This window comes from Thamnophis sirtalis, unplaced genomic scaffold (assembly GCF_051295495.1).
Source record: "Thamnophis sirtalis isolate CommonGarterSnake01/CBP01778 unplaced genomic scaffold, rThaSir2_p1.2 scaffold_3, whole genome shotgun sequence".
NCBI lineage: Eukaryota > Metazoa > Chordata > Lepidosauria > Squamata > Natricidae > Thamnophis > Thamnophis sirtalis.
The window spans coordinates 162,270,831-162,342,919 of NW_028261383.1; the positions used below are offsets into that span (position 1 = coordinate 162,270,831).

Genomic DNA, 72,089 nt, shown 5'->3' on the forward strand with positions numbered 1-72,089 from the left:
GACATAGATGGAATGAGATAGTATCCAATCCGTGGTTTTAAATTGAATGGTCTCTGGTTTTATGATTCTCGGAATGTCCACAGATCATGCAACAGAAACAGGGTATTGCTTTAAATGGGTTTGTTATTGTTGTTAAAATAAGGGACAAAATTGGTCCATTGAATTCTGCAAGGCAAAACCATCACCCGCTTCTTAATCCTGAAATATACTCACAATAATAAAGAAGACACATTTTCAGCCTTCCCCATTGGTGCCATCACTGAGTCACCAAACATGCCCTCTGTAGCAGTGATGGGATTCAAATTTTTTTACTACGTTCTGTGGGCGTGGCAAGGGAAGGATACTGCAAAATCCCAATTCCCTCCCAACACCACTAACCTGCTTTCCAGCTCCATTCTCCTGTTCAGGGCAACAAAAGAAGACTGGCTGGGAGGCAGCAGGGGTGGGGCCAGCCTATTTGCTAGTTCTCTGAACTACTCAAAATTTCTGCTATCAGTTCTCCAGTACCTGTCAGAGCTAGCTGAATACCACCTCTGCTCTGTAGTCCTGAGAGGTCAAAATAAGCACTCTAAAAAAAAATGAAATATAACCCCATCTGAAAAACTATCAAAGCTTATCAACTACCATTGGCATCACATTAGCTCATAGAGGCAAATGGTAGCAAGTGCATGATGATGATGTCAACACACAAATTTTGCAGCCTAGGTGCCTGCATTAAACATTGCTCTTAAGCAAAAGCTTTCTTACTGTTGTTATGCAGAAGAGAGGGAGAGCCCCCTCCCACCATGCAGTCTATAAAAGCCATTTATTTGGTGACACCATGACACGCTTAATGACATTTGGACATCATACTGGAGGCCACCCTTTGGCATGGGCTATTAGTGTCTATGCTCCTCTGCTGGATGGCTTCAACTCTCCAGCAACCAACCCCAGCGCAGTGGGATTCCAAGTTTTCACATAAAATACAATAGCCAGCTTCCTTGGTGTGTGAACTGGGCTATGGAAAAGGCTTTAAATTTTGCCGCTTCTCCCAATCAGAAGCAAGATAAGGATCGCCAGATCTGCCAATTTCCTCAGGAGGAAAATCTTCATTTGCTCTTCATTTGATTCCAGATGTTTTAGGTTTCAGTCAATGTGGTTTCTTTCTCTCCATACCTAGATCAGGTTGGCTAATTTACATGTGCGGAGAAACCAAATGAAGACTCATCTGATCTTGTTTTACAACCCCAGCAGCATCAACATTACATCTGCTCACAGATCTGGAGGCAGGCAACAATTAGCTATGGCTTAGGGTAGAAAAACCATCATCAGAAATTGGGGCAGCTGGGTGTGTGTGTGTGAAAGGCTGTTCTTAGAACTCCTTTCTGTCCCTCTGTTCTATAAGGCATTGACTGATTGATATCCCATGCAGAAGCAAAATGTGGAACTCCATCCTCCTGTTTTTCCCCCCACAACAACTTAGGTGGGTCTAAGAAAGTCAACCAATCACCTACTAAAGTTGGAGATCAACTTGAACCAGGATCTCCCAGTGCCAATCCAATGCCTTAACTACTATACCACATTTCCCTTCTGCTTGGATGCCATTACATTATGCAACCTGATGAGTCACCAGTGACAAGGATGAGGCCAACTAAGCTTTACAATTGCATGTCTATTTTAAGAATGGTCTATGCTACTCCCAGGGACGTGGTGGCTCAGTGGCTAAGATGCTGATGTCAATCAGAAAGGTCGGCAGTTCAGCAGTTTGAATCCCTAGTACCGTGTAACTGAGTGAGCTCCTGCCAACCTAGCGAGTAATCACAAGTAGCTCAGTAGCTAAGATGCTGAGCTTGTCAACTGAAAAGTCGGCAGTTTGGCGGTTCAAATCCCTAGCACCACATAACTGAGTGAGCTCTCATTACTTGTCACAGCTTCTGCCAACCTAGCAGCTCAAAAGTATGTAAAAATGCAAGTAGAAAAATAGGAGCCACCTTTGGTGGGAAGGTAACAGTGTTCTGTTCGCCTTCAGCATTTAGTCATGCCAGCCACATGACCATGGAGACATCTTCGGACAGCGCTGGCTCTTCGTCTTTGAAACAGAGATGAACAAATGTAGAGAGAAAGATGGGAAGAGAGGGATAGGAGAGATGGTGAGGGGGAAGGATGAGGAGGATGAGGATAGGGAGGAGTGGAATGTAGGGAGAGGAGAGGGAGAGGGGAAGGGGAAGTAGAGTGGGAAGGGATGATGGAGGGAAGATAGGAAGTAGGAGAGAGGTAGAAGAGGGAGGTGTATGGAGAGCAGAAGAGCTAATAATGGGTTTTTATTTTTTTATTTTTGGGGGTGTTGATGACAAGAGGAACTGATGTGATCATTATTTGTTACTATATGATACTGGCTATGTATAGTGTACATGTGATTGTATGTTGTGAAAATGGAAATTAAAAAATATGTTTTTTTAAAAAAAGAAACAGAGATGAACACTGCCCCCTAGTGTGGGGAACAACTAGCAGGTATGTGGGAGGGGAACCTTTACCTTTATGCTACTCCCTGGATGCTCACTGATGCCTCTCAACTTTCTTCTGAAGACTGTGTCTGAACCCCAACTGTTAATCTTGAAGTGGAGAGAGCTTGTTTTGTTTTTATACCAACTTGGCCCCTTTAATTAAAAAAAAAAAAACCAGAGGCTAACTCACAAACCAGATTCAACATGTAGAGCTAATATGTCCAGACACCTTTCACCTATGCTTCTCTTTACACAGGGTAGTCCCATGCCCATACACGCTTCTGTTCTCCCGTTTGGCAAAGTCTCTGTGCATTTGACATCTTCAGAACAGGCAGCTGTCCAACAGAGAGTGATCCTCCCAGAGATGCCACATGATTAGAAAGTCTCACTTTCCCAGTTTCTAGGACAGTGGTTCTCAACCTTGGCCACTTGAAGATGCCTGGACTTCAACTCCCAGAATTCCCCAGCCAGCGAATTCTGGGAGTTGAAGTCCAGACATCTTCAAGTAGCCAAGGTTGAGAAACACTGTTCTAGGATCTTTGCAGCCTCTGCTTTGCTCACCCCTGAAACAGGAGACCAAAAGGGTGGGAGGAAAAGTAGCAAATGCAGCAGGTGGAACAGAAAGGCCATTTGATCTAATTTTCTTGCTCTCTCTCTCTCTCTCTCTCTCTCTCTCTCTCTCTCTCTCTTCCACCTGCTCTCAGGTTTCTCCCATTTCCCTTCCTACTTTCTCCTCTTTCTGGTTTTCAGGATTTTTTTTTTTTTTTAGTTTGCTCAGTTGACCAAAATGCTGGTTTGAGCCTTCTTTTCTAGGCCGAAGGAGGTGGAGGACTTCCAGGAACAGGGTGACCTGCCCACATCTTAATTCCTCTTTGGATGCTTGTTCGCACTGTGGAGGCGGTGACCGAGTGGCCTCTGATTCCGTCAGCATCAGCAGGTGTCAGTTTTCATGGCAGATGGCCTTTTCCCTTGCAAAGAGGCTGAATGCCCCCCTTCCTCCTCCCACCTCTCAATGCCTTAGGCTGCCTGGAAGGGTTGTGCTGGCTGCAAGGTTAGAAGGAGCAGAAATAGCAACAGCGACTGGAAAAACCCCACCTATTGCCCACTCTTCTGATGGACTCATCCACCAGGGAGCCCAAAGCAGGGGAGGGGGAGGGGGATATAGGGCTCAGCTGTTGCACCAATTTTAGGGGGTCTTCAAATTCTCTTAGAACTGAAGATGAACAAGTAAATGGAGGGGAGCTAAAATGGATTCATGAATAGAGATCTGATCTTTTTGACCCTCAAAAACTAAGCTAAGAGCAGTGGTGGGTTTCAAAAAATTTTCGAACCTACTCTGTGGGTGTGGCCTCCTTTGTGGGATTGGCTTGCCAGCCATGTGTTCGTTCTCTCTCTCTCTCTCTCTCTCTCTCTCTCTCTCTCTCTCTCTCTCTCTCTCTCTCTCTCTCTCCTTCCTTTTGTGTCTCTGTCCCTTTTTCCTTTCATCTCTCTCTCACACTTTTTCTTTCTTTTTTTATTTATTTATTTCTTCCTCTTCTGTAGGCGTGGCCTGCTTTCCGGGTCCACTGGTGGAACCTCTTCTAACCGGTTCCGTAGATTTGTCGAACCGGTTCTACCGAACTGGTGCAAACTGGTAGGAACCCACCTCTGGCTAAGAGGGACTAACAGTGGCAATTTAAAACTGTAAGTTTCCAGCAGTTTCCCTGAGCCCCTGAAATGCCAGAGAGTGAGACTCAAGAATTGTAATTGTAATTGTAATTTAATAAATTTATATGCCACCCAATCCTGTAGGACTCCAGGCAGCTTACAAAAACAAGACTAAAAGATAAAAAGTTAAAAATAGGGAGAGAGGAAAACAAATTTAAAAGCAACGCACCATACACTCAATCTTGGTGGGACCGGACCTCATTCGTGAGGTCAACAGCCCCAGGCCTGCCGGAATAGCCAGGTTTTAGTGGCTTTTCGGAAAGCCAAGAGAGTGGGAAGAGTCCGGATCTCTACGGATAGATCGTTCCACAGGAAGGATGGAAAAAGTATGGAAACAAGGATGGAAAAAGTATGGAAACAAGGATGGAAAAAGTATCAGCTTTCACTTATGGCCATAGCAAAATCTGGGTGACAAAACATACAAAGAAATGCATGTAAGGAATAGCCACACCCCTGCAAGAGTGGCTCAGGATATTATATACATTTTAGGCAGATAGAAACAAAGTTTATCCAATCGGAGACAAAGATTTGTTACCAACATGATCTTTAAAGCGTTATTTTGTTCAAGCTCCTGTCTCTGTCTACCTTAACTATGGAGTAGTCTTATAGCCTTCTGTAGGGGGTGGCAGTCCCCCTTTGCCAAGTTGCTTTAAGGATTTATGAGCCAGGAAAACTCCCTAGTTTGGTTCCTTTATCTAGGGGGCCTGATATTCTCATGTAACAATTTCTTGTATTAGCTTTCAAGAATGTGCCTAGCTTTGATGCCAAGAATAGAAGCGAGACATAGCAGTGAGATAATATTTGCAGTAATGCCATCCAGTATTAAGGTTACAATTTGCTAGGCTTTAAAACAACTAATTTCCACCCAAACTTCATGGAGTAACCTAATTTTTTGAGAAACTCTTGATAATTCCTATTAACATGGAGAGGTGGATCTATATTCTGATAAATAGGAAATAATTATGCACTTTGCCCGTTCACTTCTGTCTTGAGTTCAAGGGTTAATAGTTATCTAGATAAAAGTTGTGTGACAGAAGTACCTTAAGAAGCCTAACCCTTCCCGCCACCCCAGATGCGCAAGCTTCAAGATGTTGAAATGTTTCTCCAGATATCCTCTATAAGAAAAGTGACAGAAAAGAAGGAGTCATTTAGGGGAGTGGCACTGACACTGGATGGCCCTCTGGGCCAACATTTTACATTTTCACAGTCTTGCACACCTGTGCTTTTTCCTTTGCTTTATTCAGTTGATCTCAAATAATTAAGCAAGGTTGACCTGATTATTCCTGGGATGGGAGACCACCAGGGATTTCAAGATGTAGGCTAGATTAGGGAGCCCGAAAAAAGTGGCCTGAGAAAACAAGTGGCAAACTACTTCTGTACTGCAGACAAAAATATGATAAGGACCAGTGGTGGGTTTCAAATTTTTTTTGAACCTACTCTGTGGGTGTGGCCTCCTTTGTGGGAGTGTCTTGCCAGCCATGTGACCTGATGGGAGTGGCTTGCCGGCCATGTGTTCTCTCTCTCTCTCTCTCTCTCTCTCTCTCTCTCTCTCTCTCTCCTTCCTTTTGTCTCCTTGTCCCTTTTTTCTTTTTTTCTTTCATTTCTCTCTCACTTTTTCTTTCTTTTTTCTTTCTTTTTTTCTCTTTCTCTTTCTCTTTCTCTTTCTCTTTCTCTTTCTCTTTCTCTTTCTCTTTCTCTTTCTCTTTCTCTCTCTCTTTCTCTCTCTGTGTGAGTCTGTCTGTCTGTCTCTCTGTGTGTGTGTCTTTGCCTCTCTCTCCCTGCCTCCCTGCCTCCCTCCCTCCCTCTGTGTCTCTCTATGTCAGTGGTGGGTTTCAAAAATTTTTGGAACCTCTTCTGTAGGTGTGGCCAGCTTTCCAGGTCCACTGGTGGAACCTCTTCTAACCGGTTTGGTAGATTTGATGAACCGGTTCTACCGAATAGGAGCGAACTGGTAGGAACCCACCTCTGATAAGGACCTAACCAGAACTATTTTTGACTCAAAAGAGGCTTTATCTTACTGAGATGCTGTTGTTTTTAGTTTTCACTTGGTTGAACCAATTCTGGTAGCATCTTTTTCCCAAAATTTTATGGCTTGATTAGACCACTGATGCTTATTTCACCATGATACCTAGATTTACTTTTGTGGATGAAAGGAACTCCAGAAGTTACTCATTTTCAGAAGCTTCCAGGAAAAATATGATGAAATGAAGATAGCTCTGCAAAAGTCGAGCTGAGGAATGTCTATAGAGATTCTCAGTCATCCTGGTCATGGTTGTCCCAAAGTTGCTCAGGAAGTTGCTCTTCCTCGACTTTCTGGTTTTTCTTTGAAGATATTTCGCTTCTCATCCAAGAAGCTTCTTCAACTCTGACTGGATGGTTCTTCCATTCCTTACCATTCAGTCAGAGCTGAAGAAGCTTCTTGGATGAGAAGCAAAACATCTTCAAAGGAAAAACAGTCCAGTTGCCGCTTGACTATGGCGAAGACCAAGGAACTGGTGAATAGACAGCTGTTCATCACAAGGAGACTACGGGACAGTGGTTTTCTGTGGGTTTGAGCACCAGGAGACTACGGTAGTCCTCAACTTATGAACTACAATTGAACTCAAAATGTATGTTGCTGAGTGAGAAACTTATTAAGTAAGTTTTGTCCCTTTTTACAATTTTACTTGCCATGTTTGTTAAGCAAATCACTGCAGTTATTAAATTAGAAACACCTATTGTTTAGTGAATCTTCCCATTGGCTTTGTTTGCCAGATCACAAAGGTGATCACGTGACTCTGGGACACTGCAACCGTCATAAATATGAACCCGTTATCAAGTATGTAAATGGCATGACCGTGAGGATACTGTAATGTTTGTAAGTGTGAAAAAGGGTTATAAGGAGAGGTGGGCTGCTGCCCGTTCGGCTAAACCAGTATTGGAATTCAGGCCTGGGTCACAGAACCGGCAGCAACCCAGGCTTGCCACACCCTGGAACCAGTTCCCTTGTTGCCGCTTGGCAGCCGCCATTTTGGATTTTAGTGATTGTGCATGCACAGTTCACTGTAAATTGTTCTGCACATGCGCGCAGAACAATTTACATTGAGCAGCCCATGCACGCGAACTGGCAATAACACCGGCAGCAACCCACCCCGGGTTATAAGCCACTTTTTTCAGTGCTGTTGCAACTTTGGTTACTAAATGAACTGTGATAAGTCAAGGACTAGCTGTAGTCATCTTGCTTGCAATCACAGCAGAGACTGTTAAAGGGCATTAAATTTGCAAAGCCTACTTCCTAATCACTTTTAGAAATTATTAACTTTCTTAAAGCTATTAAAGACCTTCAAAAAAACAAGCTTCAAAAGTCTTCATCAGGTGAGTTTATCTTCAACTTGAACACAAGAAAGATTAATTGCAACCTTAAAAACTTAAAAATTTGAAATAAAGATGAATAGGATTGTGATCTAAGAAAGGTGTAACTCTATTAAGGGTCTAGATAAATTTGGAATATTTTTACTCTAAGATTTTGGAACTGACTATAAAAAATAAGGAACTTTATGTGGGAAGCAGACTTATTTTGGCTATCCTGGCAATTAGAATTCATAACTAAAGATCAATGGTGATTTTAGAAACTGGACTTTAGAGGAGACTAAAAATCTTAAGCAGAAAGGGGGGAAAGATATACAAGGTAATATCAATTAATACTGGGATTTTAAAAATGATACAAGGTATTTTAACATTGGAGATATTAAAGGGGTTTTTCAAAGAATGGAGTCAGAAATTCGTAGCTACAATATCAAAAATGTCAGTAATCAGTCTGACTCTTGTTGACTATGTCCAAAATATGTTAACGAGGAAATGACAGGTGTGGAACAAATTTTGTCTGACAAGACAAATGAAGTACCAAATGTATGACTACAAATGACAGGCCAAGACAATTATTGGAAAAAGGAAGTTTTATGAGATATACAAAAGAAACTAGCTAATGTTTTAAAAATTAAACTGGAAATACAAATGATTAATCAAGAATACAATAAGAGAATTGGAAGGGACCTTGGAGATCTTCTAGTCCAACCCCCTGCTCAGGAAGTAAACTCTATACCATTTCAGACAAATGGTTGTCCGAGTTCTTCTTAAAACTTCCAGTTTTAGATCATTCACTATTTCTGGAGGCAAGTTGTTCTATTGATTAATCGTTCTAACCATCAGGAAATTTCTCCTTAGTTCTATTCCCCTTGCTTCAGTGCTGAATTAGTTTCCATCCATTGCTTTTTGTCCTGCCTTCAAGTGCCTTGGAGAATAGCTTGACTCCCTCTTTTTTATGGCAACCCCTGAGATATCAAAACACTGCTATCATGTCACCCCTAGTCCTTCTTTTCATTAAGCTGGACATACCCAATTCCAACAAACTTTATATGTTTTAGCCTCCAGTCCCCTAATCATCTTTGTTGCTCTTCTCTGCACTCTTTCTAGAGTCTCAACATCTTTTTTACATCATGGCAACCAAAAGAGAATGATTTGAAAATTATATATTCTTATTGGGTCTATGAAAGCTTATTAAACCTTGAAATTCTCTATGCATTGGGATAAAGAAAATTGAAGAGAAATCAAAGAAGAATGGATGGAAAAGAAAATGATGAATGCCAGTCCTTTAAAATAGGCCACGTTAGGAAAATTCCTCGTTTGACTGGAACCCTACTGTATTTGATTCAGGCTACAATATTGGAAACTTGGAAGCCTGTAAGTTTTCCCTCCCTTCCTCTTATATTCCAGGAAGCCAAACTAGAGCAATTTCCAGTTAATTTCTCATGTTTTCTTCTGCTGTGGATTTAAAGCATATTTTTGAAATTGTTGATCCCTCTAGGTCTTTACAATTAAAAGTCAAATGGTGACAAAGATGAAAATCCTAGAGAACTCCTGTTTTTGCAAAGCCACTCTAGGACCATCTCTGTTTCTGAAGCCAGTAGAAAGGGTTAGCATCTGTTTGCACAAGCTATTTGTACATCAGGGGAAGTTAGTTTGAATCTCAATAATTTTCTGAGCTGTTTGGACTAGATTAGGTGTTCCCACTTTAACGCTTCTCCCTACTCAACTAGTTGGATAAAACATGAGAACTGGGCCTGCATCTCTAGGTATTCTGCATCTCTAGGTTTCTTAAAATTTGTATATGTTAAAAGAAGATGATCTCTCTCTCTCTCTCTCTCTCTCTCTCTCCCTCCCTCCCTCCCTCCCTCCCTCCGTGTGCCACCTGCGGCATGCATGCCATAGGTTCGCCATTACGTGTATATGGTCTCCAGCTTGAGTAGGGGGATTGGACTAGAAGACTTCCAAGGTCCCTTTCAACTCTGTTATTCTATTATTCAGTTACTAGAACTGACAGCAGAGATTCAACATTCAGAATTTCATAGCTCCCAAGCATGCTGCCATCCCACCCCTATAACCTGCCTCCAAGCTTCAACTCTAAGAACATCTCGTCCAACTCGGAAGATTAGTTTAGGGAATGAGTTTACCAACAGGATTATGCCTGCACAAATTCTCATTAAACCATCCCCCAAACACTCGTTGGGCAAGATTAACAGAGCTCTAATCTCGTCAGAGCGGCAAGATTTTGAAAATAATTCCAAATCTCTCCTCAGTTAGTTTATCTGTCGGAGATTAAGCGGCGAGAGCTCCTGAACTGTATGTTTCTAAGTGGGACATGTTTGTCTGCTTGCAAGTGACAGCTGTTAAGTTAGGAGTTTTGGAGGCAGGGGACAATTTTCTTTACCCCAATTATGGTTGTCATAATGTCATATGGTGATGGGGGTTTTAACATTCTGACCTTTCAGCTTTATCCCTAATCATATCTCGTGACTTTTATTTTTCATAAAATCAAAATGATCAAGTCCCCTAACATTACAGACCTTTTTTAAAAAAATGACCCCTCTGATTTTATGGAACGCTTTTTAGCCATAATTCAAGTACATTTCCAACAGTAAATTGCAAAGAATATTTGGAATGGACATCTGTGAAAATAGAGTATCATTAAACTCAGTTGTGATTACTTGCAAGAACTTTGGAAGAAAGAATTGGAATACCTCGTAAAAACAAATTATTGCTTGAGCATCTTAAACATGCTGTATCTTTACACTATACAGCCCCTCAAATATTGGTCTTAAAATGAGATTAATTCAATAAAAAAGCTTTTTCCTATTTACTGTTTTAAAGAGTTTGTCAATTTCATTATATTGGAAATGAAAAATAAAAAAGGATAATATTTACACCATATTAGTGAATGTGATGTTGGATTTTATTTGGAGTGATTTATGAACAATTGTACATTTACTGAACATGGAACATAGCAAGAGAATGTATGCTTTTATATGATGGGTAGACAGTGCCACTCTGGATGTCAGCATCAGACAGATTATATGTAGTTGCTCTTTGCATATTATTATTATTTAAAAAAAAATGATACAATGAAAACTGGATATCAGCTGGCAAAATATTTAACATAGTTCATTTTGCTTATTTTATTATAGGGGGAGATTTAAATGTAGGATTGGATATAACCAATATGGAGCTATTTACTCAATGGCTATTCATATCTTGTTGTGCTCATGCTTCCATTTTAATTATTGCTCCCATCTTCTCACTCTTGTCTCCACCTGGGTCACTCTGCCCACTTTCTCCCAACAGTAAGTGTTGCATCATTATTGGGCAATCATTATTGCCCAATTGCCTGGTCTTGGAAATTAAGCAGTGGGGCTCTTGGTTTGTTTTTGAAGAGAAGACTAAATTTCAGGACTAAAAAGAAAGTAAAAAAAGAATATCCAGGTGATGACAAACCACATCTGCTCTGCTGCCATGAAGATCATGCAGCTGTGTCCACAGTAGACAAGAGTCAAGATTGGTTTGAAGGAAACATCATCGATGTCCATCAGCCTAACCCACCTCAGTAGTATACCAATTTAACTTCCAAAAGAAAAAGTGAATGTAATAAATATCTCTGGCTCTAACATCATTTCTTATTACACTTAGCATAGCACAAATAGGCTGAAAGGCTGACACAGTCTTGGAGAGGAGAGTTTCAATCAAGAGCGAGAGATGAAATAACACATTTTTACTGTTGGACATCAAAAGAAATCATGTGCTATATACCCATCTCATTCCCCACCATTTCTTTGCACATGTCTCCAGTCCAGGTTCACCAAATTAACATCTGTAATTGCTTCAGTCATGCCGCTGAACTGATAGCTGGTTTCACCCATGCTTGCAAAGCCCTTTGGGGCTGTTGGGGAGGTCTCAGAAGATGCAATTGCAGTAATATGGAACAGACCCCCGGAAGAAAGAGGTCAAGGCTCTGGAGAGTTGAAGGACATCCACCTCCTTCCCTGCAGGTTGGACTGTTTCCACGGGCCAACCGTGAGACATGTCAAAGACCCTGTCTCAAGTAAAGTGGTCCTTTCAGGACAACACAAAAGCGGCAGCCTGGTGGCACAGATGGTCCCTTTCAAACAGTAGGCTTCCATCCCGCCCTACCCACGGGCTCCATCCTACATCAAAATCCCTTTTAATTGAATCCACACTTTTATACTTCATTACCTTCCTGACAAATTGGATTAGGATGAAGGCCACTGCTGCTGCCTTGGCCTCCATAGGGAGCAGTTGGCGGTTTTCAGTACAGCAGAGAGGCCATGCATGAAGGGTGAAGGAGCATACAGGGGAGGGAGCAGATCTTGCAAAGCTGCATCCTAAGTTTCCTCTTCTGTTTCTTCCATCCCCAGTGCTTCCACTCTTGTTGTCCATGTACATTAGGCAGAATCCACGTTTAAGAGCCTAGGAAGAACACAGGGGCAAAGCCAAAGGCCCACTTACTCATGGATCGGTGTTACAAATGCATTTGGAAGCTTGCAAGCCTGGATTGAGAGCAATGCCCTCTTTCCATTGTAAACTCTTAGTAATAGTACCGATGGCATACTGTCTATATTTCAAGAAAGTTAACAGCTACCCATATTCATAACCACTGATAGTGTCATCCACTTTGAATGTACCAAGCCCTCTCTAAACTTCATTCTGATTGGCTGCTAGATGGAAATGGGGGAGGAGCTAGTGAATATGGCAAGTGTGGCAAAAAGGAGCAAGAAGGAGTCCATGGTTGAGGAAATCAAATGTAGCATTGGATAGGATGTTGAAACTCAAGTCTGCCACAAAGAGATTCTTGAACCTGCTACCTCTTTACACTCAGGCATGATTGGTGGAGTGGAGTAGAATTCTATATATGGAGAACATAGATTTACAGTCTTTTGTAAGAATCACTAATTCATAATATCAATAAATATTGGCTAGGCTAGGGGAAAATCATCTGGGGTTCCTGTCTAATCCAGTGCTGTAGATATTTAAGAATCTGGTTTGATTTTCATTTGGCAATCAAAGTGATGTATTTCATGGGATTTGGAAAGGCCTTATTTTTATTTTTTGGGAAGGGGTGTTTGGACTGTTATTGTGAGCTGCCTAGAATTGTCGAGTGTGATAGGCAGCCATATAGGCTTTCTGAAAAATAAATAATCAGATTTGAACTTTTCACTTCAGAATGCAGTTCTCCATATTTCATGTTTTTTCCAATCTCTAGGCTAGTAAGTTAGAATAACAAAGTTGGAATAGCATTTGCCCAATGCTGGAAACAAAATAATACCCCCTCAGATGAATTAGTGATAAAAAAAACTTTGGATTGTGCAGAGATGGACAAATTAACACTGAAATTAAAAGATAAAGAAGAGTCGGAATATTATGAAATTTGGAGCAATTGGTACAAATGGCTGCAAAACAAGAATAAAATTAATTAAGCCATATAAACAATATATATAAATATAGAGAGAACTGTGTATAAAGTGTGTAAATATAGAAGTGAAATATTATATACATGTAAAGGTATGATGACATAACAATGTTGATGTAATGACTGTAAGGTGTTGTAGAAGGGAAAAATAATTTTAAAAATCTGCTAAGAAGAATAACAAAGTTGGAAAGGATCTTGGGGGTCTTCTAATCTTTAGTTAGAAAAAATAATTAGACCTTTCTAACTTGGTTAGAATAGAATAGAATAGAATAGCATAGCATAGCATAGCATAGCATAGCATAGCATAGCATAGCATAGCATAGCATAGCATAGCATAGCATAGCATAGAATAGAATAGAATAGAATAGAATTCTTTATTGGCCAAGTGTGATTGGATACACAAAGAATTTGTCTTCGGTGCATATGCTCTGTGTACATAAAGAGACATTCATCTTTTTATGTGCATTTGTCAAGAATCATAAGGTACAACACTTCATGAAAGTCATAGGATACAAATAAGCAATCAGGAAACAATCAAGATCATGAATCGTAATATGAATCGTAAGGATACAAGCAGCAAAGTTACAGTCCTGCAGTCCTAAGTGGGAGGAGACACTCTTAAACAATCTTCCTGCATACTCCCTGCTTGACAACTACCGTACTGATCAGTAAAATATAGCACCTGTCCCAACTAGGTGCACTGATAATGTAACACCCAAAGTTCTCCAGCCGGTATAGTTCCAGGTTTTGAGTATTGACTAAAAGTATGACCCCGTTTGAAGCACCACTTTTCATTCCTGGGTCAGCTTCTTGATGCCAAGTGGACAAGAAAACCTGGCTCACATTTTTTAGACCATCTGCATAAAGTATTTTTTTAAAACAACTAGTGTAACTCCATGTGTATTTACTTACGAGGGCCTTTCCCACAATCAGTGCTTTGGAAATTTTGGGTCGCACTAGGTTCCGTTTTTATGCAATGCCCTGGGACAATTTTTGATCAGTTCACCATATGGGCAAGAATTCTGATCTTTTAAAATGTCACCCCCGCCTCCACCCTTTCAGACCTGCACACAGACAAGAAAGCCTTCTTTCCGGGAGCTGGTGAAAGAGTTCCCCGTATCCATATGGAATAACCGCCACACGTTCGTCTGTTCAAAAGAGCGCCGTTTCCTCATTAACCTTTGCTCCGAGTTGCTTTGTTTCCTGTCCAGATTTCAACAAGCTTCCAGTTGGTTTAAGGAACCGGCTGCCTGCCTGCCCTCCCTATTCCCCACCCCATGTGTCTCTTGCTACCAACAATAATAGCGGGGAAAGAAAATGAACATTGTGTGCCTGAGGCGCCAAATGGTCTTGCCTGAACAGCAGGAGAGCTCTGCTGGCTCTCCTTTTCCCCCAGGAGAGTAGCAAACTAAGCCCTGCTGGGGCTCCCTGGGATGAATGGTAGGCTCCTGGCATTGCCTAAGAGGAAAAGTCCTGTCATTAGGCCCAGGCAGACCGTGATTTAGTGGGCTGTTCCTCTGGAGGGAGGTGGCCTCTTCTCCAACTGCCGATTTCTATTTGGTGTCAGCAAGAAGGACCGTGAGTAGGTTAAGCTAAGGAGAGGGATTGATGGGTATTGTTTTTTGGCCAGTATGGCTGAGATACCAGGCAAGTTTTATCTTCCACCTCTCCTGCTTCTTCAGAAAGCCCCTGCTCACTCCCATAGATTAGAGGCTGCAGCCTCACCAAGATTAGCATGCTTTCGTAATTTCTTGGTATCTGTCTTGCTGCTTTGAGCAGTGTTTCTTTCTCACTCTCCGTCTCTTGCTCATTCTGTTTCTCTTGTCTTTTTCTCTTCCCAATTCACCGTTCTTTAACTTTCTCATCTGCTATCTTACACAATCTTGATCCAGAACTCACTCTGTTTTTACAGCCCATTTCTCATTCTTTTTTCCCCCACGTTCTCTTGTGTTGCCTTAGTTCACCATCCTTTCTTCCTCTATTACCTGGTCGATCAATTTCCTATTCTGATATCTCTACTACTGTCGGTTGTCTTGCCAGCTCTAATTCTATCATTTGTTTTCTCATTTCTTTATCAACATCATGTTTTCAGTCTCTCCATCACTGATTCCATTGCCTCTCCTTCCTAGGATTGCCTATGTCCTCCATCCCATCATCTGCTCCACTTCTCCTCCATCATCCTATCTATCCTCTGCTCCGTCATTAGCCCCACTGTGAGCTCCATTATTTTATAGTCTATCACCTGCTCTGTTGCTTTTTCTCATTCTGTTGCTTGATCCAGTGTTTCTCAACCTTGGCAACTTGAAGATGTCCGGACTTCAACTCCCAGAATTCCCCAGCCAGCATTCGCTGGCTGGGGAATTCTGGGAGTTGAAGTCCGGACATCTTCAAGTTGCCAAGGTTGAGAAACACTGGCTTGATCTAGCATTCTCACTCATCATTCCTGCTTTATTGCTCTCTCAGTGATGCTCTGTCATGCTCACTTATGTGTCTTTCTCACCGTTCACTCTTTTTCACTTCCCCTTCCTCAGTTTCTTGCTGTCACAAAACATTTGTTGAGTACTGTTAATAGGTTTTGGCAGGTCGACTTTATTTCACTGCACAGTGGCAGAGTGGTTAGAATGCAGTATTGCAGGCTAATTCTGCATCTGCCAGCAGTTTGATTCTCACCAGCTCAAGGTTGACTCAGCCTTCCATCCTTCTGAGGTAAAATGAAGGCCAAGATTGTTGGGGCCAATGTGCTGACTCTGTAAACTGCTTAGAGAGGGCTGAACAGCAGTGTGAAGCAGCATGTAAGTCTAAGTGTTATTGATATTTCAGCCACTATTGGTTCACTTTGCGAGCTTCTTATTAGTCAGGATATTTATCTACTCATGTAAATACCGAACTGATGCCTAATCAATGCTTTGCATTAGATCCCTTGTCAGACTTGCTACCCAGATCAAAATGTCTATGGAGGGAAGTAATCCAAACTTTTTTGTTAGTCAATGCATGATGGAAAATTCCTTTCTGTGACGAGGAACCCCAAACTCTACAATCAAGATAAATGAATAAAAATGGATTTTCCCCTTCACTGGGCCCAAAACAGAAAGGAAAAATCAGCACCATAATCAGTAACAACATGCTGTATTCAAAACGTCTGAAGGGGGTGAGATATGATGCATAGTGCCTACAGCCAAAGCATATCCATGAGTAAGGACCTGGATTTCATGGTTGGGGGGAGGGGGGGTGTTGGATAATTGTGCCTATTTTAGGGATGATGGTATAGTCTTATGGAAAGCCTTAGGCCGGGGGGGGGGGGAGAATCCCATCATTAGGTACCTGATATGTTTTCCTCTGATTAAGATGGTGAAAATCTGAGAAATTAATTTTAACATTAAAAAAATGAAAGACTCGGGAGTGCTGAATATTGTGGTATACTGCAGGGGTGTCAAACTCAATTTCATTGAGGGTTGCATCAGGGTTGTGTTTGACTTTGGGGGGCCGGGTGGATGTTTTCTTAGCAACAGCACTTAGAACCTATATACCACTTCAGAATGCTTTACAGCCCTCTGTAAGCAGTTTAGGGAGTCAGACTATTGTCGCCAACAATCTGTGTCCTCATTTTATTGGACCTCGTAAGGATGGAAAGCTGAGTCAACTTTAAGCCAGGATTGAACTGCTGACAGTTGGCAGAATTAGCCTGCAATACTGCATTCTAACTACTGCACCACAATAAAATGGGAGATCAGTGTTTTGCATGAAAACTCACAACTCATTCTTAAGAGATCCTTATTAAGTGATAACCTGAGATAATATGAACTTATCCAAATAGTAGAAAACTTGGTCAAACATTTTTATCAATCTTTATCCTCCTAGAGTTGCATAGAAAGAATTGCATAGGTAACATCATATTCCTAAATATGTGGTGACCTCATGCAGCATCTGCTTTTACAGTGTTCTCTCCTTTATCTGACTGTCTCAAGCTGTGAAAGAAACAGGTATTTATAAGTTTAACATCCATTAATTTCACCACTAAGTCTGATTTCCACTGAACTGGAATTATCAGGTGCCACCCAACAGAATGTAGGATGCTCTTGTTGAATTTACTGTTAACTTCTACCCGGAAGCTTCTGCTACATTTATTCAGTTCATTTGATTTTTTTTCTGGATTTTTTTTATTAAGTCATAATTCTTGGCTCTAAGTTAAACTGCATTAGGAGGCCCTTCCTTTGTCATATTCAACAACTAAAATCAGTGTTTGTGATAATATAATCATGAGGCTCTTGTGAGCCAAACCACAAATTATAGTATGAAATTACAAATCCCTGGCACTTAATTTTTAAACCACTGTTTAAATAGCAATAGCACTTAGACTTATATATACCGCTTTCCAGTGCTTTCCAGCCTTCTCTAAATGGTTTACAGAGTTAGCATATTTCCTCCAACAGTCTGGGTCCTTATTTTACCCACCTCAGAAGGATGGAATCAACCTTGAGCCTGGTGAGAATTGAACTGCCAAATTGCAAGCAGCCGGCAGTAAGCAGAAGTAGCCTGCAGTACTGCACTTTCACCACCGCATGACCATAGCTCATACAAAGATGCTCTCTGTTCCCTTCCCTCTCTCTGAACTCCGCACTGGTTTTATTTGTTAGCATTTCCTAATCAGAACTCAATAGCATCTGTGCTTCTTAGTCATTTGGTCCCTTCTTCAGTCCAAGTAAGAATGGGATATTTTTCCAAAGACTACAGCTATTCCTAAACATTTCTGAGTGCAAATCAAGGTGCTAGTCATTCCTTCTAAAGTCTTGCCTGGTATTATATGTGGTTTTATGAGGAAGTGCTTTCTCTAATAGTGTCTGTCCATCTGGTACGATTTGGCAGAGTGGGCAAGCACCGTGGCACGACAAAACCGTGCTCCACTAAAGCGCGCCCGATTAAACCGCGTCACTGATGTCATCAGCAGCACGACAACAGCGACCGCGGAGAAAAAAGGGCGCTTTAAAAAGCGCTTTGAAAGCAAGCCGATTCAAGTTAAGGTAAGGGTTAGGTTTAGGTTTAGGGTTAGGGTTAGGGTTAGGTTAAGGGTTAGGGTTCGGTTTAGGGTTAGGTTAAGGGTTAGGGTTAGGTTTAGGGTTAGGTTAAGGGTTAGGTTTAGGGTTAGCGTTAGGTTAAGGGTTAGGTTTAGGGTTAGGTTAAGAGTTAGGTTTAGGGTTAGGTTTAGGGGGGTTAGGTTTAGGTCTAAGGGTTAATTTTAGCTTTAGTGTTCACAGCGTGCTTTTTTCGTCACGCTGTGATGACGTCAGCTACGCGGTTTCGTCGAGCGCGCTTTAGTCGAACACGGTTTTGTGGTGGAACCGGCAAGCACAGGATTCCTTCAGTTAAATATTGTCAAGTTGCTGCACCAAGGAAACATACCTTTTCTATCATGGCATCTGCCGTCTGGAATAGGATCCTCGGATACTCACGGCTCTCAAACATCAAATGTTCTCTAAGTCTCTGAGAGTCAAGAACATGACTTGATAGAAATATACAAAAATCATTACATAAGTAAAGAAGGGTGAAACATTCCTTTAGTCCTAGAAAGCAAGATAGTCTTTGGAAGAGGCTCAGCCAGGCTCCTCCCTAATAGACTGGGCTATAAGTGGGTGGGGAATAAAGCATGACTAGACTTGAAGATTCTATTAGAATAGCCTATCTCAACAAAGTATAGTACTAATCTTCCTGGGGAGCTGTTTCCCATTCGATATTGTGGAGCTGATCATTTCTAAAGATTTGCCTCTGTTTCCAGGCCTAAGGTTAAAGTGTTTGTGGAGCATCTGGTGATTTGTTGGGGGTGGTTATTAGTGTGGCTCTCTCTGGCACTCATATGTGTCCATTTATATTATGCATTCTTTTAAATTTGTAAACTACCCAGAGGCCTTTTTGAGTCAGGTAGCCTCAAAATCTAACAAATAAATATAAGTTGACACTGGCACTACACTAGTCCTACAAAAAAGGCATTTTGTAAGATTTTCAATTACTTCATCCACATACATTATAGCAAGGGTCTCCAATCCCCAGGCTGTGCCCCACTATTGGGCTTTGAGCCCTTCAAAACCGGACTGTGGAAATGGTGGGCAAGAGCACGCATGCGTGCACATCTCCACTTGCGTAAGCAGCAGGCAAATGTGCAAGCGCACGTTCCATTTACATGAGTAGTGGGTGTGCGTGCCCACTATTCATGCAAATGGAGCTGCCCGCACATGCTTACTCATGCTAACCATCCTCTTCCCCTCCTCCGCTCAGCTGGTCCACAAAGCAAGAAAGGTTGGAGAATTCTGCATTACATTATATAAATTTACATATGTTTTTCTCATCCTATTAATGGAATAATAGAGATAGATTATATACATACATCAGTGGTGGAATTCAGCCAGTTCGCACCTATTCGGGAGAACTGATTGGTAACTTTCTAAGCAGTTTGGAGAACCGGTTGTTGGAAGAAATCTTTTGGTTTTTCCCACTTTACAGGGCTAATCCTGTAAGGAAGGCAGGAAGGAAACATTCTGGTGTTGTTTCTAATCTAATCTTTATTGCCCTGCTTACAGAAACTGCTTCTCCAGTTAACCCTTATTACCATTGTAACAACTAAGGTGAAGTACCCATCGACCTGAGTGACATTGACTTGGCCACGCCCACATGATCACATGACCGCCAAGCCCTGCCTACCCAGCTTGTCATTAGGGCAGAGAACTGGTTGGTAAATTATTTGAATCCCACCACTGACAGACAGACAGACAGACAGACAGACATACATACATACATACATACAGACAGACAGACAGACAGACAGACAGACAGACAGACAGGGGTGGGGGAGGGAGGGAGGGAGAGAGCAACAGCCCCTAGACTTATATTACAGAATCAGCATGGACGGCTGAGTCAATCTTGATTCTGGTAAGAACTGAACTGCCAAACTGCTAGCAGCTGGCAGTCAGCAGAAGTAGCCTGCAGTACTGCATTCTAACCACTGCACCACTAAAGCTCAGAGAGAGACAGAGACAGACAGACAGAGACATAATATAGCTATGCTGTATAAATAGATTTGGATAATAGAATATATGATAGATATGGACTATACTACCAGATGTGCCCAGTGTCCCTTCATGGTAATTAGAGCCATATCATTTACTGGAAAGGATTATGTAGCATCCCAGTGGTCTCCAGGATTAGCATCTAATAAAGCCAGATTTGTTGAAATCAGTGTCAGAGCAGATAGTAACCTTTTTTTTTGGCCTCACTTTATGGAAGCTACACCAGCCTGGATTCATCACAACAAATTCTTGACATGGCCAGCAGCATATCTGCGTTCCCAATCAGCCAATTTATTGGCTATACTTGCATCTGGTATACCTGTCCAGCTTTTATACAGGAATGGGGAAAAAAACCGAAGGTGCAAGTAAATAATCACTTCAGAATGTGAGAAGATGAAGTACAATGAAATCCTAGAGAAAACTAGAATATGAAAGTGTGCTTCTGTTGCATGGCTGATCATGGCTACAAAAATCCAGATGAGTTCTACATGGCAGCAAAGAATGAGAGTTTTTCTTTTCTTTTTCCGAATGAGAGTATAGTCCTTTTCTGTTTCCCTTTGCTAACTTTCAGATGATATCAAGTATTGATTTAGAACAGCCCAACCCTCAACTGATTTTGGGTGGCTTATATAATTAAACTTTTCTTTTAAAAAACAGAGAAAAAATGTATGCCCAAATAAAAGTGAATAAAACACATTGCCAAAAAAACCCCAACAACAACAACAACAACCAACAACAACAACCAGGGACTGACAAACCACTCAAATCACACTGGGGAGCAAAGTCATTTTTTAAAGATTGTGGCAGCCTTAAAGGATAGGAATCATGCAAAAATAATAATAATGGGGGGGGGATGCTGTTCTGGAGAGCAGGTTCCTTGTTAGAGAAAGCACAATTTTGGGATCTTGTTAGGTGATTTTGTTTAATTGCAAGGCATTAGGACATCCTCACAACTGCCCAATCTTACGGGATATGCCGAAAATATTGGAGACAAGTAGTCCCTACAATAATCAAGCCATATGCCATGAAGAGCATATGCCATGAACACGACAATCAGCAACCAAATTGAATTACACCCAGAAGACTACCAGTAACCAGGGCAGTTCATGGAAGAATGATAGAATAGATTTTTTTTAAAAAAAATGATGATGATTCACGGGCATTGGGCCATTGCTGCATGTGCTACCATATTTCGGACCAGCTGTACCATCTGGGTAACCTTCAGATATATAACTCCCTACCCTTATCTTCAAATATATACATCCCCCTTACCTTCTCCAATGTGGAGGGGAGTGGGTATTTAGCTTTAATTGCCAACGTTACACATCCACTTTATAATGGTTCCACTTGGTCATCCATGTAAGTAAAACTTATCTTCCACTTAAAAATTCTTTGCATTCAGATACACTGTTTTATTTGTCCAGACATGATGCTTGTAAACAATTTTAGCTATTGATTTGGCTTGATGCTCTTAGCCTTCTACAAGGGCTGTGGTATTTACCAAACTGGGGCTTGCATTTGGTATACATGGGAAATTAAACTTCTTCCTCTGTTCTGTCTAGGGTCATTCATTCTGGGAAAACTACAATTTCCTGAGAAATCGCTAAAATCCCTGGCAGATTTTTCTGCCCGGTGTACAGTTCTTTGAACAATTCGGGCCAAGTATTAATCCCAATATTGAAAATGGTGCTGTCAGGAGAGTTTCTGGCATCACTTCTGACATTTGGCTGTGAGACTCATTCCCAGGGCAAAATTCTTAAATCTGCCCCATCAGTTTACTCTCAAGTTCTAGGCATGTTATATTAGCTTCATTGGCTGTAACAATGCTGTTTAGAATTGTAGTTGAAGGGTAGGTGGGGATTGTTTGTCATTCTGAGCCAAAATATGCAGAAAGGGTTTCACCATCCCCTTCTTAGAGGAGAATATGCCTCTTAGGACTAGCCATGTCTCATTAGAAGCCCCTTCTGCTGTTTCCAAGCTGTGCCAGGAATCAACCTACAGGGACTATTGTCCAACTATCACCCAGATGCTCGGTTGGAAAGTCATTAACTAAACACAACTAAAAAGGAACTCATGGGAAAGGTTGGCTTCAGCACCCTTTTGAATTCCCCAACTTTGCTGCGCTCAGGTGGGGTGTGATGCTTGGACAAACCCTTTGAGATATGAAGCTCCCCCTGTCAGATGCAAGCCTAGGGGAGCCCCTTGGCAGCCCCCCATTGGCAACAGATGTCTAACAATTTACTCCCCAGCCTCTGCCTCTCCCCAAGCCACTGCACTGAAAAAGTCACTCCTGAAAATGATGACTGAATTAGATTGTCCTCCTCTAGCTCTTACACTTTCCCATAAATGCATACATAAATATGCACAGTGCTTCCCCCTTCTGCCCAAACCTTATAATGGCTACTTGATGAATGAAAACTAAAAGCACACAGCACAGTCTCTACTCCTTGTCTCTTACTATTGGCAGAAAATATAAAAGATCTCTAAAGAAAATAAGAAGCTGACTTATGCTGGTGACTCAGAACTGCCTACTGTGTTTCCCTGAAAATAAGACAGGGTCTTATTTTCTTTTGACCCCTGAAATAAGTTCTTGGCCTTATTTTCGGGGAGGTCTTATTATTTTTGAGGTGCAGGAGGCAGCAAGCATGGTCACCTCCTGGCTGCTGCTGTGTTGCAATATTTTCAGGGGGGGCTTGTTTTCAGGAGAGGGCTTATTTTAGTGCATGCGCTCAAAAGCTCAATTGGGCTTATTATCCAGGGAGGTCTTATTTTCAGGGAAACAGGGTACTCTAAATGGACAGCCATATTCCTGCAGGGCCTTAAAGACAGAGTGCCGGGATTTAAAACATTGTCTCCGGTGGTTTCTTTCCAACAGAAAGGTGTATGTCAGATTGATTGGGGAAAAGGGAGGCAAATGCATTTCATTATCAATAAAACAATGATATTGTCAATACATTGCTGTTAATGAAATCAAACAGCCCACATGCTGTACCTTTTGTAATGAAAATCAATCTTCTGGGAACCAGAAAGGCTATTCATCTGTGGGGATTTGAGGAAGTAGTAAAGAAGAAATGTGGTTTGGTATGACTTCCAAGAACTGACAAATTTGTTACTTAGATGAAATATGAACCATAAATAGTGTTGATTTATCTAAGCCTGTTCTCTCCACTGTGATTGCTATCTAATCTCAGAAAGGTCTCTATTTTCCAGCCTCTGCTTTCTGCTGTTCTTGGAATTACCAGAAGCATCTCTTTTCCAATATGTTTTGTATGTCCAGGATCTCAAAACACAAGAGGCCAAGAAGAAGGATTTGAATAATATTCCTTCGTACCACATCAGTCCTTGCAGCCAGCACATGATACTTAGGGCTTTATAATCCTGAGAAATAATGCCACTTTTTGAACATTTCTCATGATTCACTCTAATTGATGGATGTAAATCTGGATGCTGTCAACCTATAGCACTTAGCAATAGACTTATATACTGCTTCATAGTGCTTTTAAAGACCTCTTTAGGCAGTTTACAGAATCAGCATATTGCCCCCAACAATCCTTATTTTACCTACCTCTGAAGGATGGAAAGCTAATCAAACCTGAGTTGGTCAGAATCGAACTCCTGGCAGTGAGAGTGAGTTAGCCTGCAATACTGCGTTCTAACCAGAGTGCCATGAGAAGCTCATGCATATCCTGTGAGGTTAGCTGACCAAAACTGGTAGTTTTCCTATTGTACGTATTGCATTGTATTGTATTGTATTGTATTGTATTGTATTGTATTGTATTGTATTGTATTGTATTGTATTGTATTGTATTGCATTGCATTGCATTGCATTGCATTGCATTGCACTGCACTGCACTGCACTGCACTGCACTGCACTGCACTGTATTGTATTGCTCTGTATTGCTCTGTATTGCTCTGTATTGCGCTGTATTGCGCTGTACTGTGCTGTATTGTAATGATTGTACTGATACTGATTAAACTCAGAGTGGCTATTTCCAATTAATACAAATTGAGGTTTGAAAATATGTTCAGTTGTAGTTTACATTAACTGGAAATGGCTCTAATCCACATTCAGATTATATGCTTAAATCTGGGAAAGCCACTGGTTTTGTGGATAGGAAGCCACACCGGACTGTAAGATGTGAGAGCCCTCTTTTTCTAATAAGACATAGTATATTGTGCAATTATATCCTAATCTGTATCACAAGGTAGGCTTTTGGTAGACATCACAATGAAGTCATACCAATAGCACAGTTGGTATATGTAATTTTCATCAGCTCCATCACAACACCAAATGCCATATGGCACATAATTTGCATGATGATGTCATGATGAGTGTGATTTCATTTTCTTCTCTTGTGCTCCTGCTACACTTACACTGTAGAGCTGTTAATAAAGCAGTTGGTCACTAAGCCCTCCCTACTTATAAGCAGCACTCCCTCAAAACATTGTGTTTCCATTATGCGAAGACCCACCTCTGAACAAAGATAGAGGAATTTGGCAAACGTCGGACCGTGGATGCTAAGAGCCTCAGAGGTTTGGCTAAGAAGTCAGCTGAGCATCTTATCAATATATGGTCTGGACCCTAGGATCAGCTTGCCACATACTGATGCGTACCAGCTAATATGCTTTTAGCCAGAGGTCCATGGCCCTCCCTTCCCACTCCACTCAGGAAGCTTACACAGGCCACAGCTGTAAACTCCATGTAGAATCTTTTGGAATAAGCAAATTGTCCAGTTGAGCCCAACAAATGCATGCCTATAAATCAGTCACTGGCATCTCCCTTTCTGTTCGTGTGATCGCTCTCTAGCTCCCCCCACATCCACGACCCCAATGTTTGGGTGTCACCTGTGACCCCCTGGCAGATGGTGAAGGGAGGACGACCCCCTTTGCTCTGAAACAGTTGCAGCTGAGCCATCTGTCAAACCGCTCGTGGCTCAGCTCTCTGCAGCTCCAGCTTGAAGCTCAGCATCCGCTGGGCTACTATTCAAGCTGCTGCAACTTTCCTGCATAGGTTTGGTCTATCTATCCACCCTGGAGCCTGCTTTGGCTGCTGCTCCTCTCTTACACTGGGTGAGGAGCTGCGAGGTGCAGAGGGGGATAGAGTACCAATAGAGTTGGGACTAATGCTTCTAACACCATTTTCTTGAGCACAGGTTCTCCTCAGGGCTGTGTCATAAGACCGCTGTTGTTCACCCATGACTATTGGTCAAGTTTTACCACCAATCACATTGTGGAGTATGCGGATGATACAACAGTAGGTGGCTCTTATTCAGGATGACAGTGAGGGTGCTTACTCTAAGGATATAGAGCAGTGATGGTTAACCTTTTTGGTACAGAGTGCCAAAACTGGAGCATGCACACACTGGAGCGCCAGAACCTGGAAGAGAGAAGCTGGCATGCCTGCGGTGCATGCCTGCGGTAGCCGCTGTTCTTCTGGCTTCCATCGCATGCATGCATGCTGACCAGCATTGGCAGCTGCTCTCTTCCAGGTTCTGATGCGGCTGTGCCCACCAGCCAGCTGGTCTTCTTGTGAAGACCAGGTAGCTAGCACGTGACAAAACCCGGAAGAGCAGCTGGAGACGGCCGTGCACCCACAGATAGGGCTCTGCATGCCACCTCTGGCACATGTGCCAAAAGTTCGCCATCATGGATGTAAAGCAGCAGTTCTCAACCTGTGGGTCGGGACTCCTTTGGGGGTCAAATGATCCTTTCGCAGGGATCATCTAAGACCATTGTAAAATTGCAAAATTACAGTTATGAAGTAGTAACGAAAATAATTTTATGGTTGGGGGTTACCACAACATGAGGAACTGTATTAAAGGGTTGCAGCATTGGGAAGGTTGAGAACCACTGATGTAGAGGGTTTGGTGAACTGGTGTAATAAAAAAAACCTGCCTTCTTTTAAATGTAGGAAAAACTAAAGAGATCATTGTCGATTTCAGAAGAGCCAGCCACACACCTCTGTGTATTAATGATTCACCTGTGGAGTTGGTTAGCAACATCAAGTTTCTGGGTGTGCAGTTAACGAGTAGGCTAACTTGGTCACTCAACAGTGAGACACAATAATGGTTCATTGCCTCACCTCCACAGATGTAGAGTTTCCCCAAATGTAGTTCAACTTGGCAAATAATTTTCAAGAAATTCTAGTGCAGTTTTTTTTTAAAAAAAATCTATTATTATTGTATTATTAAGGTATGGTTACACAAACAGTGGATGGTCAACTGGATTTGACATTTTTGTCCACCTATCAAGTCCTTCCCAAGAACTTGGGTTAGGCAGGTGTTGTTGTTTGATAGTTTTAAAGGTGTCATCACAGGATGCATTATTATTATTAAGCAACTTTATTGCGAAATTCAGATAGGTATGAAATTCCAATGGTGACCATGTTTGAGTTGTGTATTGATCTAAAAATCTGAAATTAAACAAGTCAAAACTAAAAGTTTGTTGTAAGTGAATTTCTCAACAATTATTTTCAGCTGCTTAATAATGACTTAAATTCCCAGAACCCAAGGTACTGGCAAATTTTTGTTTGGAAATTTCTACTTAGAAGTTATTACTTATTCTATCAGCTCACTTGCAATGACAGGCAGCTTCAGAAATAGAGGCTCTTGAATCTTTGATTTTTGAACTGAAATAGACTTGGAATGCCATGGAATCAGTCTAACAGGACACGGTTTTTACCACATCTAATGTGAATTTATTGAACAGTTTATTGAGTTTCAGTTGAATGCTATAGTTAAACTCTGCCAGATTCAGAAAGAAAATCTGAAGAAACTGTAGAGCTATAAGATATGCATATCTCTTGGAAAAAAAGTATAATATCACTACTGGGGATAAAGGGCTAATATAAACATCATAATTGTGTTTTAAAAACAAGGTACTCAAACAAAGATTTATTAACCAAATCATACAGGTGCATTATGTTATTAATATATAATATTTTGCATCTTACTACATATATATTTTTGCCGTCAGCCTTTCATAACTTCACAACAGCCCTGTGAGGTAGGTAGGAGACCATTTTCTCCAGATGACTAATCAAAGGCCTGAGAAATGGTGGTTTTAGTTAAAGACTAGTCACTTGGTCTATGGCTCAGCAACATTTTGAACACAAATGTTAAGCTTTTAGTGCAATTTCTTAGGTTTTTCAATTTTAATGCTGCTTAGAGGCTGGCCAGTATAAGGGAAGGAATTCAAAGAACCCTGGACAACTAAATTTGTGTTTCTGTGACACAGCAGGTACATGTGAACTAGTTTGGGTTTTTTAAACAATATATATAAAAAAAATCAGAGAGAAACTCAATGGATCAGAAATAGGAAATTAAGTACCATTCTTAAAAGTTCTGTTTTGATATTTCATATAGTTATATTAAATACTGATTTAGATTCTCTTCCCCTTCTTGTCCCCATTTCTAATTAGTTCCCTGAATAGCTACTCTTGCTAAATAGTGTGAATGAATAAATGAATGAATGAAATGTGTGTGTGTGTTGCCTATATGAGTGTGACTGTGTGTGCATGCACACACACGCACACACACTCAACGTATTGCAAAGTTTCTTCATTCTTTTTTGCCTAAATAGAAAGCAGGCTTATTTCAAGAAAAAGACAATGGCAAGTAATTTTAGAAATGTTCAGAACCTGATGCTCTCCATTGTTCATTTTTAAAAAAATCAAACATTATTTCATTTTCCATTCTGTTTTTACTTTAGGTGAAATGTGTGTCATCTGCTGAAAAAAAAGTTACTTGGCACCTATGCCTTCCAGCTGAACTTACAGTCTGCCAAAGACTTGTAGATTTATAATCTCTTCTCACTATGATCCCTTCCAGATATCACTAGTACAACATTAAAAGAACACATACAATATACAGCAGTTGTGAAATGGCATGAAGAGAAATTAACATTGGCTGTTCTGTGGATTGTTTCTGGGTCTTTCAGGTTGTTTTTTTTAAAATCTTGCAACCTCATGGGGTAGCCACATAAGCTGTGGCAATATACTTTTTGCCATTGCCATAAGTGGATTTATCCCAAGCATATGTTTGGATATCCAGATTCTTGCCTCCAATTTTCAGATGACACCTGAAGGATAGAAAATTGGTACAAAATCATTTTTCTTAAATAAGAAGTTCTAGATTATTATTTGGAATAGGCTACAATTGAGTCAAATTACTAGCTGAATCAAGCCTTACAACAATTTCCCCTTTTCTCTGTAGCATCACCTTTATGAATGTTGTCTGCTCCAGCTCCTTGGAAACCTCTTCATGAAAAGTTCAGATCTCCCATGAGTAGGATCGTTTGTGGAGCAACCTTAATAAACTGCTTGAATGAACCCACTGATGTGATTCATGCCTTGAGGCTGCTAAATTCTGCAAGGTGTTGTTATTATTATGTGCTACTCCTAAATCGTGAAAATCATTTGCCTGAACATTACCAGAAAAATTCAGAACTTTTACTCTACCTTGAATCAAGATCTTGAGATGTTTTAATGACCATTGCTTTGCTGAAGCTTTAATTTGAAGGCTGAGTTTGTTGCCATATATTGACTCAGATCAACAAAAGAAATCAAAAAGAAGGGGGACATGGTGGCTCAGTGGCTAAGACGCTAAGATTGTCGATCAGAAGGGTTGGCAGTTCAGCAGTTTGAATCCCTAGCACCGCGTAACTTGACCCAGCTTCTGCCAACCTAGCAGTTGAAAAGCATGTAAAAAATGCAAGTAGAAAAATAGGGGCCACCTTTGGTGGGAAGGTAAAAGCGTTCCATGCGCCTTCGGCATTTAGTCATGCAGGCCACATGACCATGGAGACGTCTTTGGACACCGCTGGCTCTTCAACTTTGAAACGGAGATGACCCCCTAGAGTCTAGAACTACTAGCACATATGTGCAAAGGGAATCTTTACCTTTATTGACTCAGATAGCTAAATGAAACCCTTGTCTTCAAAAGTGAGAGGCCTTTTCAAGTCAGATGTTAGGGAGTGTACAGTCGATGTGAGAACATTGCTCTTTCATTCCCTGCTTGTCAGCTCTGTTTCTGAAAATAATTGACTGGATGGAAAGCTTTCATTTCACTTGGAAAGAATGATCCAATTTCATTCAGAATGTGAATACTTTCACTTTGGTACATGGGAGGTAGCACATCAAAAACATGCATTGGCTTCCAGACCATCCTTTATTGGCCCTGCATCTTCTCATTTTTAATTTCCGTGAAAATAACTCTTGGCCTTAACAATATACTTACACTCTTCCAGGCCGAGCAATGAAACACAGGGAATAGAGTCCAAATTCGAATTCGGGACTGCTTCCAATAAAAGCACTTCCAACCTCTTTGTTAAATCCATCAAAGTTGAATTGTATTCCCAACACATCTGGATATGAGGTCCACTAAAGAGAGGGGAGGAAAAAAGGATGCTGGAAATTTTTCAAGAGCATTGATCTACAATGTTTGCAACAATAAAGTATTTCCAGGAATAATTTTGCATTGTGAAGTCATACAAATCACAAATTCTTATACCTTGATAAGGTATAAGAATTTGTGATTTGTATGACTTCACAATGCAAAATGAGATAGGACTATTTGTGAAGACTAGTGAACTTAAGAGGAATGCTGTGTTCTATCAGTAGTATAAGGCAAAGAAAATACATTGGTACTTCCTTTACAATGTTCTTTCTGCACCAACTCAGAAAGCTCCAACTGCCCAAAGAACTGCTGATTCTGTTCTACAGAATAATTATTGAGTCTGTCATCTGCACCTCTATAACTGTCTGGTTTGGCTCTGCAACTAAACAAGACAGATACAGACTTCAATGGATAATTAGAACTGCAAAAAAAAAAAACCCAATTGCTACCAACCTGCCTTCCTTTGAGGACGTGTATACTGCATGAGTCAAAAAGAGGGCTGTGAAAATATCTACAAACTCCTCACATCCTGGGCATAAATTGTTTCAACTTCTACCCTCAAAACGATGCTATAGGGCACTGCACATCAGAACAACTAGACACAAGGACAGTTTTCTCCCAAATGCCATCAGCCTGCTAAACAACTAAGACCCACAACACTGTCATATTACCTACTAAGACTATATTACTATTATTCTTCTCTTCCTTCCTAGTACCTATCTTTTCCCACTTATGACTATAACCATCTTGCTTGTATCTTTACAATTTATATTGTTTTATTTGTTTCCTAGTATAATTAGATTGCTTATTAGTAACCTATGACTATCACTAAGTGTTATATCTTATGATTCTTGATTAATGTATTCTATTTAATTTTTCTTTATGTACACTGAGAACATATGCACCAAAGACAAATTCATTGTGTGTCCAATCACACTTGACCAATAAAGAATTATATTCTATTTTATTCTATTTATGAGAAGGGAAGAAAAGATTTATCATATGGCAAGTAGGGTTCAGTGTTTGCTCCATATAACCTCCCACATAAAGCTGATCAGTGATGCCACCAATGTCATTTTGTATGCCCTTGACTGAAGATCAGTACACTCCTTCTATTGAAGATGATTGTCCTCATTCAATGAGCATGCAACTTCTGGCTGCACATGGAACAGTGAGGGAGGGAGGGGACACTCACCTAGCCAGCCAGGTCAGTTGAATCAACCTTAGTAATCAATGGGGTGACAAATGTCACAGCACTGATTGAAATAAGTCACATGATGGCCTATGCCTAAACCAGTCCAAGAAAAGCTTGAGAGAAACGTTCCTAAACTCTTCTCAACCCTCTAACTCTCAATCCACCCTTGTTTGGCTCATAATCCAACATAGTCAGAGTTCCAACATAGTCAGTGGAGATTAATATGTGACCATGGCCAGCTCTACCACTAGACAGAGATAGCAACATGAACATGGAACAAAGTAGTTGTTTAAACATATTTCAAGTACATATGAGTGTTTTTAAGCACAGTCATACATATAGGAGCAGATATATTTGTAAGATATCTGCCTATCAAAATAACATAGCCAAGCATTATACCTGGACTTGGTGAAGTGGGATGGCATTTATGATTTTATCTCAGCCTCAGAAAAATGTTTTGGGCTAGAGTCCCTCAAGTGACTGACATCCTAATACCCAACATGTTCAAGCTCCTTACAATACTCTAGAATTAATTCCATAACCAAGATGTCATCTGGTCTTGTCTCACCCACTGGTGATGCTAGGTGGCAGCCTAACATAGTGTTTGCCAAAAAGAAGGCTCCAGTGGAAGCTCCTGATTGGTCTTGCTGCTCCATATCTGAGCCAATAGCAGGGGAGAAAAGTTCAGGTGGACTGGGGAAAGCAATAGCGTGATAGTCCTGTTTGGTGAAGAAAGACGAACAGTAACATAGCCTTTGGAAAGGGGGACTTGAAGAGGCTGGTGCAGTGGGAGAAGGGAGGGAGGGAGGGAGGAAGGAAGGAAGGAGGGAGGGATGTATTTCCCTTAGAGAAAAAATTAAATCATTGTTTCTTTGAGAGAGCAGAATTGCTGCTGTGTCCCAGAGACACTCCTAGAACAAGTGGGTGTATGAGTGTGTCATATAGGAGTAGAAGAGGAAATGAATGAAGGTTCCAGTGTTGTTCTCCTTAAGTCTTAAAGAGCCTTTTCGGCATTACTAAGAGAAGAGGGAATCCACAAAGAAGCATCTAAGATGGGCTTAACTCATGGCTTTCCCTGGAGGCTTGAATTCAGTCAAAGACTATTTTTGTGACATTGTGTGTACCCAAAATCTATCATCAGTCACAACTGGATAATTATGTATAAGTTGTTCTCTTTTCTTTCTTCTTCTCTCTCTTTTGAACCACCGTTGTTAATAACGTATTTTCTGCAGCCTGTTTAGGCAGGGAAAGCAGGCATGCCTCTTGCCCAAAACCACACATCTCCCTGCTATTGGGCTGCAGCCTGAGAAACTTTGCACCCATAAAATAGGAGCTAACTGTTAACATACTGTAAGAATCGTTCATGTTTTTATTGCAATAGGGTTTTTTCTTCCACTACTTTTCTTATTGTAGTGTTGTCATAGTTATGATATTGTTTTTCCATTAGAAACAAATCCAGGGGATCCTGCCTCTGTCTTCATAAAATACTAAAAAAAGGACAAAACCTGCAAGATATCTTGTTAAGAAATGCCCTTCTCTAGATAAATAATAAAGATAGAGAGATGGATGGCTGGATGGATGGGTGGTTGGATAGATAGATAGATAGATAGATAGATAGATAGATAGATAGATAGATAGATAGATAGATAGATAGATAGATAGATAGACAGACAGACAGACAGACAGACAGACAGACAGACAGACAGACAGATGATAGACAGACAGACAGACAGACAGATAGACAGACAGACAGACAGACAGACAGACAGATATGGATGGTATATAGATAGAAATGGATGGATGATATATAGAAGATGAGAGAGAGAGATGATAGATAGATAGATAGATAGATAGATAGATAGATAGATAGATAGATAGATAGATAGGTACATAGATAGATATAGATGGATGATAGATAGATATGGATGGATGATAGATAGATAGATAGATAGATAGATAGATAGATAGATGATAGATAGATAGATAGATAGATGAGAAAGAAAGAAAGAAAGAAAGAAAGAAAGAAAGAAAGAAAGAAAGAAAGAAAGATGGATAGACAGAGACAGAGATGCATGTATTTTTCTCTACCCATATACCAGGGGTGGGTTTCTCGCCCCGTTCCAACTGGTTCGGTTGGAACGGGGCCGGTGGCATCCTCGTGCACACGCGCAGTGCACGCATGCGTACTAGCGCCTGTGCGATGCTCCAGCTGCTCCTGGAGGATCACGCAGGTGCTGTATGCGTTCTGCGCATGCGTGGAAGCGCAGAACTCATCAAAACCGGGTAAGAAACGCGGGCTGGCGAGTGGATCCTTCGGCGTTCCTGGAAGTTACTTACTTCTGGGTTCGCTGACCAACCGGTTCGCGGGGACCGCCGCAAACCACCTGAAACCCATCCCTGCCATATACCCATGCTCCATTTAGCAACAGTTTGGCATTACAACAATATAACTAATGCCATTACTTCTGTCATTATTTCCTCCTCCACCTCCATTTCCCAAGGAATGGCAGGCCTCCATAATATTTGTGTGGCTGTTCATCCCTTAAACAAGGAGAAATTGGCTTTATTGACAAAGATCTAGCTAGTGAATAGCAAAGGATGTTGGAAATTATAGCTCAGTATTTCACAGAGAGGCTAAATAGACACACGGTATGCCTATTTCATCAGGCAATATGCTGTGGCATCCTGGGGAAAGTGCCAGTTGAATTTACAGCTGAATTGGAATCTCTTCTCATAAAGTGCATTAATTTTTCCCCAGTAGTGAAAGATTATTCATTTTCCCCAGTGAAACGTACCGGACCATCATAGCTGTAGCTGAAATAATTAACAATGCCCTGTTTCTCCAGAAGGTAGAAACGAATCCAGTTGTGGAATCCAGATACTTTTTCATTCTTGATTTCTCCTAAAAGGAACCGTAAACAAATGAACAGATTAATTTATATTCATAACAAAAATGATAAGTCATGCAACATCGTTCCTTGCAAAGAAGTTTTATATACAATTAAGACAGAGCTTTCCTCCATCCTATCAATAAGAAAAGCCAAATAAAAGCATTCAGGCTTGTCACTCTTCAAAGTCCTTGCTGAAATGGAGGAGAATTTTACAAAGTTCACTATATTATGATGAAGGGATGAATAGGGAGGATGATAGTAGTAAAAAGGAAGACATGGGTAAAGCTTAATGGAAAGCCAAAAATGAAATTGAATCACTAAGTGATATGATGGTTGGAAATTCAGAGAGATGGAGCCCAAGACACCTAACGAACTTCTTCTCCAAGTTGAACTATATAGATCAGGCATGTCAAACTCAATTTCATTGAGGGCCGCATCAGGGTTGTGTTTGACCTGAGGGAGGGTGTGGCCAGAGGCATGACCAACTCAATGCCATTCATGTCAAGGGTGCCTGTGGTGGCCCAAGCACTCTGCCAGCGAAAACAGGCTCCTGAGCTCTGTTTTCAGCTGCGATGGCCTCCTGCCACCCTCTGCTAGTGAAAATGGAGCTTTTGAGGGCCACCCATGGCCCTCCTGAGCTCCTTTTTTGCTGGCAGGGGCACCACGGGCTCATCATTTGCTGTTTCCAGGGTGGCTCCACAGGCCAGATCTAAGCATCGCGCAGGCCGGATCCAGTCCCCAGGCCTTGAGTTTGATATCCCTGACATAAACCATTCTCCCCTCTTGGTGAGACCCGGCAACATTAAGTTCATATACAACTGTATTTCGAAGGAGCATGAGGGGGTCCCAAATAGGGAATATCTTTAAAAGTTAATCCAAATCAGCTTATATCAGCAAGGTCTTCATCCTGTCAAGGTCATCAGTTCGCTTGTAGCAGAACTGTCTTTAATTTGCCACAAACATCCATCTTTTTTAAGGGCTAGAATGTGCTAAAGCAATATCAGACGACAAATAGTGGTTGTATTGATAGTCCTCAGGTTACAATAGCAATTGGGACTGGGAACCCCATCATTAAGTGATGCAGTTGTAAAGTGAAATAACATGTGATCATGTTGCTTAATGACAGCAGTCCAATGAATCCCAATTTATGGTTGTTGTGAGCTAGCCAGAGTTGCTTACAATAGGCTGTCACATAAATCTAATAAATAAATAAATAAAGACCTCATATGATCCTGACTTCCTGCTGGCTTCCCCATTGACTTTGCTTGTGGGAAGCTGGCAGGGATCACTCTCATTGCAGTCACAATGATTACAGGGATGCTGCAACAGCCAAAACTTCAAGAACTCATAGTGAGTCTTCCTCATTCAGCACTGTCATACCTTTGAGTAATTGCTAAATGAAAGCTCATAACCCAAGGACTACCTGTAACGAAATCTATGAAAGAACATCAGCTTGTTTTAACTACACCTACCTAGAAAGACATGTTCAAAGCCACTGGAGTCACCCTCCTCATCCTTGCCTCTGGAATAAAGGCCAAACCACATATTTTTAAGATCGTCAACAAACTCTGCTTCTGTGTCATAACGATCTAGGATGGAGATACAAATGGATGAACAACAATCATTTATTTCTCATTACCTGAAGACTCCACAAAGAATACTCACATCATCCCAACAATGCTCTCTCTATGGAGCAGGAAGTTTTTGAAAGAAATCGAAAGTAGACATGTTTGATAGAGCTGGGAAGAAGGCTGAGAGAAAAATCTGCTCTTTGAAATTGTTGTCCGCAGCTCTTCCATTAATTCTGAAAATGTCTAATTTGTTTGCTTTAGGAATCATCAGTTATGAGAGTGCTGTGAATCATCTCGTATGTTACTTTCCTCAGTCACAGAACTATTTCCAGGAACTTCTGAGATGATGAAAGCTTGATCTATTCATCCATACACTCAGCAAAAAGAGATACGGCTTCCATGTGATACAATGTTAGACCTCAAAGGAAGGAGTTGGACAGCAAAACCAATTTTCTGGAGGAATCTCCATGCTAAGCATAATTATATACAAAATTTGCAACAACCCCGGTCAAATTGTAAGCTTTAGTGAATTCCCCAAGAGAATAGCAAGCAAATTTCTAGAAAGATATTTAACTTTGTACCATGTACAGCCCAGGGGTGGGTTCCTGCTGCCGTTACTACTGGTTCAGCGGGCAAAAAAAATTGCTTGCTCTACACATGTGCACACAGTCTGTGCATGCACACAAAAAAGAAAAAAAATACATTTTTTTCATTGAAGATTGTTCTGTGCATGTGCAGAACAGAAAATCAAGATGGCGCCGCCAAGGATAGAACTGGTAGGATCACGTGTCCACCGGAGTTACTACCTATTCGATCGAACCGTACCGTATTTGTAGGAACCCACCTCTGGTACAGACTCTGTCAGCTTCTGTTCACTTAGATTCCTTGGAATGAAATTTGACTAGGGCTACCGAATGTTTCTTCATGCAACTGTACATTTTACAAGGTCCACCTGGGATAATTGTTTTGGGATTTTTTCACTGAGCAGAACGTTGAGGTTGACCACTTCTATGCTTCTGTGATTCTATATAAAATAATTTTCATTGTCCCTCAACTACCAAAGACTTACGTTTGCTGTGAAGAAATGTATATAGCTCTTTCATGACCTCAGTCTTCATGATCTCCTGGAGGAAATTGTCCTGTTCCTTCATCTGCTCTTGGGTGAATTTCTCCTGTGTCCCAACATGTGCATTATAATTATCCAATAGCTTGATGAAGCTGGCATAAGATGGCCTTGAGAAGAGTTTCTTATGGTTGACATAGCTGAAGAGCCTGCCCAAAGAAAAACCATCTGGAGTGAGACTGGCCTACAGTTTACCACAGGCTCAGGATTCATCCCACACTCCCACCTAACAGATTGGAAGAGTGATTTCATTCACAACCACTGGCATAACAACCTCTTGGCTGTTCCTGTGTGGGATTGGCAACTTTCCAATTGCAGTATATGTAGCTGAGGTGGCTTTACTACCACAAATGTGTGGTGCTGAGAGCTATTCTACGTCCTTCCCTAGTTCTGCCAAGCATCCATGGACATATGGCCTTTCAGGATCCATTGTAACTAGTCAATATTTTGCCTTAGATAAAAGGCAGAGACAATTGGTTCTTCCTAATCCAGTGTTTCCCAACCTTGGCAATCTGAAGATGTCCGGACTTCAACTCCCAGAATTCTGGGAGTTGAAGTCCGGACATCTTCAAGTTGCCAAGGTTGGGAAACACTGTCCTAATCACCTCAGCCTTGTCTGATGTCAATTTTCTAATGTAACTGCCCCTGGGTTTGAACCTGGCATTTTTTTTCTACATGAAAAAGCAACATTTGGTCATCAAAATTGGGCTCCCGCTGTAGTTCCTATGCTTCTGGAATATATTACTATGGTTGAATGAAGGTAAATATCTAATACGTATAGCAGTCCATTTATTGATATAGTCGTCAATAGATATTTCCAGCTTCAAATTTAGAAACAAGAATGCTAAATAGTTATTTTTTTCCTATTTTTCCATCTCTGGAAGTTTGGTTGTCTGTAATTAAGGGTCCACCATTCCAATTGCCTATGTTCACTTTGCAGCTTACATTAGGTCAGTGATGGCTAACCTTTTTTCCCCTTGCATGCCAAAACTGTATGCACGCATGACAGCGTGCATGCGCATGCCCACACCCACAATGCAATGCACCCCACCCCCTGTGCATGTGCACACAACCACCCTTTTCCCCCAGTGGATGTGTGCAACCCCCCAGTGCATGGGCATGACCACCCCCATGTATCCATACAACAACCCCACACCCCATTTTGGGCCTCCCAGGCCTCCCTGAAGCCACCTGGGACCAAAAACAGGGCACAGGGTCACCACACCCCTCATGACCCCTTGCCCAACACACATGCACATGCAAACATGACTCCCAGTGCCCCCCCAATATGTGCGCACATCTCCCACTTGTGCAGTAGAGATCCGACAATCAGCTGGCCAACAGGATGCACACTGGAGCTGAGAGGGCTCCATATGCCACCTATGGCATGTGTGCCATAGGTTTCTCCATCATGGCACTAGGTTAAACTCACTTCTCTGGAGAATTATCTTCCTGCCCACTTGTTTTGGAAGTGAAGTATTGCTTATTCAGGACAATGTCAGACTCCTCTGCTCTGTTGCGGTCACAATGAGAAATCTTCTCTGATACCACTTGTAGTTCTTCATCAGTTATAGTATTGTCTCTGTATGAGAATCCTTCTGTTGGAAAAATAATTACTTTAGCTTAAGGTCATTTGAATCAGTCAATGGGCAAAGCTGCTTAGAACAGGCAAAGATGCCATCCATCCAGGATGATTCAAAGGTAGCAGATAAAAAGCTTCTGAAGAATTTTAAGTACAATTTGAAAAGTATACAAGTGTGCCTGTTGGGAATACATAGCTGAAACGATTTCTGATCTGTATCTGTCATATGCGTTTAACATCTATCTCTGACCATGTTTTATTTTAAAGTGCAAAAATGTTTTAATTTCCATCCGCCAGTCAATGCCGACTGGCGACTACACGGAGGAGAGCCTTTTCTGTTGCAGCTCCGACCCTGTGGAACGACCTCTCCGTCGAGATATGCACCCTCACCACCGTCCAGGCCTTCTGCACAGCCCTTAAGACCTGGCTATCCCAACAGGCCTGGGGATAGGTTTCCAATTTCACCCCGCCCGAGTGTTGAGTGTTGAATGCAAGTTGTGTTTTTATCATTTTATTTTATTCACATATCGTTTGTTTTTGCATTTCACCCCCTTCCCTATGATTGTAAGCCGCCCTGAGTCCCCTCAGGGAAAAGGGCGGCCTATAAATCCTAATAAAATGAAATGAAAAATGAAAAGATACATTTCTAATGTACATTAAAACACATCATACATATTATCTGGGTTTTGCTTTTAAATTTAAAAAACAGCATTATAAGATTTATACTCTGATTAAGCACCTCGTTGTAAGAGATGGAGATACTGAGAGTGCAAAGTTGCAAACATTGACTAATACCCACGCATGCACAAAGCAGCGCAGTAGGTTTTGCTCAATGTATTTAGTAACAGTCTATATAGGACAAATTATTAGAATAACAGTGGTTTAGTTATCCATGCACAATCATGTTACACAGAGATTAAGTTACTCAACAGAACAATCCAGAATGTGGATGATTAATTTATAATATGCACAACGTGTCTTGTGTGCAAGACCTAATTCTACCAAAGATTCTTTCTTTTTCCCAAGGAGTCTACTTCTACTTTATCTTTACATCTATTTAGTGAGATTTTTTAGGCTGAACCACAATAATGAAAGAGACAACTGGCAGCACTCATGGGTTTTATGGCATGTGGGGGGGGGGATTAACATCTGTCTAGTTCTGTTCTTGTACTAGAACCACTAGATCATAAAGCAGGAAGGATCCAACCTGACTGCTCCAGGTTCTGATCACCATGGAGAGCTCCAAGTATTGTTACAGTCACCTGGAAACATCTGTGAACGTATTCAAATCCATGTAGAGATGACTACACCACTTGATGAATTTCCTCATCTTATTTCACAACAAGGTCTACCTAGAGCAGTGGTCCTTACACTGTGAATATTTGCAACTATTCTGAGGGTACTTTGTTTCCCTGAAAATAAGACCTCCCTGGATAATAAGCCCAATCAGGCTTTTGAACGCATGCGCTAAAATAAGCCCTCCCTGAAAATATTGCAACATAGCAGCAGTCATGAGGTGATCACGCTTGCCGCCTCCTGCACCTCAAAAATATAAGACCTCCCCAAAAATAAGGCCAGGTGTTTATTTCAGGAGTCAAAAGAAAATAAGACCCTGTCTTATTTTGGGGAAAACACGGTAATAGTTTGTCAATCAAAGTTCAAGTATGGAATTGCTGCTTTTGTGATACTTGTATAAAACCACAGCCTGTTTTAATTTGGGGTTGGTTTTTGGAAAAGGGGATATTAATGACATTATTTAAAACTGGGAAAAATTTAAATAGTTTGATAATAGGATCAAATCATGACCCGTCAAAACCGCGCTCGACTAAGCCGCCCCTGATTAAACCACGTCACTGACGTCATCAACAGGGCAGCAACAGCCAGTGCGGAGAAAGAAGAGTGCTTTAAATAGCGCTTTGAAAGCAAGCCGATTCAACTTAAGGTAAGGGTTAGGTTTAGGGTTAGCTTTAGGGTTAGCTTTAGGGTTAAGGTTAGGTTTAGGGTTAGGTTAAGGGTTAGGGTTAGGGTTAAGTTTAGGGTTAGGTTAAGGGTTAGGATTAGGTTTAGGGTTAGGTTAAGGGTTAGGTTTAGGGATAGGTTTACGGTTAGGTTAAGGGTTAGGTTTAGGGTTAGGTTTAGGATTAGGTTTAGGGGGGTTAGATTTAGGTTTAGGGGTTAATTTTAGGTTTAGGGTTTACAGCATGCTTCTGTCTCCACGCTGTTGTCGCCCTGTTGATGACATCAGCTACGCGGTTTAGTCGGACGCGGTTTAGTCGAGCGTGGTTTTGTGGTGGAACCGGATCAAATTATTGAAGAACCAGTCATCTAGAACAAGGGTCCCCAACCCCCAGTTCATAGATTGGCATTGGCCTGTGGCATGCCAGAAACTGGGCTCCACAAACAAGTGAAGGCCCATTTGTGGATGCAGGCAGCACGCAAAACCACATCCCCACTGGTCCATGGAAAACCTCTCTCTATGGAACTAGTCCCTGGTGCCCAAAACGTTGGGGGCCACTGATCTAGAAAGACCCCAAAACATGGGATTTATGGAAGATATTTTGGAAAAGACTCATGGTAAAGTAGTACTGTATAGAGTAAGTACCTCTTGGATTCAAGTATACATTGGACTTTAGTTTTCTGTTCTGTTGTGTAGTTGCTAGAAGTGTCAAAAGATCCAAATGCTTCTGGCTATATATCATTAGAAGGGAAGGATGTTTTTAACCCCCTTTTTAAATGTAAATTTTCCTGCTAAATCCTTAAAATTAAAGGAACCCTAGACCATATAGGCCCAGGGATGAATTCAGTTTTGTAACTGTTAATGTTTGATTGCAATGATAGACAACTTGTTACCTTAAAGGTATTTTGAACACGGTTCCCATAAACTCCAGCTTGCAGAGCCAATTGCAATGGGTGATAGAACTGCCATCCAAAATATCCCTAAAGGGAAGTGGTTGCTGCCACTGGGTGTCAGTGAAGAGGAAGTAAAAGTTTGTTTTAGCTAGACGAAATAGAACTGGGGGATGTCTCTATCATCAATGAAGTGAGCAACTGATGGAAAGCTAGCAATTTATTTATTTCTTTAGTTTGTCACTCATGTACAAGATAACAGGAATAAAAATAAACATGAATAAGAACACAGGAAATGGGTACAAATAAAAGGGGACATTAGGACAGGGATGTTAGGCACACTGGTGCACTTATGCACGCCCCTACCGACCTCTTAGGAATGGGGTGAGGTCAACAGTAGACATTGATATAAGGAGCTTCTATTCACTGTTGAAACTGCAATAGCAAAATTAAACAACTAAGAGCCTAGAGGAGGCAGGGGGTAGGGAAGATAATTGGCTATGAATTCCTTCATGTTAGGAGCTCCTACCCAATCAGCTCACTCCTGCCTTCATTAGCTCCTCAAAAGCCCTGTGGTTTAAGCAGTTAGCAATTTTCATTGCCCATTTCATATAAAGAAGAGAAGGTGCCAATACTTGCCCTTTTCTTTGCCATCTGTAGTACCTGTTAAAGAAGGAAGAAATCGGGCATTAATTTTCTGGTTACAGAAAAGCATAAAACTTGTCATTTATTTCTATAGATATGGCCTTTTTGCCAAAACGGGTGGATGATTATCAGCGTGGGAAAGACGGCAGCAACTTCCACTTATCCGTTTTGGATTTTTGCATCTCATCTGGAGGAATATTTTCCACACTTTCCAATTTATTGATTCCCAATAGAGAACTTTTTGAACTCCATATTTATTTATTTATTTAAAAATTAAGTGTTACCTTCAGGTTTTCCTAGGGAGGTTTACAATAGATTAAAATAAGTCAATGAAATCCCAAGCACTTAAAATATAATATCATAACCAGAGGTGGGTTACTCACGGTTTGGCCCAGATCGGGTGAACCGGTAGTGGAGGTGGCGGAAGGCTCCGCTGACTTGCCCAGACACTTCTGCGCATGCGCAGAAGCATTGTGTGCATGAGCGAACCAGTAGTAAAAAGAATAGAAACCCACCACTGATCATAACACACAAATAACTGCCCACATCCAAAGCATGTAACAACACTATCTTGCAAATTCAGGGTGTTAATTGGTTCAAAAATCAAAATTGCTTTGCTTGGTACTGAAAAGACCATGAATTGCTAGTTGTTCCTTATTGGGGTCACAGCCCTCTTGACACTTCAATGTCCTGTTTTCTTTGCATCCTCAAAGACAACAACTCGTTGATTTAGGGATGGACATAACAGGAAGAAATACATTTTGCAGCAAGACCAACAATGCTGCTACTGAAAAAGTTCCGTGGGAGGAGTGATCTCCTGAGGTCTTCCCTTGGGATTTAACCAGTGGGAGAGATGTACAGAGGCCATATGGCTTGGACTTCTGAGATTTGGGGGTGAAGGGGTGTCTTCCTGGATTGTGAACCTTCAGACATGCAACCCAGAGTCCATCCTGCAAAATGGAGTCTTAAGTTGACAAAAGATGGGACCTGGTTTAAATAGCTTGGTAAACTCCCTTCTTCCATTGGCTTAGCCTTAGGCCCACATGCTTTCTTTGGCTGAAAACAAAACAGCCTGCAGCAACAAGAAGCAACATATCAAATCTCTATTCCAGATTAGGTGTCTCCAATTTGACAATAGAGTGTTTTATATATGACCTTAACTTTTTGAAACAAGGAATTATTATAGAACATTTATCTTATCACTTGTTAAATCTACACAAACTTGGAGAATATGGTTATGCATGAAGACAGTCACTTTTTGTGTGTGTGCGTGTGTGTTAAATAGAGGACAGTCTGCTGCTAATCCTGGCTAATTAAAAAAAAAGATCGGTAGGTCAGACTGGTGAATAGTAAGATGGGAGACAACCACTATACTAAGTCTGTATCTAGATTGAAAAGTTTAATATGTGGGGGAAAGGCAATGTGCATTCTGATTTCAGGACAACTAAGATATAGTTGTGACATCCACTTAGTCAAGCTTGATCAGAGAATGGTTTACCTGTTCTGCAGTGGATGTGGTAATCTCCGCAACAGTTCTGCTTTTGTTCACATTTATCATCACAGTGGCACTCATCTTTCTTGTCATATTTTTCATTACACCGTCCTTGGCAGGAATCCGCAGGCCCGTACAAAGCTGAAAAGTAGAAGTATATCAGGAGAGGCAAAATAATTAGCAGAGCTGCGATTAGCAGTAAACGCCAGTTAAAAGATGATCCCGGTGCAGTATTTGAGGGCTAATGGAGTGTCTCCCTTAGCTAGAAGTTGGCTTCAGGAACATTTGGGTTCTGTTCCTTTGAATATTGTCAAAGAAAGGGGCTTTCTCTAAATGTATAGAGATTACAACACCTCAATTCTGTGTGGGTGGTGCATAGAGAACATTTGATTGAACTGGCTTCCACATTGATTTTAGATACCCACTCAAAATAATGGTGGTGATCTTTAAAACGCTGATGCTTAGACTATATGAAGGGCTACTTATTCCTACAAACCTATCCATTCACTGAGATCAACTCCAGAGGCCTTCCTGCATCTAAAGCTTTGAGTTCCCCTTCCAAGGGAGGATTCTGTCATTACCTTGTTAAGAATCATTGGAAGATGGTTCAGAGATGCTTTATGCCACCAGGAACGTCTTTCTCAGCTTTAACCTAGATCCTATTTTTGTTATCTGAATTCACTTGTTCGGATATAACCCTTTAGAGCAGGGGTGTCAAACTCATGTTGTCATGTTGTCATCATGTGCCGTATTGTAGCTTTTTCCCCCCTTTGCTAAAATGGGGCTGGGCATGGCCAGCATGTGACTCATTCAGTCCACTGGACACCCTGCCTTAGAGCAACAGAAGCAGGGGTGGGTTTCAACCGGTTTGCGGCGGTCCCCGCGAACCGGTTGGTCAGCGAACCCGGAAGTAAGTAACTTCCGGGAACGGCGAAGGGCCCGCCCGCCCGCTCGCCCGCGCTCCTTACCCGGTTTTGATGAGTTCTGCGCTTCCACGCATGCGCAGGACGCATACAGCGCCTGCGCAATCCTCCAGGAGCAGCTGGAGCATCGCACAGACGCTAGTACGCATGCGTGCACTGCGCGCGTGCACGCGGACACCGCCGGCCCTGTTCCAACCGAACCGGTTGGAACGGGGCGAGAAACCCACCCCTGAACAGAAGATACATCTCCCTTGTCTGCATGGTGACCCTTCAAATATTTCAAAAATATTATCAGTGTATGCTTGAGGACCTCATGGCAATGGGACAGAATGCAATTAATGCTGCTCATTTCTGGGTCAGATTTGTTTAACTTGCACATATTTTATAAAATCTTGTATTTTATATTTTATTTTGTATAGTATGCCTTATTTTAATTATGATGCTTCTGACACAAATCAATCAATCTGTACCCAGATCCATTTTTTTTCCAATATAACATCCAGATCTTACAAATCTTAGATCTTAAATATTTTTTTTCCTGGATGTTTTAATTAAAATAATAGTATTCAACTGATTTCTTTAAAATATTTCTTCTAAAGCAGAAGGTTAATTCATTTTAAATATTCATTTTTGTGGCTGTTACACATTTGTCTTCTGTTATAATGAGACTTCTGTTTGGTGTTTATTTACTCCCATATGTTTTGCACCTACAGATCGTACCAATCCATGGCTTCCAATGTGTATGGGATCAAAGTTCCTAAACATTGTGGCGCTATTCCTTTCTCTGCCCAAGGATTTCAAAGAATTTAATCCATAGAAAGATGCGCACACACACACAAATACACATGAGAGACCTTTCAGACTCTCAAACAGTGAGACTATTTCACCACAAAAGCACATTTTTTTCATTATAGTACAGAAATGCCAGACTAATGATTCACTCTTCACTGTGGTATTTGTTCTCACCTACCACTATTTTTACCTGAATTCAAGAAATTACCCATGAGCTTCACAGCAGGGCAAAGAAAACTACATTTACACAAATATCTTCAAATTTGTTGACAAATAAGTCTGTTTTATTTTCTTATTCTTTATAGAATCTCTTGGGCCAGACCATGGTGGGCACTGTGTTATTTTCAATAATATTATAGATAATATAATACTTTAATATATAATGTTATTTATTATTTGTAATGAGAATTCTCTTACCTTGGGCTCTGCCTCTGGATTTGTTGTTACCTGTAATTTCATAAAGAAGGCAAGGAAGATTTAAATAATGTTACTTGCAATCCCACAGCCTACGTTCACGCAAGTCCTCACTTGTTCTGGAAACCATATTATTTTCTCCAGGACAACCAGTTATAAATGTCAAAATTATTATCTCGAATAAGGCAGTTGATGGCATGGAATTATATTTGGCATAACGTCTTTGTGAAAAAGGAGAGAATTTTCCTGCTATCAAGGGAATTCTATCTTCAGAACAGGATTCATTTTGAAGAGCAACATATAGGTAGTCCTTGACTTACAACCACAATTGACCCCCAAATTTCTGTTGCTAAGTGAGACATTTGTTAAGTGAATTTTACACTATTTTATGACCTTTCTTACCGAGGTGGCGCAGTGGTTAAATTCAGCACTGCAGGCTACTTCAGCTGACTGCAGTTCTGCAGTTCGGCTGTTCAAATCTCACCGGCTCAGGGTTGACTCAGCCTTCCATCCTTCCGAGGTGGGTAAAATGAGGACCCAGATTGTTGTTGGGGGCAATATGCTGACTCTGTAAACCGCTTAGAGAGGGCTGAAAGCCCTATGAAGCGGTATATAAGTCTAACTGCTATTGCTATTGCTATAGTTGTTAAGTAAATCACTGTTGAGTTAGTAACATGGTTGTTAAGGAAATCTGGCTTCCCCATTGACTTTGCTTGTCAGAATGTCACAAAAAGGTGATCACATGGCTCTGGGAATTGCAACAATCATAAATATGAGTCAATTGCCAGGTATCTGAATTTTGATCACATGACCATGGGGACGCAGCAGTGATCATAAATATGAAAAACAGTCATACGTCACTTTTTTCAGTGCTGTTGTAACTTCAAAGAGTCACTGAACGAACTGTTGTAAGTTAAGGACTACCTGTATTACATCTGGAATGAATTCAAAATCGTTTGTCTTTGTGTGGAGGGGGTTCGTTCATGCAACATATACAAGATGGACTGAACTAACAATTGGTCACTTTTCATGGATGAGTGTGTGCTTGAACCCAGTCCTAGTTCAAAATTATAACCCCTAAACCATACTGGCTGTCTGGCCATAAGGATGCATAATTTGATGACGGTGAAAATACATTAATCTAAATATGCTAAAAAGTAAGTTCTCTTTAATTGCCTTCAGCTCTCTTACAAAATACTGTTCTTCAGGCTAAGCTCTTTGTATTCATTTAATGCATTACTTGCCGATGTTGAATATTATATAATACATAATATTAAACTCTTCCTATTGTCTCCCCTCATCTTTTGAAGGCTAATTTTGATTCTAGGAAATGCAATTTATGGTTTTCCATCTCTTTCAATCTATGAGATGTTCACTTCTTGTTATCATCGCTTTGGTGGTGATTCATATTTCATAATCAACATTGAACGCTTAGCAATCAGTTGTCAGATCAACATGAAGCAGAATGATGAAGGAAACACTTGTGCCCTGCAGCGGCTATGATGACCCATTAAGTGCTTCTCTTGCACAACTTGGCCACGTGCCAAGGGGGATCATTAAGCCATACAAGTGTTTTGAAGTTCCGAACTGTGAGTGAGAGAGAGAAGCTAGTTTATACCAGCCCATGCTCTTGGGACATCTCACCCAGATTGCATCTTCCTGTTGGATATAGTTTCTGCCAGGACTATGAGATCCTTCCTACGTAAGGAACTCATGATATTAACCAACCTTAGCTGACCTAGAAAACTAAGCAGCCTGGTTAGAATTTGGATCCAGAAAATCCCAAGGCAGTCTATTCTATTCTACTCTATTCTATTCTATTCTATTCTATTCTATTCTATTCTATTCTATTCTATTTCATTCCATTTCATTCCAATCCACTCCAATATTCTGTTCTGTTACATAGCTGCCCATCTCAACATGTTCACCATGTGCGCTTAGGTTTAAATCCAATAAGGATACTTTGGGCTTTCTTTAGAGAAAGGATATGAAATATTCCATAATAATATATGTCCTTATACATATAGTGAAACATGGTAGTTTTTATGATACCTTAACTCAGGATTTCCCAAATTGTGTTTAACGTTATCCCCTTTGGGTCAGTGCAGTGAGTCATGGAGAGATGTGAAGGATCTTTTGGTTACATTGTTGCAATAAATCCACTTTTCCCAAACTTTCATTTCATTGTTTTCATTGTTCATTTGTGTACACTTCCATGTTTTGATTTTTAGGGAAGGTGTGTACATTAAGACTACAGTAAAGCCGGCTTGGTGACTTCGGACCAGTCATTTTTTCTTAGCCCAGCCCACCTCTCAGGATTGTTGTTGTTGTTATGGGGAAAAGAGGAGGAGGAGGAGGAGGAGGAGGAGGAGGAGGAGGAGGAGGAGGAGGAGGAGGAGGAGGAGGAGGAGGAGGAGGAAGAGGAGGAGGAGGAGGAGGAAGAGGAGGAGGAGGAGGGAGTATTAGATATATTTGCCACTTTATGTTATGTATAAAGTAATAAAGATGGAATAAAAATCTAATATTTAAAGAGAGGTGGGATGACAAACATTTAGGAGCTTCATTCTTAGACCTATTGCTTATCTGCCTGGGCTTTATTATCTCTAGGTTATTTTCTGCATTCTTAAATGTTCCGTGTTTCTCTAACTTGTGTTCCTTTTGATACTAAATAAAGTTTTTAAAAGGGAAATCCCAGCCCTGTGCTGGGGACAAAAAAACTCCAACCCACTGAAGACAGCATTGGCAAACCATCCCAAGAAACTGTGAGTTCAGATGGAGGACAATTTATCTTGATGAAAAGCATAAATGGTTCCAACTAACTTTAATTTACTCCTTGAAGGAAATACCACAACCTGTTGCCACAAGCAGCTATTTTCCACCGTTCCCCTCTCTCAAACTCTTCTTCCAGGTTTCTAGCATCTCTGTGCCGCAATGTGTTTTTGAGGTTCACAAACGCTTTGATAGTTGATCTGTCCATTATGAAAATGGACATAAATTGCAATATGGAAAATGCCCCCCTCTATAAGAGGAGGTCAATCTTCCCATTGCATAGCCTGAGTCAGAGAAAGAGGTGAAGGGTCTATACACTGGTTTCGCAAAGAATCAGATTTAATACACAGCTGTCCCTGGAATTCTACCTTAACCACTTCTTAGCTTTTCTACTATAAAACTCCCAATCGGATATGCCAGTTGAGCTGGTTCCAATGTAGCCTGCCAGAAGAAACTTGATACATCTGCATTTCTTGCTTTGCACCCAAAGACCCGTTGGACACCTCTTTACTCATAGTTTCTCATTGCTGCCATGCTTCCACCCACACCAGCTACTTTGATTTCCACCCTGTTTCAGCTGGAAGGGAAAAAAAAAGGCTACAAAATTGTTTGCTTGAAAATGCCAACTGACTCAGCCTAATTCGCTGAAGACTCACAAGGAAGATGCACTGATCTGCTAGTTTCTGAAGACACAACAATGGCCTTCTGTGAGCATTCAAATGCTGCTTTTCTTAGCGTTAATCTAACATGCTAGGAGAACATTTTACCACTGCATAGATCAATACAACAAAAGCGCGAACGTCATAAGCGCACCGACAAAACCACGGCGCTAAAACCGCAATGTCAAAAGCGCGTCGACAACAGCGCGCCGACAACAGTGCGCCGACAGAAGTGCGATTTAAGTTAAGGTAAGGTTTAGGGTTAGGTTTAGGGTTAGGTTTAGGGTTAGGGTTAGGTTTAGGGTTAGGGTTAGGTTTAGGGTTAGGTTTAGGGTTAGGTTACAGTGCGCTTCTATCGGCGCGCTGTTGTCGGCGCGCTTCAGGGCTCATTCGTCGCTCATTCGTCACGTGGTTTTGTCACCGTGGTTTAGTCAGGTGCGCTTTTTTCGTTCGCGCATTTGTGGTGGAACTGATCAATAATCATTACTTCAAGGAATAGCCTAGCCCTCTTACCTATGGTAACATGTGATTCCTATGACTATGTTTTCAGGCTTACAGCGTGTCAAATTTTTCAGCTTTCAATTTCCAAACATTAGGGGTGTTCAAAAGCTGCGACGTGCCTTGGGGATTGCAAGGATATTTTGGTTACTTTAATATAATTTAGATGTGCTTGGTAAGTAACTGCATAAATGTCATAACTTTTTAAAATTTTGTTTCATTTGAAATGAGCAATCATATTTCCTACTAATTCCAACAGTATAATCCTAAAAAAAAAATTAGCTGATTTTTTTTTCTAAATGTAGTTGAGTTCTGCAATATGCTATCAAAAGTTAATACATTGCTATGACCAGAAAAGAAATCAAACATCAAAGCTTGCTTGAAAAACTGTGTGTATGTGTGGGAGGGGGCATTTTATTCTTCCTCCAATCTAAAATGCATTCTGGATTGTTCCAGTTTGATTGTTACCCTATTTTCCAATATTATTATATCTTAGTATTTTCTTGATAGTCATATCACACAGTCCCCGACCTACAACTGTTTGTTTAATGATGGCTTGAAGTTACAACAGCCCCAGAAAAATTGACTTATGACCCATCCTCCTAATTATGACCATTGCCCCCACAATCACAATGTGATTTCAATTGAGGTTCTTGGCAATCGGCTATCATTTATGATGTGGTTGCAGAGGCTTCTGGTCATGTGATTACAACATTCCCACCTGGCATCCAACAAGCAAATCAGTAGGGGAAGCTGGATTTCCTTAACAACTGTGTAAATTCACTTAATAACCATGATAAAAATGGCCATAAAATTGGTTCCAATCATGTGATGACTCATTTAACAACCGCATCCCTTGATATAACAAAAATGTTACAAAAATGCAGAGGTGGGTTCCTACCAGTTCGGTAGAACCGGTTCGTCAAATCTACCGGACCAGTTAGAAGAGGTTCCACCAGTGGACCCAGAAAGCAGGCCACACCTACAGAAGGGGTTCCAAAAAATTTTGAAACCCACCACACACACACACACACACACACACACAGACTCACACAGAGAAAAAGAAAGAGAAAGAAAGGAAGAAATAAAGAAAGAAAAAAAGAAAAAAAGTGAGAGATGAAAGAAAAAAGGAAAAAGGGACAGAGAGACAAAAGGAAGGAGAGAGAGAGAGAGAGAGAGAGAGAGAGAGAGAGAGAGAGAGAAACACATGGCCGGCAAGCCACTCCCACAAAGGAGGCCACACCCACAGAGTAGGTTCAAAAAAATTTTGAAACCCACCACTGCAAAAATGTAACAAACCCAATAGAAACCCACAAAGGGAGCAAAATCCAGGTGTGACAGGTATGGGAATGATATCCAACTAGGTTTCCCCCCCCCCCGCTTTAATTAGCCACTTCAATATTCAGCCCATTTTTGCTCCCCATTAAAGCAGCCATTGAGGGTAAGGCTGTCCAACTTAAAAAGTAACAAAAAGTTCTTTTGGGATCTGAAGAACTGCATGACGTGAAACATCTTCAAGGAAAAGACAAAGAAAGTCAAGCTGCCTTTTGAAATCACCTTTGGGACAACCATGACCTGGATGACTGAGAATCTCCATAGACACGCATGAACTACAAGTTCTGAAACCACTTCTACAAAGCTGTACATCCCTAGACTCGCCTTTCTTGAGAGGGTAATCAAGGAATCATAAATTATGAGAACTGAACAGATTCTTAACACATTCAATCTGTTGCTGCAATTAGGGCATCCTTAATGAATGTCAGTTTCTGCTAAAATTTCTCCAGGAAAAGTCTTTTCTGATTCAATTCCATCTCTCACAATCTACAACGAGGGCTCTTCATCTAGCAAGCTATGGTAGTTGTAAGAGAACCGGCATCAGGTTCATAGGTGAAGTGGCAATATATAAATGAATAATTTTAAAAGGTGGAAATTACAACCCAGTATAAACTGTACGTGTGTGTGTCTGTGTGTCTGTGTGTGTGTGTGTGTGTGTTTGTTTGTTTGTTTGTATGAGGGGCTATATGTGCGGGTTTCCATGGAGGGGAAAATAACCAAAACACCAGGTTTGTAGAATCCTTCTTGCAGATTCTTTTCCAGATGTTTCTTTGGTCTCTGTTAGGGGTTGACGAGCCACTGTACATAAACAGAGAGCAAACACTACTCCCTTCTAGCACTGAAGGTGCTACCTAGTTGGGTCATGAAACAACTGCAAGAAAATAACCAAGGCAAGAGAGTACCAAGGACCCAACAACTCAATCCTGAGCTACAAATATTATCTTCTACTGGCAATAGATTTGATTGAGTTACAACAAGGTTGTATGAATCAAGCTGGAGAAATGTTACACTGGACTAGGACTACTGACTTGATGACTGCAAGAGAATGTTGACATTCATGTACACTTCACCTAATCATAGTGAATCTTTCCTATTACTCAACATCAGTTTCCTATCATCCAACTCAATCATTTATTACAAAATTAGTACAGCTGTGGCTTTTTGAGCATGCCATATTAAAATATGTAAAAACTCAAGTAACATTCATGTCTACCTGATCCAAAGCTTTCTTATCTGCTTTCTTCCTTTTGGCTTCCTCCACAATAAATGTATCATGGATTGGCAGCCTAACGATCACTGCCTATACATAACTGACTTCAGCTTTATTCCCATATGGGATCACAAAGAATGGCAACTTAAATATTTCTTAAGGTTTGAAATTCTCCTAGTAAGTTCTTTCTCAGTACCTTAAAGAATCAGACCATGAAGCCACCACTTCTGGTTGCAATTCTTCTAAACAAGGTCTATTTACAAGCAAACTTACATCCAGATGCTAGATTGGAAATCACTATTGGCAGGAGGAGAAATCCCCAGCTCTTCATTATTGCCGCAGCCCAGATGCTGAGTCTCCAAGAGGTACAGGAAACAGACTCAACCAACTTCAGCCAGTTGTCATTGTTACATCAGTATATATTACATGGGTGGTTCATATGGAGACAAGCTAGGAGGAGCTTGAGGTTAAAGGATAGATAGCACAGCATCCCACAAGGAGGGAAGAGGCGTGTCAACCAATATCAACCCTTGCCATGGGCATGAGTCTATGTGTTCTAGTCTGATATCAATCAAATTAACTCAAGCAGGAAATTCCTGTTTGCAGCTACTGTGACACATGCATCTGCCCATATGACAAAAGTGTGCTGAGATGTATCTATTTGTAGTGAATTCTTTTGGGAAGGTCTTTATCTGTGTAGGATGCCCATTAATGCCTTCAAAACACGATGCTAAAATGATAGTCACTAAGAAGTTGATCTAGGTCAGCCTTGACACAAATCTCACCTCTCAGCCACAAAATTTTATAGCATTAGACAAGCTACAAATTTTCAGCCACAAATCTTCACATCCATTAGCAATGTATGAGGATTCCGCAAATAACATTGGGATCCTTGGAGTCAGAGAAGACTTCAAAGACTAGCTGCCTTACAGACAGGAGATCACCACATGGGCGTGGAAGATTATCCAAGGTCCTCTTAAATTCTATGATTCTGTATGCAGATTAGTATCAGCCAATTGTATAGTTCATAATACCATGACATTCTGCACAGATAAATAAATAGATGTATGTTTGTGTGTTTGTGCATGAGAGAGAGAGAGAGAGAGAGAGAGAGAGAGAGAGAGAGGGAGAAAAGGAGGAGGAGGAGGGGGGGAGGGACAGAAGGAAGGATGGAAGAATGGACAGACAGAAGGATGGAGGGATGGATGGACAGATGGAGGGATGGACAAAATTTAGATGGCTTAGGAGTCTAGAGACCCAGGTTCTAATACTCCCTTAGATAGAAGCTGGCTGGGTGTCTTTGGGACAGCCACTGTCTTTCAGCTCTAGACTGGGAAGTCAAAAGAACCCTGTTTATTATTTACTATGGTGGACATTTCAAAACAGGGAAGATGAAGTTGTTCTAGTGTAGAAGGATAACAGTGTTTTAAAAAAATTATTGTCAGGGTTCCATTTTCTGTTTCACTTGATCCCCATAAGATTTGAAGATACGACATTAAATAACTGGCAGAGATAGTTAACCAATTTTATATGCATTAATGATAAAAGACCCACAGTAAATTTCAATGTTTTATAAGATTCAAAAGAACAAGACAGATTGGCATTACTAAAATTTAAATTACCAAGATAAATGGATAATTTAATTTATCAAAATAATTTAAACTGGATTTGGATATCAGAATGGATGATAACACTTGTTGGCTAGATTGCTTCTATGGAAGAAATAGGACCTTCGGATGGTCTGCTCAAATATCTTTGTTTGCTATAAATAGAAAATTACAAAGTTGAAGGAATCACTCAAGAATAAATTGCATTTTAAAAGTATGGGATAGGGGAGGAAAAGTCCACATTTATGGCCTCTTACTTAATATTAAACTTACTTTGATATTAAATAGTAATTTCCATGATAGAGAATGTACAAAGAAATGTAATCAAGAAGGGACAGTAACTTATTAATAAGATAAAGATGAAATACTTCAAAATTTTCTCCTCCAACTTGCTAGAGCCATATTTTCCGTTTCAGTATTTGCAAATAAGCAGGATAGTTCAAAAGGGATTACAAAACCAAGACAGAACGCTGACAAATTCAACCGTTTGAAAACCCTATTACACAAAATTCAGATCTTTTCCTGGAACTGGAAAATTCTAAAGAAGGAATTCTAAAGAAAAGAAGGAATTCTAAAGAATTCTATCTGCAATCTGATCACTTTCTCATCAACCATTCCTTAAAAGGCTAGGTTAGAGATTGGATGAAATTATCCAGACGTATTGGGCTTTGATGGAATCAACATCTGAAAGGAAGGAGGTTACCGGTAGAGTAGGGGATTGTTGAAAGATGTCCCAACCAGCACTATATAGGTAGGAGGAAGTGTAGGAGATCAAACACTTAGGTCTACATGAGGCTTTTCCAGGAGAAAAGCAGGCAGTCTAGTGAGATTCCTATGAACTGGTAAATCAACAATAAAGAAACCTTTTGACCTAGACCTCAGAGATATTCTGGATGCTTGCACCTGACAAGGATTGAGCAATGACTTATTGAGGAAGGAACCACCTGCTCATCCTGGATCTATTCATCACTGTATGGACCCATAGAGGCTCTAGTCAACTAGGAGATATACGGATTACACATACATAAATAGGAATGTTTTTTGCTCATTGATTTTGTAAAACCTAAACAGAGTTGCTTCAAATCCTGTCTTGAGCAACACCATCTTTTCGTGGGGCCTCGGAAGCAGATCTGTTGCAAGACCTGTTCCCTGGAACAGCAGGCCAACCCTCCTCGCCCTTAGAGGTATTTTTTAGCCCCGAACCTGCTATCCATTAAACAAGTCTTGAAGAGGCTGGGCTTTTACCCCTGACCCTGGATCGCATCTACGCTGCCTAATGTTGTATTTGTTTATGGTGTATATCTGTTCCTCCTGTTATGGTCATATTTTATTATTTTGATTTTATGTATTGTGGTTTTGTTTTTAAGGTGTTTTCTGCCCAGAGTCATTGTTGAGTCTGTCTGTCTCTGTCTGTCTCCGTCTCTGTCTCTGTCTCTGTCTCTGTCTCTCTCTCTCTCTCTGTGTGTGTGTGTGTGTGTGTGTGTGTGTGTTTGTTTGCTATAGCAGCAGCAGCACTTAGATTTATATACTGCTTCATAATGCTTGTACCGCCCTCTCTAAGCAGTTTACAGAGTCAGCCTATTGCCCCCAACAATCTGAGTCTTCATTTTACTCACCTTGGAAGGATGGAAGGCTGAGTCAACCTTGAACCTGGTGAGATCTGAACTACCAAACTGCAGCTAGCAGTCAGCTGAAGTAGCCTGCACTCTAACCACTGTGCCACCTCGGCTCACATATACAGTATTATACTCCAGGGTGTCAAATCCATGGAGCAATTTTTGGCCAGCTCGCTTCATTTCCGAGGCACATTTTACTTCTGTTCTTTTTTATTGTTGCAAGATAGCAAAAACAAAACAAAACCCATCATTTGTGGCAGAAACATATCTCAAGTAATAGCGCCAATCCAGGAAATGGAGAAAGAAACTAAGTAAATGCTGTTGGCCAAACTTCCCAAGAGTCAGCCTTCAACTCAGGAATAGGTTTTGATTTATTCTTATTGCTGGCAAGATGAAAGTTTCAGGCTGTCATAACTAGCCACAACAAAGAGCCTAGATTTTTGATTCCACCCATTTGGATGAGAAAGCTTAATCAAATAATCTTTTGGCACAAATTCATACATGCCAACATGCACACAAAAGATTTGTGTGAAACAATTGTGTATTAAATCTCTACGAAAGGTATCTGTCCATCTTTGAATTTATGTCCCATAAATCCTTGCTAATGTACACAATGCTGGACAATCTGTGGGACTGCCTTTCCCTAAGAACATCTATCCATCCTACCAGGTAGACAGGATGAGTACACTCCTTGTCCCTTTCCCAAATATTGTCATCTCTTGGGAACTAGGAAGTGTGCCTTTTTGGTGGCAGCCCCTGCCCTGTGGAACACTCTTCCTCCTGAAGTTCAGCAGATCTCTGCCCTTTTTGCCTTCCATAAAGGCTTGAGAGAGGATTAGATAATGGCACATCTGGAATGGTGCCAGATGTGCCACTTTTGTTGCTTTAATGTTTTGTGTTTAACTAGTTGTGTTTTGTAGTTTTTAAAATGATCTTATATGATTTTTAATTTTTGATTGGGAGCCACCCAGTTGGCTGAATGATGGGTGTCTATATAAATGCTTTAAATAAATGAATGAATAAATGAATGAATAAATTTAATGGATGGATAGATAGATGATAGATAGATAGATAGATAGATAGATAGATAGATAGATAGATAGATAGATAGATAGATAGATAGATAGATAGAGTGCCTTATACTCTAGGTCAGGGGTAAGTAACAATGGCCCTTTTATTACTTGTGGACAGAGGTGGTATTCAGCAGGTTCTGACCAGTTCTGGAGGGCCTGTAGCAGAAATTTTGAGTAGTTTGGAGAATCAGTAAATACCACCTCCATCTCTTCTCTGCCTCGCCCCAATCTATTCTCTGCCTCCAGAGCTGCAGCTGATTGGTAGGGAATGGGGATTTTATAGTATCCTTCCCCTACCACACCCACCAACCCATGCCACGCCCACCAAGCCACGCCCACAGAACCGGCAGTAAAAAAAATGAATTTTTGAATTCATCATTGCTTGTGGACTTCAACTCCCAGAATTCCTGAGCTTAGGAATTCTGGGAGTTGAAGTCCAAAGGTCATAAAGAGGCCATCGTTCCTCACCTCTGCATAGATAGTTGCATTTTGCATGTGAGGAGAACTGAACTGAAATGACATCTCACTTGCAAGGCATCCACACTTTGGTCCATCTGTTTCTGGCACCCTGAATTTGAAAAACTCTATGGGCTGTCATTTGTTGAGCTTTCTTGCAAATGTTTTTATGCTCCTCTGCCATGTTCTTTTCTCCTCAGCATTATTGTCTTTGCTGTTATCCTACGTTAGCTTTAATTGTCAGTGGCTGTGGTAATTGGCACAATGTCTAAGAGAGGATTGCAACAATCCAGATTCAGCAAACATGAGCTATACAAACCTTTTCTTCTTTTCCTTTTTTTTAAACTTCAGATCAGTTTTGACCCCCGGTGACTGGGCAGATCTGTACAATTCTCTAAGCAACGTTTTCAGCATATTTTTCCTCTACTATTTCAATACAACTTCCTCTAGCACCACATTGTTATTGAAGATAAGGCCACCTCCACGCTATCACCCCCAATTCACAGGTATCACGTTCCAGTGTTCACGTTGCATACAAACAGAGATTCAGTTTGTTTGGTAAAAAACTTTTATAGGCAGTTGCACCCAAGTAGAAGAGCCACATGCAGCTACAGGCTCAATCGACATCAGAGAGGCAACATCAACGTGGCAGCGTCAGTGGCATGTAAGCATGGCCAAGCGGCCATGGTGATGGACAGGTTCCCCCTGGATGGCGGCCTGAGGGCTGACAACATGTGGAGGAAACCTCATTTAAATATAAGAGATGTGGATACTTGGAAAGAAGATATTTGATAAATGTACCCATTTTCTCATGAGCTGAAAAGACACTGTCTTTCTGTAAGCTAATTTCCCTTGGGACTTGCTATGATGGAGTGGCCATTGTTGACAGCTATTTCATTTCCCCTCTCCCAGTGAAATCTTTGAGAGATTGTAGGTAACTCAAGGCCTCTTATTAGGTGTTTCATCTTCAAACCACCTAGTTCAGAGGTGGTATTCAGCAGGTTCTGACTTGTTCTGGAGAACCAGTAGGGTAAATTTTGAGTAGTTCAGAGAACCAGTAAATACCACCACTGACTGGCCCTGCCCCCATCTATTCTATGCCTCCCGAGTCCCAGATGATCAGGAGGAAATGGGGATTTTGCAATAACCTTCCCCTGGAGTGAGGGGAGGGAATGGGGATTTTACAATATCTTTCCCCTGCCACGCCCACCAAGCCATACCATGCCCACCAAGCCACACCCACAGAACTGGTTGTAAAAAAAAATTAAATCCCACCACTGATCTAGTTTGAAGATGGAATGGATAAGGAAACTACTTTTCTGGCTTATCTAGATAAGCCATTACAGTAGTGTCATCAGAACAGAAGATAGTTTCATCTGTGTGATAGTTCAAGTTTGCATCAAATCCTAAAGCCCTTTAGCTTGCTTAATTCAAGAGTAGAATTGCTCTTCTGCAGGGGAGGGGACAAAGCATGGAACCCTAGATTGGTGAGTGTTTAACAACATGGCATTAATATTAAATAATACGTTCCTTAAATGGCTTTTGATTTTGAAGAGTGTGCTTCAGACCAGATTTCCAAAGCAAAAATTGATCAGCACAATGATCAGCTGGGGTTCTTAAATATCAAGTTTAAACTCTGTACATTTTTCTTACAGCCCTAATTGTTTCCACCACCACCACCCAAAAAAAGTAAAAGGAAAGCTGTTAAGATATAAGAGATCATAGTGTTTGCAATCTTGCACAGAGGATTTTGTCAGCCCATTTCCTTTTCACATCAGGAAGAAGAAACTACACAGTATTACAAAGTTCTCTTCTCTAATTTCCATTATAACTTAGAGTCAATAGCAACAAAGGGGTTAGTATGGCAGCCACTGCAGGGTTGTTGTTAACTTTCTAGTACAATTAGGCAGCATTGAAATTCCCTGATGGCCTCTGATCCAAATGCCAACTTGATCTTGCCCTGCTTGACTTTCTCTGAATCCCTTCCCCTCTTAAACATCTATACGAAGCTTCTGGGAGAAGACACCCATCAGCTGAGGGTGTGCAGTATGCAGAGATAATCAGTTGCCCATCTCCATCCTAGGTGAAAGGCAATAGAAGCCCTGACCAACTGTTTGGAGTCTGTCAAGGTTCTGGATCAGCAGGAGCAAGCGAGTCAGAATGCCCCCCTGATTCTAGATTCTACTATCTTTGACTCAATGAGGTTGCACGCCCTTGTGGAGAGCAAGACTGGGGTTGCTCCGATTTCCTGGCTCCTGCTAGAACAGCCAACAGAATTGACAGTCAGGTGGGCATTTCACTTGCTTAAGTTGGAGTATCAATTACAGATTTACCTAGAACAGAAGGCACTTAAAGAAAAAACACTCACCCATATATGGATCACTGTGATTTGCTTTATGTAGAAATGCTCTGAAGACCACTTGGAAACTTCACTTGTAGCCCATAGAGTTACTGAACCCTCTTATAACATCATTGCTGTCAGAGTATGAATATTCATAGACTGGAATAGATCAGCCAATGAATAGGCATAGCAACTGGGTCAGCCAATGAGGGCTGTTTTGGAAACGGAAACTTAAGCTTGGAATCTAGGCATGGCTTAGCTGAGAATTGAAAATGAAACTAGTCTGCTCTGAACTCTGAAATGAAACTCATCTCTGCCAATGGTATTGCACATTTATTCATGTGTTATTATGTATATAAAGACATTAATGAATCCTGCTGAATCAGTTATCTGTGTGTGCTTTCGGGGTGTGATTTCTACTGCAAACTCTGACATAAACTTGCTGTCAACTTGCGAATCTTTCCTGACCTGCTCCTGAGTTGCCATAGATGGGGGAATCGAGCCTCGCAGCTGCATCAGGGAATTTGCACCTCAGTCAAAACAAAGCACATCCTAGCCAGCCATAGTCAAGGCCATCTCCACAGAAACCTGCAACGGCTGGAGGGAGTGACTTCTACTACCCAGAAAATTGCTTCGTTGGGGAATGTGGCTGAAGATACGCCTTGGGGGGGGGGGGCGAGGGGAAAACAGGGTCAGAGGCAAGGCGCAAACTGAGTGAAGTCAGAGCTGGCTTCCCTTGGTCCATGCCGACACGGCGCTCCTAATAAACAACTGGATTTTTGAAACTTTGCTTGATTCCTTAGGGCATCGGTTGGAACCCTGACACTTGCAAAATTTTGTTGACGTAACCTTACAATAAATTAGAATTAATCCATCTGGACTTGCTTCTTTTCTGCCCTACCTTGCAAGATGGACACAGGGAAAGCCCACTGAAGATCCTCACCTATTGAGAAGTGTAATGGGAGAGATTCCAAAGGTAGGCATTCTCTGTGGCAATCATTCCCCCTTGAAATATCTTGATGGCTATGCAAAGTTTCAACCTTTGTGGTCTTACTTAAAGCTCTTTCAAAACTGTCTGTTGGAGGTAATAGCAATAGCAATAGCAGTAGACTTATATACCGCTTCATAGGCCTTTCAGGCCTCTCTAAGCGGTTTACAGAGAGTCAGCATATTGCCCCCAACAATCTGGGTCCTCATTTTACCCACCTCGGAAGGATGGAAGGCTGAGTCAACCCTGAGCCGGTGAGATTTGAACCGCTGACCTGCTGATCTAGCAGTAGCCTGCAGTGCTGCTTTTAACCACTGCGCCACCTTGGCTCTTTGGGACTTGAGTGCTGAAGAGCTCTCGATGCCAGTAATGCTATATTAATTAATAAAAAGAGTAATTATATATATTGTGATTCTTTTATTGTTGTCATTATTGCCATCAGAGTCACTTTAACTAAAACAGCCTTCAAATTAAAAAAAGGAAAAAGTCCAAGCTGCTTTTGAAGATTTGAGTCAAGATTGTGGGCTCTGTGCTGTAAGCCAGTGTTTCTCAACCTTGGCAACTTGAAGATGTCCGGACTTCAACTCCCAGAATTCCCCAGCCAGCATTCGCTGGCTGGGGAATTCTGAGAGTTGAAGTCCGGACATCTTCAAGTTGCCAAGGTTGAGAAACACTGCTGTAAGCAGCTTTCCCCAGTGGTGAAATCTAATTTTTTTTTCCTATTGGTTCTGTGGGCGTGGCTTGATGGGGGGGGGCTTCATGTGATTGGGTGGCCATGGCTATGTAGTCATGTGACTGGAGGATCAAAAGACAGAAATTCACTTTAACAATGTCCTGCTGGGGCAGGGGGTTGGACTAGATGACCTCTAGGTCCCTTCCAGCCCTGGATTGCTGTGCTCGGTACCCTTGGAAGCTGCATCTAGTGCCAGGTTTGTGGTCCTTCCTCCCTCTCCTTTTCCCCTCCCTCCCTCTCTTTCTTTCACAGCAACCCCCTCCCCCCGCTTTTTAAAGCATTTATTCCCTTCCTATTTGCCCAAACTGGCAGGGAAAAAGTGCTTTAAAAAGTGGGGGGGAGCTTCCAATGATTGCACAGCTCACAGCTGAGCCATGCAATCCTCAGAAGCTTTTTTTTTAATACCGGTTTGCAGAACCAAGGACAATCGTCCCTAGTGGTTCGGCTGAACTGGGCCGAACCAGGAGGATTTTATCCCTGGCTTTCCCTATTCCTAACTGTGTGTCCTCCCACCCCCCAAAAAACGTGACCCGTCAAAACCGCGTTCCACAAAAGCGCGGTTGACGAAAGCGCGTATGTGACGTCATCACAGCGCGACGAAAAAGATCAAAAAATTGAAATAAAAATTAAATTACAGCAAGCCGATTCACATAAAGGTAAGGGTTAGGTTAAGGGTTAGGGTTAGGGTTAGGGTTAGGTTAAGGGTTAGGGTTAGGGTTAGAGCGTTAGCGTTACGTTTAGCGTTAGGTTAAGGGTTAGCGTTAGGTTTTTCGTTAGGTTAAGGGTTAGGTTTAGGGTTAGGTTAAGGGTTAGGTTTAGGGTTAGGTTTAGGGTTAGGTTTAGGGTTAGGTTTGGGGGGGGTTAGGGTAAGGTTTTCGCTTTATTTTTACATTTTTCGATCTTTTTCGTCGCGCTGTGATGACGTCACATACGCGCTTTCGTCGACCGCGCTTTTGTCTACCGCGGTTTTGTGGTGGAACCCCCAAAAATACTTTTTGAACTCTGAAAAAGACCCAGTTTCTTAGGCTGCTTAAAATTACATTCAGCCAAGAGAAACTCGGTTGAGCAAAGAACAATTAAGACATCCCGGAGAGATTGCTGAATTTCCCTACAATTATCCCGAGTGATCTCACTTGTATCGTTCTTCCCACCTTTAGGAAGTTCATTTGCGTATCCTTGGGTGTCACTGCAATTTGAGCTGTTTGAGAAGTTGAGGATGATGGCTCCCATCATTAGGTAAGACAATCACAGAACCCAAACATTAGGCATCTCCAGGGATGTGTGCAAGGATCCAGTTATTGTCATGACACCCATTATGATCTAGCAAAAGAAGAATTAGGATACTAAAATAAGCAGCTGCAGGAAAAGGCGAGGCCTGGGATGTGAGGCGTGGGAGGCCTAGATCCATCCGCAACTGGAAGAAAGCCACATATGCAAAGTATATTTGTGCACATGATGCCATCAGGGTGTGTGCCACTTTACATAAAGTAAAGTGCCATGCATGCAGATGGCATAATGAAATTAATAACCGCTGACGTTGAAAGAAGATAGTGAAAGGATCAGAACAGGGGAAACAAAGCGTTCACTGGTAGTCTGCACTATTTCTGTAGCCATTCATCCTTTGCCTCCCCTTTTAAAATGAGCATTTCCCCATCAATTCACCCCTCCTCCTCCTCTTCCTCTTCCTCCTCCTCCTCCTCCTCCTCCTCCTCCTTCTCCTCCTCCTCCTCCTCCTCCTCCTCCTCCTCCTCCTCCTCCTCTTCTTCTTCTTCTTCTTCTTCTTCTTCTTTTTCTTCTTCTTCTTCTTCTTCTTCTTCTTCTTCTTCTTCTTCTTCTTCTTCTTCTTCTTCTTCTTCTTTTTGGTAATATACAGTATTTTCACATAGATTCTAAGCCTGATCTGGAAGAAAAAGGTATTCCTTTATTTTACCCTGTGGTGGGAACATTTGCCAGCTTTAAAAATCACATCTCTATTTTCTGTTTTATGTGTGTCCGCCCCCGCCACCCGTCCCAAGTTCTTCAGCTTTCCCATAAGGGCATTTGTGACCCTCTTTTATTTGTTAATCAATTAAATGCCATGGATTATGTTGACAATTAGTCACTCAGATACTCTGTCTCTGTCGTCAAGTTGTTTTTTTAGATCTCAGTGAATCGTTCATTAGTGTTGAAATCAAGTCTGCCTTGATTGCCTTGATCCTCCCCCCCCCACAAATCCTGCCCTCCCTATTCTCCTCTTCCCTCCCCTCCTTTCCTAAATGAATATAGCCACCTGTCTACACAAAGTGCCTGGCAGCAAACAATAAAACCAACAATTGAAAGTTGTTCTCTTTCAATTCTTGCCAGCATTGTGGGAGCTGCTTTTTTCCCTGACCTGTTAAACGTACAATAGTCTGAACATACAATAACCGTGAGTAAAAATTCTGGATTGATTTGTTCTTTGACCTGGAATCCGCCCCCCCTTGACTATTTATGGTATTTTCACAATGTATTGGTAGGAAAGGTAGACAAAAACATTATTTATCTTGACACTGGAGCAAATTACAAGAGCGGAACAGCGAGGGGAGCAATCCGCTCTGCCATGTGATTTAGATTAGCTAGAAAGCAGGAAATTCTGCTTTCTAACTAATATCGATTGTGCGTCACAGCTGATCATCGGAAAAACCGGTTCACCCGAACCGGTTTCATTTTTGTTTACTACCGGTTCAGACGAACTAGTAGCATTTTTACTACCAGTTCGGACAAACCAGTCCAAACCAGTAGCATTTCACCCCTGGTTTCACCCCTTTATTTGATAAAACAGGAAGGTTCACTTTCTGTGGCAGATTTTCTTCTCATGTTACTTTTGTGTTTGTTACTGGGGTAGCTCTAGGGATAGATCATTCATTCATTCATTCATTCATTCATTCATCCATCCATCCATCCATCCATCCAATCAATCAATCAGTCAATCAATCATGTATCCTACTGCTTCTCTTTTTTTGTCCCAGATGTGTGTGGGACCTTTTATTTTAACACTCCAGGATATGAAAACAGACTGGGCATTTTCATAGCTATACAATGCTTTCCCCCCCCTGGTCAACTTTACCTAAAGCATCAGGCTCTTAAAGTCACAAGAATCGCACAGATATTTTGAAGGGACCACTTGGGAGAGGAGTCGTTCATTTGATATTAAAAACTGTGTTCCTTCTGCATGGGCTGCAGATGGTCCAGAATGTAATATCTCAGGTAGATATGAATATTAATTGGACTGCTCTTAACACTCCCCTGGTTTGGTTACCATTTGAATTCTGGGTGCCACTCAGGGATAGGATTCAGCCGATTTGGAACGGTTCTGGTGAACCACTTGTTCCGGTGATCAGTTGGCCCCGACCACCCACTCCTGCTGTATTCCATCCTTTATTTTCTTTGTTTGAAGCCCAGCTGATTGGCACGGCAGAGCGGATTGCCACGTCTCAACTGTTTGACTCATTGGGGCTGCAGGAAAAGGTAAGATTTAGTGCTGATTTCAAATGCAATGTGTGCGCGTGCAAAGCACACATGCACACACGAAGCGAACCGGTTGTTACACCAATTGAATCCCACCAACAAGCTTCGGGGATCTGAAACATCTCTTATGGCAGTGGTTCCCAAACTTGGCAACTTTAAGACTTGTGGACTTCAACTCCCAGCTCTGCTCTGCTGGCTGGAGAATTCTGGGAGTTGAAGTCCACAAGTCTTAAAGTTGCCAAGTTTGGGAACCACTGTCTTATGGGAATGTTTATTGATTATGGGATTTCCCAGCACTGCAATTCTTCTGGTTTGTCTTGGCGTCATTGTTATTCTGGATGTTATTGTTTTTATGGTTGTTTCTCTAACCTGATTAGTGCAAGGGATATGGAAACTGCTCTGAGTCACTTGCTTTGCATCTAGTAAAGATATAGATGACATTTCCACCAAGATGCATAACCAGGCTCAAAAATCATAAGCTTGTCTCTAGAGCGACTCTGAAAGCAAGAAGGTGGTCAACTATTTGTACAAGAGTGATAGCATTGCACATACAAAACACAGAGCTTGCATTGTGACAGCATTACTCGGCTTTCAGCATTTGAACAAAAGCATTGGATCCTGTGGATACTTCTGCATCAAGACCAGCTTGTACGCAATCAAGTAGAACTGTAATAATTTGGGGGGAAAAGACTCTTGACGTCTGCCTGACAATTGGCAGAGGGATAGGGCGACCTCTAGCGGTGAAAGAGTATCTTGCAACTAAGTTTTAAACAAGTTCTCAGTAGATGACAAACATGAAAAAAGTGATAATGCCAAAACATTAAGTATATTGATAAACAAGACCATCAATAGATAATGAGCAAACTAAGTAGAAGCCACCTAACCTTGATGCTGGTACCATCAACACACAAAGGAGTGAACAGCCATGCCCTAGAGCATAACCACACTCAGTTTTAGTGGCTCCAGCCCTGTAGCCATGCTGGCTTGACTTTAAAGGGCCTTTTAAAAAGGTCTGTCCAGAGTAATTTCATTTTTTCATTTCCCTTTATTTGTATGCCACCCTTTTCCCTGGGGGGACTCAGGGCGGCTCACAGTTCAAAAAAAAGGGGGGGGGAGGACAAACAATTTCGAACATAAAAACAATACAACATATTAAAAAAAAAACACAACAGTCACACAATTCGAGTGGGGTTAGAATCTTAACCCCAGGCCAGCCGGGACAGCCAGATCTTTAAAGCGGCGCGGAAGGACTGGAGAGTGGTGAGGATCCGAATCTCCACGGGGAGTTCGTTCCAGAGGGTCGGAGCAGCCACCGAGAAGGCTCTCCTCCGGGTAGTTGCCAGTCTACACTGGCTGGATGATGGAATTCGGAGGAGGCCTAATCTGTGCGATCGTATCGGTCTGGTGGAGGTAATTGGCAGTAGGCGGTCTCTCAAGTACCCTGGTCCAGTACCATGAAGGGCTTTGTAGGTGATAAGTAGCACCTTGAATCGCACCCGGAGACCAACAGGCAGCCAGTGCAGTTCGCGGAGGATAGGTGTTACGTGGGTGAAATGAGGTGCACCCACGATCACTCGCGCGGCCGCATTCTGGACCAGCTGAAGTCGCCGAATGCTCTTCAAGGGCAGCCCCATGTAGAGTGAGGCATTTTGGCACCTACAAGCCAATATTTAGTCCAGACTATAGTATAATCTTTATTGCCATTGTACTTAAATAAAACGAAATTGGTTGAATAGGCAACTAAAGACAAATTGTTTAAAACATCCCCATCTTTGCAAGAAAAAATTATGCTGTGACAACTATTGGATTTGTCCTGCAAAAACAGATATCAACACTGGGGTGTTATATAATAATTACAAACATGAATAGCACAGTTGGGCTGTGTCATTGGTTCGATTCGATGTTTCTCAACCTGAATATGTATGGAGCTCAACACTCTATCTGACTTTCCCAATCAGATAGAGATGGAGAGAGGGAGGGAGGGGGGCAGAGAGGGAGAGAGAGAGAGAGAGAAAAGGAAGAGAAGGATAAGAGGGGAATGTTCTTATAATTGGGTGTATTTCAAATGATCAAGAGATAACCAGACTAGAGGATGAAGAGAAGAAAAAACAAAATAGCAATAGCAATAGCAATAACAGTAGACTTATATACCGCTTCATAGGGCTTTCAGCCCTCTCTAAGCGGTTTACAGAGTCAGCATATTGCCCCCAACAACAATCCGGGTCCTCATTTTACCCACCTCGGAAGGATGGAAGGCTGAGTCAACCCTGAGCCGGTGAGATTTGAACCGCTGAACTGCTGATCTAGCAGTCAGCCTGCAGTGCTGCATTTAACCACTGCGCCACCTTGGCTCAAATCAATTTGAACAAAGAATTAAGGGAAAATAGAGGTGTGGAAGGGGAAGGACAGGAGAAAGTCAGATAAAGACAGAAAGGATTTTTTAAAAACTACACATACAAACCACAGGATCTGAAGAAAAGGTTAATTTCCAAAAGAAATTAAGCATCTGAGTGTAGGGTTTTTACAGTGAATCATCTGAATGGTCCTTGGAACTTAGAGGTTACACGTGTAAGTAAAAACTGCAGCAATCTTCTTTTTTTCTTTTTTTTTCTTTTCTCTTTTCTTTTCTTTCCTTTTTTTCTTGTTTTTCTTTCTTTTGACATATTACTTTTATTTTTAATCTATACGAATACAAAATACTTTAGACAGAAGGTAGTGCCAGGTGTGGGCCCTGGGAAGTCGGGAGGATTAGGGATGGGGATTTGTGGGGGGGGGGGTGGGGGGTGTTAACATAGTCTCAATAAGAACAAGAATGTATTTATATACGGTGGTTCTTTTTTTTCTTTTCTCTCTTTTTTCTTTCTTTATATATTTTTTTTTCTTTTTTTTCCCCCTTGGTTTGTTTTACTTTTATCAGATTAAACAACACTCGAATAAAGGCATACACCAAGGAGGGAGGTAGAGGGAAAGAAGAGGGAGGAGTAAGGAAGGAGTAAGGGGAATGTAAGGAGGGTGTGTGGGGAGTAAGGGGAGAAGGAAGGTTTGAGGGGAAAGGGAAGTAGGAGGGGAGTGTTAGAGGGAGAAAGGAAAGTTGGAGGGGGTAGATGGGGTGTATGGAGGATGGAAGTGTTAGGTGGGGTTGTGAATGAGTTGTGTTTCCTTTTTATTTTGTTTTTATTTCTTTTTTTTTCTTTTCTTATAGCAAATACCCTGTATATAAGTGATTGCAAATGGAATGTGAAAATGAATAAAATATTTAAAAAAAAAAAACAACTGCAGCAATCTGCAGAAAATATTTGCCTGTCAGCTATTCTTTGCTTGCAGTGTGTTCCCAGGCATGATCAAGGACACGGGATGATGAAACAAAGTATAACATTTTATTCACTCATTTGATAACATTTGATTCATTCAGTGTGTGAGGACATGCGCATTCTCACGAACACCTATGATGTAAGGACTAACCAATTATTGTGCCTTGGAGACTTGTTAGCCAATAATGATATTACACGTAAAGTAGGTAGAGCTAAAGAAGCTGCAAACACTATAAGAATGATGTTTCATGATAAATATTTTCTGCAGATTGCTGCAGTTACGTGTAACCTCAATTCTAAGGACCATTCAGATGATTCACTGTAAAAACCCTACATCTGAGTCTAAATCAGACTTCCCTCAGATATTATAAACACTTTTCCCCACTGAAAACCCTTCTATGTCAATTTGGTTTCTTGCTGTTTTGAACTTTTGCATGTTTATTCCTCTGGTAAATGAAATGCAATGATTTTGGATAGTGTTGCCTTTATTATTTATTTATTTCAGGTACTTTCGTGTCACTTCCAACAGATGTATCCCAGCAATTCACAAAAGGCAGGGAAATAATAATATTAACTAAAATAAATATCCGTAGAAAGTCCAACATTGATAGTAATAATAATAACTAATGCTAACGTACATCCTCGATTCATACTCCATCACCTCCTCAATCCCCAGGAATTGTTTTTCAACATGGCACGACAAAACCGCGCTCGACTAAAGCGCACCCGATTAAACCGCGTCGCTGATGTCATCAACAGGGCGACAACAGCGAGCACGGAGAAAGAAGGGCGCTTTAAATAGTGCTTTGAAAGCAAGCCGATTCAAGTTAAGGTAAGGGTTAGGTTTAGGGTTAGGTTTAGGGTTAGGTTAAGGGTTAGGGTTAGGGTTAGGTTTAGGGTTAGGTTAAGGGTTAGGATTAGGTTTAGGGTTAGGTTAAGGGTTAGGGTTAGGGTTAGGTTAAGGGTTAGGTTTAGGGTTAAGTTTAGGATTAGGTTTACGGGGGTTAGGTTTAGGTTTAGGGATTAATTTTAGGTTTAGCGTTTACAGCGTGCTTCTGTCTCCGCGCTCTTGTCGCCCTGTGATGACGTCAGCTACGCAGTTTCGTCGAGCGCACTTTAGTCGAACGCGGTTTTGTGGTGGAACCGTTTTTCAGACCTCCTTTTGGATGGGGGAAAAAAAAGGAGGGGACTGATTTAGAGACGAATGGCTTTATGCTCAAATACCTGTAGAAAGGCAACATTGCGTGGAATTATAGGAATAAGCCATATCTATTCCATATTGAAAGATCCCCTTGGAAACATTTTTCTGGCGCAGGAATGTCTCAGAGGGTGAAAACGTGTTAAAGAGACCCAGACGAGAATAGCATAAGAATGTCCCAAAGATGCTTTTTCAAGAGTCAACTCTTGAACTTTGAGTTTTTTCTTTGAAGACATTTCATTTCTCATCCAAGAAGTGGCCGAGAAGCAAAACATCCTCAACGAAAAACCCAAAAGTCCAGTTGCCTCTTGAAAAAGGGGACAACCATGACTTGAATGACTGAGAATCTCCATAGACATAAGTAAGGAATGGCATCACCTAGTCGTCCCATTCCAGATTAAATGCTTTGCGTGGAACCAGCCTTAGAGGTATGAAAAAGTCTCAATGACCAGAGGAGAAAGACCTGATTGATCTTTGGCTGGCTGGATAATGAGGGGAGCATCGTTGAGACCCCCTGCCTGGATTCCAGGATAGAAATAAGGCCGAAGGGTCTCAGAGAAGGAATCCAAGAAGGTAAAGATGTGGGAACCGGTATCACCGTTATAGAAAGAAACCTCTCCTGCTTCGTAGTCCAGGAAGATACCAATCAGCTTTGGCTTTGCTCTGAGCACCAATTCTGTGAGCGAAGAGGTAAGTGCTGCATACTCATCCCCATTCCTCAGCCATATTGTCCAGAACCCTGTTGCTGGCGAGGGGGTGAAGATACCTTGGCGGCTCACTGATTCTTTGCACACTCCCAGTGTCCAGCTGGACTTGCCTTCCACGCACACCACCCAGTAATGTTTCCCGAAGGTGAACTGCTCACGGCCCATTAAACAAGTGCAGGTTTCAAAGCGAGATGAGTTCTTGGGCAGATCTTGCCTTTGATCCACCACTCGAACGCTGAGGAGGTCCTCAGATAAGAGCAGGTAAGGATTAGCTGTATCCGGATCAAAGGTCACCGATGCTGAAAGCAGAAATAGAGATCATCAGGGCTGCTCTAGATTTTTCCAGCCGTAGCAAAGGAAGGGATATGTTTTGGGCCAGACTTTTAATTTGCCCCTCTCTGCCCCCCGATGATCTTGTGATGCTAGGAGGGAGACCTGTCCAAATCCCTGAGATCCATGGTCAAGTTGAGAACTTGAACACATCACCGAATCCAATACATTAAACCAGGGGTGTCAAAGTTGATTTCATTGAGGGCTGCATCAGAGATGTGTTTGACCTTGGGAGGGGGGCAGGGTGAGCTTGATATTGCTCATGTCAGCCCCCCCCAGTCCCCCAAAGAACTCTGTCAGTGAAAACAGGATCCCAACCTCTGTTTTTGACTACGACAGCCTCTTGCAACCCTTTGCCAGTGAAAAGAGCAAGGAAGTGCCGTCCATAGCCCTCTTGACCTCTGTTTTTAGCTGCAATGGCCTCCTGCAGCACTCTGTCAATGAAAACAGGAGGCCCACGGGCCACCCTCCCAAATTCTGTTTTCACTAGCAGAGGCACTGCAGGCCAGCGCTTCACTGTTTCCAACCAGATCTAAGCATCCTGTGGGCCGGATCCAGTCCCTGGGCCTTCAGTTTGACACTCCTGCATTAAGCCCAGCATGACATAAGCACCTCTCAATTACCACTGTATCTTTGTAATGACTCCATCAAGCCAGGAACATCATAGGAGTCTTGCAATTCCATCGAAATTGGCGGTGGTTCTTTCAGGGATAGTTCTTCACTCCTGGGAAGAAATAGGAACAGCGCTTAGACTTATAGACCATTTCACAGAGAGCTTTACAGCCCTTTCTAAGTGGTTTACAGAACCAGCATATTCCCCCCAACAATGTGGGTCCTCAATTATTCCACAGGAATTAAAAGCAGGTCGTTCTTGACAGTCAAGAATTTGTTTAGCAACTGTTTAAACTTACAGTAGCCCTGAAACAAACGTCTCCTAGCCCTTATGGCTACTGTAGCATCCCCACAATTCTGTGATCAAAAATTCTGGCTCTTAGCAACCAGCATGTATTTCAGAGGTGAGATTCAGCAGGTTCTGACCAGTTCTGGAGAACCGGTAGCGGAAATTTTGAGTAGTTCTGGAGAACCGGTAAATACCACCTCTGACTGGCCCCGCCCCATCTATTCTCCACCTCCCGAGTCCCAGCTGATCAGGAGGGAATGGGGATTTTACAGCATCCTTTCCCTGCAATGCCCACTATGCCACGCCACTCCCACCAAACCACGTCCACAGAACCCGGTAGTAAAAAAAAATTAATCCCACCACTGATGTATTTATACAGTTGCAGCACGCCAGGATCATGTGATCACCATTTGTGACCTTACCAGCTGGCTTTCAACAAACAAAGACAATGGGGGGGAGCCAGATTCATTTAACGACCTCATGATTCACTTAACGATGGCAGTGATTCATTTCATTGTCACAAAAAGGATTGTAAAATTGGTCACAACTCACTTAAAAAATTGCCTTGCTTAGCAACAGAAATTTTGGGTTAATTGTAATCCTAGGTTAAAGACTACGTATAAACACCAGGCTTTATCTGGAAGCAAACTTCAATCAGGATTTATTACAAAAATAAACCTGCAAATAGTTGTCTAAATTTAGTGTACTGACCTGTTCAAGGTCCTTTTCACATCCTAGAAGAAGAAAAAATATGATAAGTACTTTAGTATTTTTTTAAAATGTTGCTCAAAGAACTTATAAAGAATCCTGTTGTTAATGCTGCTCTATCAAACATATGACAGGGGTGTCAAACTTGATTTCATTGAGGGCACATCAGGGTTGTGTTTGAGCTCGGGGAGCCAGAGTGGGCATGGCCAGGGTGGGAGTGGCCAGGGGGTGTGGCCAGCTCAACATCACTCATGTCAGGGGCACCTGTGGTGGCCCGAGCGCTCTGCCAGCAAAAACAGGCTCCTGAGCTCCATTTTCAGCTGCGACGGCTTCCTGCAACCCTCTGCCAGTGAAAATGGAGTTAAAGAGAGTTAGTTGTGGTCCTCCTGAGCTTCGTTGTTGCTGGCAGAGGCACCACAGGCCAGTCCTTTGCTGTTTCCAGGGCACCCCCGTGGGCCAGATCTAAGTGCCTTGAGTTTGACACCCCTGTTATATGATCTGTTGTTATTTTCTGGGGTGGGTGGGTAGACTTTTTGTTTCTAGTCCTCAAGGTTCTAAGGAACAAAGCCCAGTTAAAATGTTGGGGGGTAGGGAATGATGCTTTCAGCAGCTTTGCCATTTTCTTAAAATACAACATCAAATGTTATCCCTCAATAGCATGGAGTTTTAGCACAGGGCTTGGATATTCTAGGATATATGCAATTCATAGCTTATCAATCACTTTGTATGCTACCTCAACTTCCAAAGTCGCATTGCTCAGAAAAAACATAGGATGCGATAGCAACCACAAAATTTAAAAAGCTCTTCATAATGCAGTCCCATTACAAATGTAATAATGCAAGCTTCTAACTGTTGGAACTGTAAAATTCTAGAAATTACAATGAACCAATGTTGCCTTTTGTTCATTCTACACTCTATCCTTTTGCAGCACAAGTTCTGGAACAATTTCATGATTAATTATACAAGAAACATAGCAAAGCAACATGAAAAGAGAGTTGCGAGAAATTATTGAGCTCTTTAGCAAGGAGTCCCTGCCGATTTTCCTATGGTGCTGTTTACTGTAGTGCTGTTTACTAGCCAATGAAGTGGTGCCTATTTATCTACTCGCATTTACAGACATTAATTCACATTTACATGCTTTCAAACTGCTAGGTGGGCAGGCACTCAGCCAGGGGTGTCAAACCTGGTTTCATTGAGGTCCACATCAGGGTGGGTTTGATTCAGGGGGGTGGGATGGGTATGGCCAGCTCG

The 72,089-nt window shown here is 41.5% G+C and overlaps 2 protein-coding genes across 4 annotated transcripts in view; both read right to left on the reverse strand.

Moving 5' to 3' along the window:
* Window positions 1-27,327: 27,327 nt before the first annotated feature.
* Window positions 27,328-58,610, reverse strand: ENDOU (endonuclease, poly(U) specific). 3 transcript variants are annotated; one of them, XM_087710645.1, is made up of 10 exons: window positions 58,504-58,610; window positions 44,916-44,945; window positions 42,790-42,924; window positions 41,286-41,309; window positions 37,650-37,815; window positions 36,164-36,366; window positions 34,996-35,112; window positions 33,428-33,534; window positions 29,279-29,421; window positions 27,328-28,121 (listed from the first exon to the last, which is right to left on the reverse strand). In XM_087710645.1, the coding sequence occupies exons 1-10, from the start codon at window positions 58,505-58,507 to the stop codon at window positions 28,007-28,009; spliced, it is 1,044 nt and encodes a 347-aa protein (XP_087566771.1). In that variant the 5' UTR covers window positions 58,508-58,610; the 3' UTR covers window positions 27,328-28,006. The 3 variants fall into 3 exon arrangements, with proteins under 3 accessions (XP_087566771.1, XP_087566769.1, XP_087566770.1); XM_087710643.1 differs by lacking the exon at window positions 58,504-58,610 and adding an exon at window positions 51,657-51,749; XM_087710644.1 differs by lacking the exons at window positions 41,286-41,309; window positions 58,504-58,610 and adding an exon at window positions 51,657-51,749.
* Window positions 58,611-67,473: 8,863 nt separating this feature from the next.
* Window positions 67,474-72,089, reverse strand: part of LOC106541197 (E3 ubiquitin-protein ligase TRIM58) — a 17,573-nt gene continuing 12,957 nt past the window's right edge. Inside the window, exons 4-6 of the mRNA XM_087710646.1 lie at window positions 70,842-70,864; window positions 69,853-69,953; window positions 67,474-69,198 (exon numbers count right to left, since the gene is read on the reverse strand). Of these exons, the coding sequence (XP_087566772.1) occupies window positions 68,615-69,198; window positions 69,853-69,953; window positions 70,842-70,864 (708 nt within the window). The 3' untranslated portion in view covers window positions 67,474-68,614. The remainder of the gene's footprint in view (window positions 69,199-69,852; window positions 69,954-70,841; window positions 70,865-72,089) is intronic.

Excerpts from the sequence above, each read along its gene's own strand:
- ENDOU (XM_087710643.1), bottom strand. The coding sequence starts at position 51,714 with ATGAAGAGCTGGGGATTTCTCCTCCTGCCAATAGTGATTTCCAATCTA. Across the intron at positions 42,925-44,915 it reads ATCCAGAGGCAGAGCCCAAG|CTTTGTACGGGCCTGCGGAT; the intron begins GTAAGAGAATTC and ends TCTACTTTTCAG. Across the intron at positions 29,422-33,427 it reads GCTACAGCTATGATGGTCCG|TGGACCTCATATCCAGATGT; the intron begins GTACGTTTCACT and ends CCCTCTCTTTAG.